Source organism: Strongylocentrotus purpuratus, unplaced genomic scaffold (genome assembly GCF_000002235.5).
Source record: "Strongylocentrotus purpuratus isolate Spur 01 unplaced genomic scaffold, Spur_5.0 spur5_scaffold_7, whole genome shotgun sequence".
Lineage (NCBI taxonomy): Eukaryota > Metazoa > Echinodermata > Echinoidea > Camarodonta > Strongylocentrotidae > Strongylocentrotus > Strongylocentrotus purpuratus.
In genome coordinates, this window is record NW_022145613.1 from 13,521,217 (window position 1) to 13,593,305 (window position 72,089).

The following is a 72,089-nucleotide window of genomic DNA, read 5'->3' on the forward strand; positions in this document are numbered from 1 at the left end:
GTTTGTTTGATTGTTTGTCTGTAAATGCAGGTTTAGTGTGTTTGATGCAGACGTGTCATGGTCTGTAAGGGTAGGCATTGTTTTGTTTTTTAGTTTGTTATCATAGGCTTAAAAGGCAGGGTTTACCTCTAATTAAGAACACATGGCTGTGACTTCATTATATGAAATTATATGTAGCCCATGCAGTAAATTTGGGAAATGTCTGAAGCCACTGCGAGTAGCAAATTGGCTAATCATTTAACTAGGATGTAAACAGCTACATGTATTTTAGAAACAAATTGTATTATTCCATAAGGTGTTATTATTTTTGTTGCTGGTGGTGGTGGTGGTGGGTTTTTCTTTTTTAGCATAAGCTAACAAAATAGAATTAACATACATATTCCATGAATATATTCTGAAGACCTTAGCCCTCCTTTAAAGGTACTATGTCCTATTTGCAGGCCCCCAAAAAATGCTGTCAGTCGGTCACTGAATATTTTCTGACAGTGAAGTCAATGGGTTTCCTTGCATAATTTGAATACTAGGACACTGCTAATGTTTAAATTTCACAGATGGGACATACATGACACATTCATAAAGTTCTACAGAATTTGACATTGGCTGCAAAACGGACATAGTATCTTTAATAGAAGATAATGATATCATTTTCTTCGCAGGTTGTTCTGGAGTGAGCGTAAGCTGACCAAGGCAAGGGAGTGGTTCACCAGGACGGTGAAGATTGAACCAGACCTGGGTGATGCCTGGGCTTACTTCTATCGCTTTGAACTGCTCTATGGAAACGAGGTAAGTTTCTGCTTGGTTAGTCTTCTTCTTTCGTGTGACATTTTGCAGATAAATGAAGGTAGGAGAACCACACAAGGGCGTCATCTGACACAAACTGGGGTTCCTTGATGTCTCCTGGGAACCTTGTCACCTAATAGTCAGTGATAATATGCAACAAGGTCAGGGGGTGTTTCACAAAGATCCTAAATTGAACTTGTCTCTAAGTTGGACTTAAAAATTATGGAGAGCCATTTGAAGCCTTATAATGAATATATTCAATAGCAAAAATTCAAGTATTCTAGACTTTTCATAAATTCCATATCAAGAACATGAAATCTCCCATGATAATAGAAAATATGAATGATTTGAATCAATATTTTATGCCTTTTAAAATAACTTTTACAAAATATTTTCGATGATGCTAATGGTTTCCATAATCGTTAAGTCCAACTAAGAGATAAGTTCAACTTAGGATCTTTGTGAAACACCTCCCTGACCTTGTTGCACATAATCAATGACTGTTCGGTGACAAGTTTCCCAAGAGACATTAAGGAACTTTGTGTGGCTCTCTAACCTTAATTTATCTGCAAAATGTCACACGAAAGAAGAAGATTCTTTGGGGTTATAGTGTGTCTCTGCTAGTTGTTGGGCAGAAGTCTGAAAGGTTAGATACCTGATGGCTCCCTATAAATTGTGCTCTTTGTGCTTCATCATGTTGCTTTTTTGCGCCTCCACCCAACAAAGGTGGTGCCAGAGCCATTATGTTTTAGCATTGTCGGTCTGACCCGCTTTCTCGTTATCTTGATATCCCAAGAAACACCCGAGATATCACCTTCAAACCTGATGATAGTATGTATTATTTTTGGAGTTTTGGGTTTTGGAGTAACTTGGTGAATGGTCAAAGATCACAGAGGTCAACTGATGACTTTCCAGGTATTTCCCTTGATTTCACTAAAGATATGAGGCTCAAAGTTGTTGATGATATCTATCACCATTCTCAATAAAAACAACAAACATAAGATATATAAACAAGAGACCTTCATCAACAAAATACAGAGTAATTTTACTGAACAAATTATTGTAACAACATTCCTAAATGATGATGAAAAGGAACACAGTGTCTCCTGTGATATATTTCTGACAATCATTGTCTTAACATGTACTTCCTTCTCCTCCCAGGAGCAACAAAAGACCGTACGAGACAGGTGCATCCTGGCCGAGCCTCACCACGGGGAGACGTGGTGTGCCGTCTCCAAGGGCATTGAGAACTGGAGGAAGAAGACCGATGAAATCTTACCCATCGCCGCAGACAACGTTGTTGTTCCTTGAAACCTTGTCTCTTGTGATCTTATCTGGACAGTATCTTCTTAGCAGAGGCGCCCTCAATGATAATAATAATAAAAGCGTTACTTATAAAGCGCTTACCACCAAAGTCTCAAGACTTTTTTTCTCTACAGGGCGCTTTTAACTTTCCCAGAAGACAAAGAGATGCCCTAAAATGGAAAAGATTAGGGACTACTTTGAATAATGGAGAATGTTTCAGATCTTTCAGGGATCACAATTGCCCTTTGCATTTTGTTTAGGAAGTGCTAATGCGAAATGTGATCAAGCGATTTACGATTGTCACCCAAGTAACATTATACTGCATCAATTTCAATGATCATGTTTAGTTCTTATCGCAGTGAAAATCATATTTTTAGAGAATCCGTAATGAATCTAAATCTGAGTTTTTATTTACTACATGTAGTGAAAGGGAATCATAGTGTAAGGAGGGGTTGTCAGAACCCCCTTAATATCACCTGGCCGATGTGCACTTACGTGACTCAGAATAAGTATACAGGGATATGTGTAGAGTGCTACTAATGTTTAATTCCAGAAATAAAAGGTAATCAATGATATTTTTGCCTGGATAGATCAGTATCTCTCACATGGAATTTAAGCTGCGCTGTTCCTGAATTTTTCATATTTCCACAAAACAAGCCAGTGACAATAGACATATTTGTACATGTATTTGTATGATATTTGAGACTGAATGGCAAATATTTCTGTTTGATATCAAGCTATACATTTTTTTTCTTCAAAATTTCTTTTAAATTCAGTCAATTTACTAAAAAAAATTATACATGTAATTGTAATAATTGTAACCATATGCATAGCACACAATGTTATATTTGCAAAAGTGAGTTTTGCTTTTCAGAAGATGCAAATTTCCTGGAAGTTTACTTAACTAGGTACAAATAATCTTCTTTTGGATGATGAACTATTGAGAATCACCTTTCTTTGTGTGTGTTACTAAGTCGCTTTTTATTTTTTGTATTTGTTCTGAATTCTACTTGGTTATGATAGTGGTTTTGTATCATGTTAATGTTTTCTTCTTCAATTTTGTACATGTCAGATTCGAATCTGATGAAGTTGAAATTCATGTGTACTTGGAATTCAGTGAGATGAACATGTTTGCTGTAAATATTATAAATACTGTATCATCCATATATATCTTCTTGTAAAGAATGTTTATTTGAGGAAATTCAGCATTATTTTTTTTATTAGAAAATAACCAGATCAGGAGGTGCAGGAGTGTAAGAGTTCATGCTGGGGAAAGAAAAAGAGAAATTGAAAGAAGGAATGCAAAAAAGAGAGAAAAAGAGATATTGAAAGAAGGAATGCAAAAAAGAGAGAAAAAGAGATATTGTGCGAGAGAGGGAGAGTTGAGAAAGAGATGACAACAGTACCAGACAACTCTTATAGATATATGTTGCCCCTTTCTCTTTCCTGTGAGGAAGCATTTATGAGTTTATGTTGGGGAAGGAAAGAAAGAGGTATGCAAACGAAGAGAAAAAGAGAGATAGTGAGCAAGAGAGGGAGAGTTGAGAAAGAGAATAATAGATGGCAACAGTGTCAGACAACTCTTTTAAATTCATGTTTCCTTTTTCACTTTCTTGTGAGGAATCATGAGTTTATGCTGGGCAAGGAGAGAAAGAGACATTTTGACAGAAGGAATGCAAACAAAGAGAGATGGCAAGTGCAAGAGAGGGAGAGTTGAAAAAGAGCATGATATATGGCAACAGTGCCAGACGACTCTTTTAAATTTATGGTGCCTCTTTCTCTTTCTTGTGAGGAATCATTTATGAGTTTATGCTGGGATAGATAGAATGAATGCAAACAAAGAGAGAGAGAGATAGTGCGAGAGAGGAAGAGTTGAGAAAGAGAAAGATACATGGCAACAGTGCCAGACAACTCTAGTACATTTATGTTGCCTTTTTTCCTCTCTTGTGAGGAAGCATCCATTTTAAGAAATTAGTCCAATCGCAAACGGTATTCAGAGAGAGTTAGTGAGATGAGAGTGGGGGAGAGTTGCATAGACTGTCAGTTTTAAGAAGTCACAGAGACAGTAAGACAGTGGAATTATGTATGAAATAATACCCAAATACAGACAAACGCAGAGCTACTGCAAAAGGACAAAATCACAAAAAAATAAAACTCAACAAGGATGTTAAAACTCGGAATATTCTTTAAAGAACATAATGTATCAAATTACAATGTAAAATTGTTTTGGAATGGAAATTAAGATGTAGGTAAAACGTGGAATTAACACGTTTTCCTGTTCAATCATACATACAGAAATGGCTTCCTTGAGTGTACTAAGGAGTAATACAAGTTCTACTCGTTTATTTCACACTTTGAATTCCTATTGGAGATGTTCAGTATTTAATGCCGACCCCCCCCCCCCCTCTCTCTGTCTCTATTTCTCTCTCTCTCCCCACCAATCACTCCATTCCTCTCTCTCTCTCGCTTCGCCCTCTCCCTTCCATTTCTCTTTTGCAGTAAACACCTTATGTACAATTTGAAAAATGACTAAGAAGTACATCGACAAAATACTTGCAAATCATTTATCTCTTTATTTGGGTCTGCACACAAATAAAAAAGGAAAGAAAGACAAATTGTGTAGGAAAATATAAAAACACATGATTATAGAGCACTATTATATGTAAGGTTACAAGATGGGAATGTATCAATGAAGAAAACACCTATACTGCCTAAAAAGACTAATTTCAAAAGTACATACGGAGATCAAATACAATCAGATTCAAATATTTCCCATTCCAGCGGCTCGAAAGTTGATACCGAGGGAAACACCGGGCGTATTGACATTAAATAAGTTCTGTTAAGGAATATAAATGTACCTGAACGAATGATTACATAATCAGGAGATTCAAAATTCACAATTATTACTAGTAATATACAATGGGACTTATTATCACAAACTCTTCGGACATCGTTATTTAGAAATCTGGTTATTTCAATATAACATAGAGAGGGAGGGGGAGAGAGAAGGGGGTAGAGAGAGAGAGAGGGAGGGAGGGGTACAAATACAAAGGAAAGAAGTGAGACCAGCAAACACCCTATGATGATGCGAGTTTGTTAAAACTACATTTATATTCTTTATATAAAAGGAGGTTCCATTGTTACACTATATCCGGCACTATATATACAGATAGAAGGAATCAAAACATACAACAGCTGAAAGAACGATGTAATGAAGCAGAAACGGAAAAGAAGGAATACGTAAAACTTCATTGGAGAAAAGAAGAGAAGCATATATCATAAAACCAGAGACTTTTCACAGCGAAAAACTTAATTCGCGAATCGTAAATATTCAGTCTTATATCAATTGTGATTCACAGTTTCGCGATTTGTAACTTATCGCGAATCGTAAAACCACTCAAAATCTTCGCGAACATTTCATACGCCAATTTTTTTTTTTTTTGAGTGAGGTAATCTGCAGATATTTAAAAAAAGGAATTGAAATGAGACGCACCATGAAAAAGAAAACAATTACATTTTCCAATTAAAAGAAAAGAGAACTAACGTTCAAGAACTTCGGTAATATAAAACAATTTTCATAAATCATTGGAAAGACACATTATTCATGAAAGACAATTTTCTATACACACATCTAAATGAAAGACACAATTGTTAACGATTTCAGAAAGACGTAAGCATTAGCATTGATAAATTTACATATGTATAAGTCATGAAATTACAACCATTTTACTTTTTTTTTTACACTTACGAAATTGGTAATCTTTACGTTGAATACAAAACTCAGCTATACATTTTTATTTAAAAAGTCATACCTGCACTATTATTTTCCTGTTAGAGATTTCATCATGATAAACATTTAGAATACAAAACTGTGAAATCGTGATTTTAATCAATGAATCAAATACCTGCCTCTTACTACGAAATACATGAGAAAACAACAATAAAAGGGAATCACATCACCAGTATTACATTACTTGGCATAATAAAGTGGCACCATGTAGTGAATATATAGACAAAGATATATATGCAAACAAGATCTAGATGCATTTTCTGATATAAAACATATCTCAATAGTAATATTTTCAAACAAGATCATTGAGGAAACATTTTAAAACTAAATTTTCCATTAGAAAAATACATATACTATACAGTGTGGGATAAGAAGTAACGTTTTGATGCTTTTATGTTTCTATTTTTAGTTCCTTACTAATGAATATTAAGGAGCGATTTCAGGAAATAGAATCGACTCGCAGGAGTTACAAATATACATATAGTTGCGTCGCGATTTAGAGTTGACGGGCAAACAAAACAGAGATTCCCTAAGAATTTTCAACTACCCCTTGAAAGATTCATTTTCTATTGCACTAATTGTTTTAATCAACGATTCGTTAGAATAAAAAAATATCAGGATTATAAAACTTATAAATCAATTCAATAACATTTTATTTAACAATTACTCCGCTTTGCCTGTTGATAAGTTAATCATTCTGAATGTATGCATTACCAAACTGAGATACAGCGAATGCTATTTGAGAAATGTTCGGCAACATTTTAAAACATTTCTAAGGGCAATATATACACAGTTAATTAATAACAAGCACAGTTTGATTGTGCATCTATAGTCGAATTAGTCACATTTTTTTTTTTACACACTTTTTGTGTTTTTGTTCAATTAAAGATTTAATTTAATCATATTATGAATAAGGTAACTGAGTGATAAGAAAAATTAAGTAAATTATAGAATTAGAAGAATTATATTTCTTCTGTATACCTTTCTTTCTGTACTGTTCGTAAAGATTGTCAAAACCTTTACTATAATGGAAGCATTGTATTTCATTATTTTTTATTTTGGTAATAAAATACGAGTACACTGTTCTACCATAAATCAAGTAGGTATGGCACATCTGTACAAAAAGAAATGAATTATTTAAGCAGTGTATAAAAGCATTTTGTGTTGCTGCTGGAACCTTTCTGTTATATTCATTATTGGTATAACCATGCAGTAAGACTTGAATAATCAATATATTCTTACAGGTATATAGGTACCTGTCTTTATTTTCAGTATAACTATAACAATTACAGATAGGTCTACACAAAATATATGGATTTGAGTACCAGATAGTTTTATATCTCATATATATCAGGCACTTATAAATTTATATCATTTAATATTGTTAATGAAGACCATATACATTTCAATCGCCAATACAAAAAATTGAGTTCAGGAATTAATCCAATAATAAAGCGAACTACGTACTCTTAAAGGCCTTCATCCATTACGGCATATATATACGAAATATATATATATATATACGAAAGTTGTTAAATTATCACAAAATAATGGTAATAATGGCACATCCATTGTGCTCAGTGTGGTGAATGGAGGGTAATGGATAAAAACCATTCAGATAAAGTTTAAATATCTTTATAGATGATGCTTTGAATGTAGGTAATTTTCTACGGTCCATTAATCATGTATAAAGAAAGAGTTATGACATGAATGTCCCATTTTCGATTTCTTTTATATAGAACGCACTGGTATACCCATCACACTTGAGAAAGAAATGTTGCGTATAATAGTGGTTACTGATGAGTTTGAGTGTCCTAGTAATGGTATATAACAAAGGATAACTGGTTTGTTATGGTAGACATGTTATTTATTCAACTACGACGAATTACGGATATCGCGTATCATAACAGTAACAAGCAACGATCATATATCACATGTTGTCATAATGCTTTAGAATAACTCCTTTAGAATGGGAATTTATTCCTTTCCAATGGCTTTCGTATTTTCTATAGTCTACAATTATTATTTAAAGCCACCAATTCAATGTCTTTACTGCTACCCAGCCTACCCTAATACATGAACTCATGACGTGGGCGTGATGTTATCTTCAATGAAATCGAGGAAGGATGATACACGTGTGTAGACTCCAGGGAACCCAGGATCACCACAACCCGTCCCATAGCTCGTAATGCCAACAAGATGCCATCGGCCATCATCGCCTTCACACGACAGAGGTCCCCCGCTATCACCCTGTCAAGATCGAAAAGTAGGATAAAAGATTAGGTAAAATATAATTTCATCAACTTTGAAGAATTTTTTATTTTACTTATCATATAGATAATACTGATTGTTCTTCATTTCGTTGAAAAATTTGTCTTTAAAACGCATTGACTGATACATGCTACCTTCAAAACTAGAAGTAGAAAAAATATCATGTTACATGTTGCAAAATTTGAAATACCCCAATATCTCTTGAGACAGACCTAAATGGCAAGAAAAGATTATTTCATTTCCTGATAAAAAGAGGCACGTCCAGTAGGATATTGATATATATAAATATTCAATAATTTTGATGGCTTTTTCGTGTTGGTTATTAATTAATAAATTAACGGTCACCGAATTTTTGAAAGTGGAGCTGATTTGGGATGCACGGATTTAATCTAAATTTAACACATTTTGGAGTCTTAAATTATCTTAATAGCAATTTTAGGTCTTAAAAGGGCACTAGAAATGTCATACATATTAAGAGCAATAACCATGCACTTTGAAGGCATTTGCGGTCCTAAACAAGAACTCAACTATCCCTTTAAATAAAGTGGGTTTTTTTTTAATGAATATTGTGTTACTTATTTAGATAAAACATAATAAGTGAAGCATTTTAAGGAGGAGGAAGAAAACTTTGAAAAATAATGTGATGGACGCCGAAGATAAACAAATGTAATGTTAAAAAATGCGCGTATTAAAGGGTAAAAAGGTGAATAAAAAGGTTTTAAAGGTGGAAAAAAAGAGAGTAAAACAAATAAATAATGCAAATTTCCCAAATGGAGACAAATTACCTGACAACTGTCATAGCCGCCTGCTGAATAACCAGCGCATATCTTAGAGGGTATAATGTCATCATAAATTTTCCCGCATGCATCATTCTCAATTGATCCAAGCAAGACCTTGAGAAGATCATTGGAAGCATCTTCTCCTATGGAAAGAAAAGAGGGAAACAATCAAATGATTATATTAAGATGTGAGAGCATAATTGATTTTTAATCGGTTATGAATGTCATTTGTTCTCCAAATGACAATAACTATACCTTTGTCTTTTTAAACCATTATTGATGTCACTGAATTACGCATGTTTTCAGGACAAAATGATCATTCATAAATAAGCCAGTTTAATTATAGCAAAGTGATGAATTAACATCTCTTCTGTTAAGTCCGACAGGGGGTGGACTTGAAATAATTAACATAATTTCCTAATTTTATTATTATATAATTATATTGGAATACCCAGGGATGAGTTTAGAATTTCCGTGACATGGGGTTTTCTTTTTTAACACGAGGCGTTGTTATATTGAAGTGAGCGTCAACGAGTTGACTGGCGTAGTCCCTGACGCACCATCTGGAGTGAGATCATACAAAATGTAAACGCAAACAGTTCACGAGTGTTTTTGTTTTAAGAATTGCCTTTACAACACAGTCATACCAACGAGACCGATAACAGACCGACCCAAAATTGACATTACCTCGAATGGCAATAAGTCGATCTGTTTGGAGTCGGTGTACAGCCGGTTTGGCGGCTCTATTTACGTATTTATGCAGCGGAATTTAAGTATTAACGCAATGGAAATGATGTCCCGTGTGCAAGGGCGTTAGAAATTAGATCATGGCCCGCTACCAGAAGAGCACTGAACTTCTCATCTGGAAATTACTTGTCGGGCCATGATCATCATGAACAGCTTCGTCAACGACTGAACTAATGAGCTATTGTCGCCCGAGTTCGTGACGTACGGCCGCTTAAACTTTGATATTTACCATCGGACACGATGACTCCCCAGCCAGCAGCGTAACATCGTCTATAGATCTGAGTCTCACTGACGTTACTTGGTAGACAGATCGGCCGCACGTAGTCATTGAACACGACTGCTTCTGAAAATCGAATAAGAGTGATGTCGTCGCCGCCCGTCGTCGAAAAGTAGTTGGGGTGGTCGATGATTTCGGCAATGTTCGGTGAAACACTGTAACTACTTTCTGTGTCGATTTTTATGTCTCCGAAAACGATTTCCTCGTAGACACCACTGTTAAAGGAAGAGATTTGAAAATGGTGTCTTTTACCTAAACAAGAATGATTTTGATAACTTCTTTCACTTTAAAATTACGTGAGATCGATATTATGCAGGCGCTAGTTCAGGATTTTTTTTTTAAAGGGGGGGGGGCACAATATTCTTGAAATTTATTGACAAGAAAAAGAGATGATCAGGATTTCTTGGTAACTGTTTACTTAAACAACAAAATATATCGGACAAAAGGTATGCCAATAAGGTTTTAAAAGGGAGGGAGGGGCACGAGCCCGTCCCCTGTCTGCCACCCCCCCCCCCCCCCGTGAGCTTATTAAGATGGTCGTGGAGGCTTAATGTCGGTTAAACGGTACATACAAATGATCAGTGGTGTTTCTCCGTCTTCATCTTCTATATATATATATGTATATGCTAGGAACATTATATCAAATCTTACGTGCAGTGAGCAGCTGTGACGGCCCAGTACTCATTGAGGAGTGTGGCCCCACATTGTAGATCGCCCCGTAGTGTCCTTAACGACCCTATCCAAGGGAACTCTCCCATCTCGGCATAAGTGCCGCCAATGATGCGGGGTTGTACCTCCGAATCTCCCTGGTAGCCCGGTCGGGTGCCACACACCATCGTGTCAAGTGGATCTGTGAGTGAGGAGAATAAGAATTATATTATATTATGTGCACATTTGTAGATATATGTTGTCCTCACCGTAGGGAAAATATTTTGTATGTATCACTTTATCTTTTTCAATCATAAAACCTTTCAAGAAATCAACCTTATGTGATGTATAACTTTGTCTATCATCATTTGAAACATGCGAACATTACAATAATTATTCAAATATGGTTTTGTTCATAAGACAAGAGTATATTAACACTGCCCTTGAATTCATTTCATGAAAAAAACTTTGCTTTCATATTTTTTTTAAAGAATTTAAACAACCCTGTCTTATAATCATTAATGTATTCACTATTTATGAATGCATACCATTTCATTTGCCTGTATATATGTCTTCCGGAGATTTGAATTCGAAAGTTGATAAATTCTAGGAATGTGATCACGCATAACCAAATAGATATTTCCACTTTTGAAAAAAATATACAGCATCACGTTTATACGTTATGCAATCCCCAAATGAATGAAGAATATGTACAAGAAAACACGTTTGCACCCGAGGTTAGATCCTGCACTCCTCCCCCTACCGAAAAACTTTAGGAAAAGGTGCACACATAGTCTATAATTATGATTATGTTTGTAATAAAAGCAGTGATAGTGTCATATTTATAAATGCATTTTTTGGTGTCCTCCTAATCACATATAGAAAAGGGGGTGACCCCGCCCCTGATCACACGCACACAAATACAAATATCCTAGCAATTACCTCCATTTCGGGCCTCGCAGAGTGGATTGCCGTTGTTAGCATCGACCATCGTGCTTCCCGAGCACGCATTGGACAGCTCCGACAACATGGGGCAGTTGTCGATCACCGCTTCGCAGACCGACGGGCACAGATTCCTCGTCGTACCGTAGTGTGGGCATTCTGGAAAGAGCGCGGCGCAGAGGAGCAGCTGACCGGAGGGGTCGCAGGAGAGCGCAGTGGACTCCAGTTCGGCATACCGCTGAAGGGCATCAGACTCCGACTGGTAGCGGGCGTTGGGGAACACGGTCGTGGTCCACGGGAGAACGCTGGAGCACTCGGATGGGACTGGCTGACATGTAGCTAAGGGTATTAAAGCAGAATATGTTTTTATGATAAAGAGGTATTTTACTTGTATACTGTTTACTCACCTCACCGTAAAGACAATAATCGGGTCAATGATATATACGAAAATTATATGTTCTGATCATTGGTTAACGTTGTTATTGTTTTATATACACTAAAAGAATATATATATATATATATATATATATATATATATATATATATACTATTTTCATGTGCTCAAGGATAGTTTAAATGGCACACGTCAATCAGTTTGTTTGCATTTCCAGCTAGAATAGTTTCCAGTGACTAAGCTATGGAGAGTGTTTCTTGTATTAACTTAATTCTCACTGAACAACTCCTCATGAGCATGACATTTAAAGGAGCAACGTCGATCTGGCGCTGCTCAGTGGCTGCCGGGCTCACGATCAATTGGGCAAAAGGAATTTCCGTTTCGGTTTAATAAAATTTGGAGTGGACTATTAGGCTATTATTATTATTTTTTTTATTTTTTTTTTTTTATTTTTTTTTTATTCAATTATTTTTTGAACAAAAGCAAAACAATAAATGACATGGAAAATGGGCTTACGACATTTGTCTTCATCCGAAAAGTCAATGCAGTCTATCTCTCCGTTGCAAACAAGATTATTGGGCCGACACTGGCCATTCATACAGCTGAACTCGTCACTGTTACATGAACCTGTAATAGAGAAAGTTAGACAGAGAGCGGGAGAGAGAGAGAGCGGGAGAGAGAGAGAGAGAGAGTACGTAATCAGTTTGAGAAACAGACAAATATATACAAGGGAGATTGCAAAAATAAAGCACTTTTACCCCATCACATTTAAGACGAATAAGCTCACTAGTTAAATGTTCATTTTGTTGTTTTCAACTATTAGTTGAATCCCAGGATTTTTTCCTCAGCTGAAATCTATTTGAAGGCTTGAAGAAACATTTGCTGATCCAATTAAAAGTTCTAAAGGCCATTTACACACACAACATTTCGATTACGTTATTACCACTAATACCAGCGCTGATCAAGCTTAAGATGGCAATAAGTGCATGCGCTAGTAATTCAACGCAATGTTTGTACTATGTTGATTTGCATTCTCTTTTTGTACAGCCTACCTGCACAAAACACGTCAAAGGGCTGCACCAATCGCTGTTTCAGTCCTACGACAGCAAGATGACGCTTTGGATGCAACATGCAATTGTCGATTGCTTGACGTATGAATGTGTCAGCGACTGGTGTGGCCTTTCACGGGTCATGTGAGAGTGTAAACTAGCAGACAATGCTTCCACTAAGTGACGAAAGACCTTCACAGGCTCAATTCACGCAAATAATAGCGCAATAAAAATAACGCAATTAGAATAACGCATCATGTGCAACAGGCTTGACTTCTTTCCACATACCGTCAGACGCCTGTCCTTCAATTTCGATCCTAAACCCATATAAGCTAAAAGAATAGTCGCTCTGGAACACGATCGTCATCTGGTTCCCGGTCGACATGATGACCTGATTCGGCAACAGCCCGCTGATCCTAGCGATCTGGTCATTGGAATCGGTGCCGTGTCCCTCGTAGAACGTAAGGAAGTCGTAATCCGCCTCGATGTCGAATTGACGCGTTGCGGCGAGGATACGTTGCCCGGCCGGCGCCGTCAGGTAGACGGTGGCGTCGATGTCGTTGTCGTACAGGGCGGGGAAGTTGGCGCTGTAGAGCGTCAGGAAAGGTGACGTCACAGATTGATATTGTTGGCTGGTGCCGCTAAGATCTGTTGGTGAAACGGAAAAAAATAATTCCACTCATATCGCTTTTATAAACTAAATGTCGGTTCACAGCACTTTGCATTAATACAAATAAAAATGCATAATATTATTGTTGGTCACTTAATAAACCATGAGAGTAAGGACATTTCCTTAAGAAAGACATCTGAAAAATGATATACAACTGAATCTTAGAGGCTCTTTTCAGTGTTTTATATTAAATTCACTTCCAAGAATTCTGTTCTAATCTAAACGACCTTGAATACTGCTATGTGACAATTATGTGGCTGATTTAAGAAGGTCGAGGGGAAAATAATGATGGAGTAATAAAAAGATAACTTCCTAAATGTATTCCTTACCTATCCGGGCAGGGCAGCCGGGTTCAAAAGTGGATAAAACACAATGCGGAGTGACGTCACAAAGCCTTTCTGCTTTGATGCACAAGTGATTCCCACATAGCATATCGGAAGGTGCGCATGCTCCGAGAACCTCTGAAAGAACGACAAAAGACATAGAACGCAAGTGAGAGGATGTGGGTTGGTCTGGTGGTACGGCTTGCTCGCTGTCCCCTTGACTTGACTCTGACGGACTCCGGTTCGAAACTGAGTCCCGTCTTTTGTTAGGTGATGTTTAACGTCATTCCCGACGTAAATAATCATATCTAGATCTCATTAATAACTGATTGCACAAATTGCACACACGATGACGATCATGATCATTTGTATTTTAGTCTTCAAGACATAATAAGACTAGTCATTGTGATTGTCAAATCAATAGAAAACCTGTAAATTTTAAGATACAGGAAGGTAGTTCAAGATATATAGGACTCGGATAAATCATTATCATCGGTTGCTCGACCGTTGCACAATTCTAGCCTATTTTGAGGGATTTGGAGGCATTAATAATGTAACTAAAAGTTATACTGAATATTAATTGTTTTCATATATCTTCCACTTTCAATATAGATTTGCTACTTTCCTGTCTTCCAAAATGATCGAAGTGCCTGGATATGTAATGTTGCACTTATACTTACTTAAACGTATACTATAACATTTTTTGTTGGCAGAAAGCAAACTAACCATTTTGGAGCACAGATGTGATATGGGCCAAGAATCCGGTGGACCTAAAATTTCTGTCCGTTACCATGGTGATCCAAATGTCACCGCCTTGTGATAGAATCTCTTCCGGGACAAACCCGCCGCCGTAGAGCCGCAGAAATGGATCACTACCAATGACGTCACCATCTCCAATTAAGACGTAATCATTGGCATCGTGCGTGGAGAAGGATGTAAATTGAAGGCGAATCTAAGGGACAGATTAAGAAACAAAATCCAATTAAATTTATTTTCATGCATTTCTGTTTGACCAGAAATATGATTTGTGATGGTACACGTTTCGACTTGCTTTCGGTCAGCATGGTCAAGGGTTAAAACCAATTGAATTGAGGAGAACCGTTTACCATGAGCCTTAAGATCGAGCGTCTTACCATAGAACGTTGTGTAAGGAAGGATTATGGAAGGATTATGGAAGGATTAAGGAAGGATTATGGAAGGATTAAGGAAGGATTATGGAAGGATTATGGAAGGATTAAGGTATTAGGCTAATGCTAGAGTAATACTTATGCAACTAGCAGGACCCGCGGAAATCCGCGGGATTCTAGAGGGGGGCGGGGGGTGTAAATAGATATATAGAGACTGTCTAAATTAAAACCACCAAGAACTTTATTTGCCATTCAGGCCATTAAAAAAATATATACATGTTTAGCGTCCCCGCCCGCTTTCTTTTTGGGGGCCGCCCCCTATTTTTTTTTTTTTTGAAATTTTTTTAATAATTTTTTTTTTTTTTTTTTGAAAGAAAAAAAACATGAAAAGCACTGCTAAAATGTATTTCTGATTTTAAAAAAGAAAAAAAAAAATTGTCGGCCGCCATCTTGAAAAATAGCCCGAATGTCAGGGAAAATGTACGGAGCGGCCATTTTGAAAGAAAAAAAAAAAAAAAAAAGGGCCTCCTCCTTCCCATTTTTAAAAAAAAAAACAGGACGCTAAACATGTTTTTTTTTAAATTTGGCCTTATATAAAAATTTAAAAAATGATCCAACTGTACCGGTAGTTATTCTTTAAGCCACTGGAACTGCGTAGAGTTCTGTAGTGTGGCGTACCGACTACGCAGAAATTAGGCTGCGTATTAATGGGAAAATAGTCATGTTTGCTTATGGTTGCTTACTGTGTGGAAAGCTTTTACTGCTTTGTCGATCTGGCGTAGGGTAGCATACTGTTGCGTAGGCATGTAGCGTAGTGTTGTGTAAAAAGGCGTACTTTCTGCGTCAAGTTTCTACGCCGAAAGTACGCGAAAAAAATTAAACATGTTGAATTGTTTTCGTTTACTTGCGTACCCCTTTCCGTCCCTCAGCATATAGTAACGTAGGCCAGCGTAGTTGGTACGCAACACTACGCAACTCTACGTATTGACCCCACGCCAATTAGTGACCCGCAAGTGTCACAAATAAAGTATTAAAAATATGCTCATCTGACCCTAATTAAACGCCTAAAACCCCCGAGCTTTCGGGGGTTTATGGCCCCTTGAAACCCGTGGACCCCAACGCCTGTATTTCATATACACTCAACTCGCTGCGATCTGATCTGTCCCCCCCCCCCCCCAACTTTGAAGAACGTAACCCCCGAGCTTTTGGGGGTTTATGGCCCCTTGAAACCCGTGGACCCCACGCCTATACACTCAACTCAGGACCCGCGGAAATTGCGGGATTCTAGAGGGGGCGCAGGCAAAAAAATTAAGTTTTTCATTTCGAGGGCTCTATTTCAAATTTTTGGGAAATTTTCGTGGGCTACTTTTTCAACTTTCGGGGGCTCTTTTTTCTGGGGCTACTTTTTCATTAATTCATAAAAGGATAGGCCTACACTTTGTTGAGATTTGTTTAGTAGGCTAAGGTTTCAGGCTTCCTACTTCATAATTGCCTATTTAAAAAAAAAAAAAAAATTCTAGTTCAATAACTAAGTTTTCATGCATTGATTTGATGCAAGAACTGTAACATAATAGACCCTAGATTGTGATTATTTCTGACCATGAATTTGATAATCATTTTTCAAAGTAAAATTTTCACAAGAAAATCAGACAGTCGTATAAAAACGTAGACATTAGTAATACTTGTAAATACTCGTAAATCTATTCACGAAACTATATTGAAATCGCGGCAATAATCCTGCAAACCAACAGATAACAATTTCAAAGTGTCAAGTCTCTTCGACTCGAGCTCAGCTCAGCTGAACTCACACACACTACAGCGTAACTCCAGGAAGCTCGAACACCGGCGCCGCAGGCGTCGGACGCCTGCGGTGCGGGGAGCCGGTGTTGGAGCTTCCCGGAGTTACGCTGCACTGTGTGTTGACTGAAGCAGCTTGCGACTAAACTGTCAGTCCAATGGTTTTCTTGTGAAAACTTTCCTTTAGAAAATGATAATCTAAATTCAGTATGCATGGCCGTAATAATCACAAAATAAGCTTTGATTTCATACCACCATTCACGAAAACTATATCAAAATCGCGGCAATCATGATGGAAATAGGTCTCTAAGTTTGGACGTCGACAGGAATTAGCCCCGTGTATCTCTCGGGCTTTTGCAGCTAGTACAAAGCACACCCTATAGCACGATCGCTTACTCGTGGGTAATCCCGCCCTCTGCATAGAGCATTTAATACGCAACATAATGTGAGTTGCTCGTCGTCTGTCGAGTGTCTCTTTAATACAATGTTGAATATCCATGAGGTATCTCTGTCGTCACGCATATCGTGCATTATGCATATCGCGTCTGTTTTCGCCCTGGACGTCGACACGGAGGAGGACCTCGGGCGGAGTATAGCCAATTCCACAGAGTAGACTCTCCCGCGGACGATGGCACCGGGCACGGGTACCCCGAGGGGAGGGTTCAGGAGGAGATAGCCGCACCAACTTCGGTCGGCGAGCTCATTAAAAAACAATAGAATACAAAGGCTCGCCGAGACGTCGCGCCCCCCGCGGAGCCTTAGCGTATTACTTATATAGAAGATGAATCTCCTATGTCCGTAACTATCTTGCATTACAAATAAAAATAAATTTGAAGCAATTATGATAAAAACATAATTATTTGCTCAAACACCAAATTTATTACCAAATCATAAATATTTCTTCTCGAATAAATCAGACTTACAGATACATTAGGTTTTCTATACTGTCTTGATTAATGTTATTGTGTTTGACAAAAAGGGCGGGAAATACATTAAAAAATATATAAAACGTACCTTGTAACCAGTTCCAGCAATGAATTTCCAGCTGTATAGTACATTATTCGGGTATTCGGCAGGATATCCGTATGACGTCAACGGATAGGGAACATCCCCGTAAATTATGTCTATAGTTTCTTCACCAACGGCTATAAAGAGAAAAAGGCACAAAATAATGAATTTTGTATAAGGTCAAAAGACAATGAGAGGTAGTCAGTTGTTCCCTTTCATATCAGGTCTTGTGTCGACTCTTGATGGTATTAATAAAAACAAAAAGTAATCACCATGCTTTAATGATTTTCGAACACATTTGCCGAAGATTGGCATTTCATTTAACATCACTGGTGACCTTTAATTAACTTACTTATTATCATATATACTTATCATACTTTCATTCCTGGTTTGTTTATCAGCATTTACGTAATAGCTTCTTGTTATGATGGAAGAAAATTGCTCTACATTCCTTAGCAGTATAAAACAAAGCAATATTTGATAAAATAGAGAGAGAGAGAGAGAGAGAGAGAGAGAGGGGGGTAGAGGGGGGAGAAAGGAATAGAGAGAGAAAGGGAGTTTCAGAGAGAAAAGGAGGTAGAGAACGAAAAGGAGGTAGAGAGCAAAAAGGAGATAGAGAGACACATAGAGGGAGAGAGAAAAAGGGATAGAGAGTGAGAGAAAGAGGGGGGAAGGGAATTTGATAGACAAAATGAGTAAAAGATAGAAAGGGAGATGGAGAGAGAGAGAGAGAGAGAGAAAGGAATGTAGATAGAGAGAGTGAGAGAGAGAAAGAGAGAGAGAGACAGAGAGAGAGAGGGATAGAGAGAGAGAAAAAAAAGAATGTAGATATAGAGTGAGAGAGAGAGAGAGAGGAGGGGAATTTGAAAGAGAAAATGAGTTAAAGAGAGAGAGAGAGAGAGAGAGAAAGGGAGCTTGAGAGAGAAAGCGAGAAAGAGAGAGGAGACAAAAGAGAGAGAGAAAGGGAGCTTTAGAGAGAGAGAGGGAGCTTTAGAGAAAGGGAGAAAGAGAGAGAGAGAGAGAGGAGAGAGAGAGAGAGAGAGAGAGAAAGGGAGCTTTAGAAAGAGAGAGAGAGAGAGAGAGAGAGAGAGAGAGTGAGTGAGAGAGGGATAAGGATAAGGATGGTGAGAACGTAATTTGATCCAAAGAAGATGTGAACGTATTGTACTTATGAAACTGAAATTTCCACAGATTGGTAACAGTAGTCGTGAAACTGTCCCGATGTGGACGTGATTTGACATTCTCACCGAATATATAGAACCTACAGTGCCACACAACCCCCTCCCATCCGTGATTTACGATAGATGTATTATCACTTATAAAATATTAGGGCAAAAGATTGAAACTTCTGTGAAATAATTTAGTCAATATTTTGGTTTAAATCTCGAGGGAAGAAAACTAATTTTTCCAAAAGGCCATTACAGTTGGCCTAGCATAGATAGGGGGGGGGGGGGGGGGTGCAAATGCATTTCATGAAATTTGCCTTCCCGGTGTTGTAGCTACAGGGGGTATAGGGGGAACAGCCTCCTCATCGAATGGCAAAACAAATGGAAAATCTAAAATAAAATTTAAAAAGTGCATGTAACGGAGAAGAAAAGCCAAAAATGAAGGAAGGGGAACTTGAAAATGAAAAAAAAAACCTGCCATATCGTCCCCACGTATTGAAAACCTTGTTTATCCCATTTCAATACACGTCATCAATTAATCTTGTGAAAATGGTGTCCCCCTCCCCCCCCCCCCCCCCCCTTGATACCATTTAAACCTGACTGGAAACACGCTACGAAACTGGTTTTTCTCTCAACATAATGCTACTTACGATAAGAGCAGCCCGATTCATCTTCCCCTCCTGTGCAGTCATCAACGTAATCACACACGGTCGAGTTGGCCACACAGATCCCATCATTGCACAAGAAGCTTTCGCATCCTAAAAAAGAGGATACGAAAATGAGATAATCAAATCAAATCATATATTCTCCACTACGAAAACATGCGTACAAATATCATTGGCAGCATATAATTATTGTGGATTATAGTTGGTGGGATCATAAAAAGCACAAAATGCTTGTTGAAAATAATTCCTTAAAAGGGCTGATCAAATAATATGATCAGGTAGCCTCGTGAGTGACATTCCCTAGACCCCAAGCATCAATGGCCCTCATCGATTTTTGTTTGTGTAAAGACAGGTTAAGATTAAGGTTAGCTTTAGGATTATGATTTTTTTCCGGGAAATCTGGATTACCCTCACCCCCCTTAATCACTAACGGTAGAAGAGCCAATGAAGTAGAGTTTCACTGAGTTTTTAAAATCAGACAACAAAAACTAAATATACTACAGATTTTAAGATGAAAACTATGTTATTATCTGTTGCTTCAAGAGGTATATGGGTTACATTATGTTTTATAATTGTGAAGTCTGAATGATCAAATTTTATCAATATTGTACATTAATCCTTCTTTAATACCCTCTATATACAATGTCAGGTTGAAAAGTAAAGCCATTTTAATGACCTTTTCTTACCATGAATCTTTCATTGAATCTTTCTTGAAACAAAATCAAATCAAACGATCCATACTGTGAAATGTCAGTCAAAGCAAAAGGGGTTTTAAAATTATTAGCTGGATATGTATCCATTTATCTACCGCTCCACTTAATTCAGAACGTTTCAGTATGCTCTCAAAATTATTTAAAGAGAGCCGTTCTTTTACATAGTCAGCAAAGAATATGACAGTTTGCATATAATACGACAGAATCAAAGCTATGTCGTTATGATTCCAGATATTGGTGTTAATCTACACCAGTAGGAGTTGTCAGATGTTTTTTTCATCTGGAAAACCAAAGAGATGTTCTTAGCTTACTCTGCATACAGTTTCTCTCATCCTCTCCGAATGCACATTGATTCTCGCCGTCACATTCTTCTTCGAATGGAATACATTTACCACTGTCACACGAAAAACAGTCTGTAATAAACAGATTATAATAAAACATAATTAATCTGGGAATATATTACCTGACAAATACAAAAAATGTTGATTATTTCAAAGCATTAACTTATTGATAGAACAGAAAACATGGTTTTAAGACAAGGACCTATTTTCCATTCATTATTATCTATCAATATTACTTGATCAAGTCAAGAGGACTGTCTTGACAAGACTACCTCGGTCGATTATGGTATATACCCTTGACTCCATGTTTGATTAATCATTTGCATCTGCTCTGTGTTTCTATTTATATGATTGCAAAGGAATGATTATGTGTATATGTTCGTATTGGAATTAAAAGAAGTGAATTTGAACTTCAACTTGAATAGTCATTATTATCAAGAAAGGAAGTTGCACAAATATATACAGCTGTACAGGAATTCTATATTCACCTCATTTATCTGATATCCCTTAACCCTAATAAGGTCGGGGGGCCATTATGCCCCCCCCCCCCTCCACAAATTTTCCGATTGCTCGGTAACGCATATGGATGGCGCCCCGCCGCTCGCTGACTTTTTTCTTTCAAGTCTTGCTCAAATTTTAAAAGAATTTTTTTGAAAATCGGACCTACGGTTACAAGGTCACATGACCTTTTGTCTTTTTGCATGTCAGCCCGAAAATCGGTAATTTTCGTGATTTGTGTACAAAACATACGGAAAAGTCATTTTTCCTAAATACAGATCAAACATGGGTTATTGGGTCTTGTTTCAAGTTTAGGTGGTTGTTTAGGGAGTCAAAATAGTTGAATTGTAGTAAGAAATGAAATAAAACAACAAAAACAATGAAATACATAAGTTAAAAAAACAATGAAATACATAAGAATTTATCAAAACAAGGGATAACATAAGGAATAAGCTGGCTCTTCCAAATTTTTTGTCGTATTATTATTCAGAATGGTCTAATGAATATATGTTGTGAAAAAGAATGCTTAAATATGAATAATATATGATTTATGGGTAAAAATGTGATTTTTATGACTTTATTTGCATAAATTACCATAAATGTGCAAATGGGTGAATTTTTCAAAAAATTGAAATTATCATATTATTCTATACACTTCACTTGACATGCGTGCAAATTTTCGCGGCGATCGGCCGCTTCGCGGCCGAGATCTTAAGGGGGGCCATAATGCCCCCCCCCGGCCGTACTAAGACCTCAAATAGCCCGGCCTTTTTAGGGTTAATGTTACAGTTCATAACAATGAATATATACATCAAAGTACATGTCATGATACTATAACAGACAAATATTATTATTATTATTTTAATATTCTTGGATGTATATTCAAAACATTATGGAATAATGGGAATGCATTCATAATATGCATTGCGTATAAGTTATGTGAATAAATAATCATATGCATGCAGGCAAATATATAAAAATTGTAAAACGTTAGTGTGATTCGTTATAAGTATGTGCATTGTTAATTGCAAAATTATTGTTATTAATTTCTATTATTACCACGGATCAATAAAGATGAAATGAAATGAAATGAAATATCATTTAATCAAAATACAAGCATATATAGTGTGGATCAAGAAAAGCACATAAATGGCTTGTTAAAAATGATCCTCACAAAATGGATAAAAAATAACAAAAAGTTTGGTACATAAATTACATTTCAAAAAAGAAAAAGGGAAGATAAAGAAATTAGAGAAAAAAAGGAGGAAACATTGCAAAAACATTGACATTATAAGTTATTATACATTTTCCAAAAAAGAAATTGCTTAAGTGACGGTCAAACCTGCTTTAGTGACCACCTGTCTATACAAAACCATCTGTCTACAAACACCATATTTTTGTTTCCTCGAAAATGGCTTCTCATTGAAACATGTACTAAATGAACCTGTCTAAAAAGACCACTTGTGAGTACTTTCGCTTGGGCGGTCGCTATATACAGGTCAGACTGTATATCGTTTAAATTGGCTGATTGTCTACGACAAATGGCAAATACTTTCTCTGTTGACGGTCCATTTTGATTCAATGTGGTGGTGTGACTTGGGTGGAAAGAAATCAAAGGTTGTGGTATAACTTACCTGTTGGTGGATTGCAATCGGAAGGAGGCAGAGGACATGAGCAGGTCTTGTCTGTCGGCATACAAACCATTTCGTCATTACAGTCGTACTGAGTCGAAGCACATTGCACAGCTAACGTTGGAGACAAAATGGAGCATGCGATGAAGAGGGCATTTAGAAAAAAACGAATCTTACGGAATATCACATATGGCGAGTGTTATAGGCAGGTTTGGTTTAAGTATACATCATCAAGTATGTATAATAGATTGTATCAACCTATATAGGTTTATTTTGTTTAAAGTCTAACAAAAGTTAGGGAGGTTTGAAGATTCGGGTGGAAACTTGACTCAAGCTCAAGATATTGTTGACTAAGTGACTAATGTCAACGGATTTTAATCCATAACTCAACATAACATTCAGGAGGAAACTGCACCTGTGGCTATCATTCTTATTCTCCTCAGGTTTCAACACTCATTATGCAAATTAAAATTATTGATAAATACATTTTTGTTTTGAATTATTGAGAAAAACATGAAAATAGCATATTAGTTTCAATCCGTATGAAAACTTATAATATTATCACTTCCACTCCAATTCTTATACATCTCATTTTTTCCTTCTAAATACTTATGTATTCTTCTGCCTTTTTTAATCACGATGTACTTCTTTATTTTTATTAATTTTGCCACACAAGCCGTTCATCTGGATCAATAACCAGATAAAGTTAATAATAATAATAATAGCTCGTTCTTATATAGCGCTTTTCAGGACCGGAGGCCCTCACAAAGCGCTTTACAGATAAGTATATTATTACCCCGGTCATTGGATTCAGGCTTACCCGCACACAATGTATGCACATTCTCCACTCCCTGGGGAGCATTCCAGCCAGGCGTCATTTTTACATGCGCACACTTGCTAATCTAACCACATTAGCGTTCGCATCCTACCGGGTACCCATTTAACACCTGGGTGGAGAGTGGCAAATGTAGATCAATGTCTTGCCAAAGGACATTAGTGCTGCGGCGGGACTTGAACCACGGACCTTGTGATCCACAGTCCGGCGACTTATCCACTCGTCCGCAACACCTCTGTTAGTTAGCAATTAATCTTGAATTAGGCAAACTGAAAACATAGCATCAACCCACAATCACTCATAACCATGTAGTCGTAGCAATAGCAACAGAAACAGCACCATCAATACAAAATCTTCTGAAAGTCTCGATCTTCTATACTTTGACCTACCAGTCGCCGACTCCTGGGTGACACCGGCATAGAAGCCGCGGACGGACACGGCGTTGTCAGACGTGAAGGTTGCGTAGAGATACTCGCTGCTTGATTGGTAGCTGATGATGCCTGAGCGGGTCATCGCACCCGAGAGCACCAGTGGTTGCCCCGTCGGACCATCGGCCGAGTAGAAGCTTAGGAGGTCTCGGTTGGGTTCCGTGTACATATCGCTTACATCGATCCTCGGTCTGCGGAGAAAGTAGTATAAGATATCAAGATAGCAAGAAAATAAGCACTTTAGAAGAAGAAAAAAAGGCTTTTGATCAATTCTTAATTGATTTCCAAAATAAATTAAGTGAATTGCAAGGTGACGCCTAGAAAAGAAGCTGCCAGATTCATGTATTTGACACATCAAATGACCCTAGGCCTAGATTGCATAGGATTGTTGACACACCCTCCCCCCAAATAGCATTTCGTTTTGAAGCATTTAGATGAGATTTCCAGCTTCTTGAGAAGAGATTCCAATTCTATAAAGGCAAAGATCTTGAGATATTTCAACATTTCAATTAAATATGACTATAATAAAAGTAACAGAAAGATACAAAGCTTTTGCAAAAAATAACATCACTTGAATTGAATAGCAGACTAAGTATATACATGTTTATTCCTTTTTCAAGATATGATATTTGCAGTGCTTCCCTAATCCGAGGTTGCATGAAAAGGTTTTTCATCCTGTCTAAAAATGATTTCATGATAAGTCCTGGGTCCGGCATTACCCCATATTCTGAGTAATAGTAAGACACCGTTCTCGGACTCTATATCAATATGAAAATAGAGACATTTTCAAGATCTGGTATAGTGTGCCAAAAGAGAACTGGGCCCCGTTTTCTAAAGATTTGATATTAATTGCAAGCTTATTTGCGATTGATATCAATCGCCACTATGTAAATAATAGATAGGAGACTGCAAACTTGCGATTGATCCGAGGACTTGCGATTGATTCAGATGAATCGCAACTCTTTACAAGACGGGGCCCTGGACTCTGTAACCACGGTAACATACCTGTTTCCAGATGAAGCAATAAAGAGCCAAGACTGATTGGTATTTAGTGGATACTTCTCGGGGTAGTTGGGACTATTTAGGTAATATGGATCCGACAAGTCAGCTAGGTTTATCACGATCAGTTCTGAAAGAAAAACAGATGGATTAAACAAGAAATTTGAGTTGTAAGTATGTTAAGAAATGTAAGAAGTACATGTATGGCTTGTGCAGAAGAAAATTGATGATGAGGATTTAGGTGAAGGAGAAGTGGAGAGAGGAAGAGAGAGAAAAGGGAAAGGTGAGGGTGGCAGATAAATATAAATGCAAAGACAGTTTAATCTGACATTTACAGACAGTTCAAAAACCAAATGTTCGTGCAACAACATCCTGGACCCTAATCCCAACCCTTACCATAAATCTAGCATGAAACTCAATCGAAACCCGCAACCTTTAGCTATATCTCTGACAAAATAAACCCGGAGAAAATGTCGATGTAGAAAAATTCGGATAATACATAGTACTATAGACATGACAAGAAAGAGAGGGAGAGGGGGGGGGGTAAACTAACGAATCACGTATAGCTTTTATAAAAAGGAAGTTTTATACAAGCATTCATTGAGGCATTAACAATAATGGCTTACTGTTATAATGCTTCATGTTAACATTTTTATTTTTCTGCAGATTTTAGGTTGGTATATTTCAGAAAACGGGAAAGCGAGAGTGTATAGGTCTAATGGTAGATAATACGTATAATGCCACACAAGTATACTTTTTTCTCAAATAAAGTCTTTATCAATTTTTCTAAAAGCATAAAACAATATATAAGCAAATGTACAAAATGATGGATACACAAACATTTGAAAAAGAAAGGTACATTGAAAAACAATATTCTAGTACATGTACTTAGATAAGTTGGACGTGCCTCCATCTATCAAGAAATAATATTATTATAACATAATTATACTTACCCGATGCACAATTTTGTTCGTCTGACTGGTCATCACAATCTTGGATTCCATCGCATTGATACGTTGCATTGTAACACTTATCGCCCGTCGCGCACGCTAACTCATCCGGGGTACATACACCTAGAGAGAAACGTTGAAAGGAAATTATTGTTAAGATTGAAATAGACATTAATAGAAAGAAAAACATGGACCACGTACATTTTTACCTCACTAGTAGGTTAGGACGAAAAATTGTGAAAAGCGAAAGAAAAATATGACTGGTAAGTAGGTTTAGTATTGATGGTTACTGTGACGGTGGTGTTGGTGGTGATGGTGATGGTGGCGGCCGGTGTTTTCTTTACAGCAGAAAATTATACTCTCTTTTTTAACAGACCATTGCCTATCATGAAGGCAACTATTATGTTCGGCCAACATTGGAAAAGCATTTGCTCAACTTGGTCATATTTTTCCTAATGACAAACATCTTTTACTATATACAAATGGAGCAATTTATAATTAATTCGGACATAATTATAACTAACTTGGTCATAATTTTAGCAAGTTTATTTTTAGTATACGTACCTGGGCAATAAAGTTCATCCTCGCCATCTATACACTGAGATATTCCATCGCATTGCTGGTCCGGATATACATAGCAGCCACTTCCATCAAAGCATGCAAGCTCGTTGGTTTCACAGTTTGCTACAAAATGAAAACAGACAAATATTATGGACCTAACTGCAATAATGAATAGTGTAACTTCTGCAATAAATTCAACGTATTGTCATCGTAAAACCTAAATTACGAGATCTTGAATAACCTTCTTTCGTATATAATGAACAATATGTAATAAATTATGGTTTCCCCCATGAATACATGTCTCACGTGAATAACGAAATATAAGTGAAATCATTATTTGGGGGTATCAATCGTCTAAATGATAACAAGCTGTTTTGAACCGTAAATCGGTCAATAAATGGTGTGTGTAAAGTTAAATAAAGAAATCTTTCCCTCATTTCGTGAGCTTTTGATGTATTGAACAGTTAACATGTTTAAATATAATAGTTTTAAAAAGTTAGTTTTAATAAGCTTGCGCATACAGAAATAACGTAGCAAATTGTTCTTAGCATATGGAATACAGGGGAAGCGTAACTCTTAAAATTTTAGGACAAATCTTCACACAGCTTTGATTCACAGAGAATATAACAATTTGATAATTGTCATGTATCGTTTTAGGAGCGGGAGTAGGTTAACAGCTATGAATAATTACTTTCATTAGAAAATACAAGAAACGGAAAGAAAAAAAAGCAAGAACATACGTCATTCCCTTGCTTTAAACAAGGTACGTGACAATTCCCCCCCCCCCTAAAAAAAGGATCTAGAACAGAAGCTTGTGACTACTCAACGAGCTATGGAGAGAAAGATGTCGCATTTATCTCTGCGAGACAAAATCAATCACAAAGTCACATGCCAGAAAACAAAGGGTAAAGATATCTTGGAGAAAGTCAGAGAATCAAAGTGGAGATGAGCTGGGCATGTAGCAAGACTTCAGGACAATAGATGGACAAATCGTTTAACAGAATGGCAACCAAGGATGGGAAAGGGAAGAGGAAGGCAGAAGAGAAGATGGAGAGATGACCTAACATCATACATGGGAACGGCCGCTTGGACTGGGACAGCTAGAGACAGAAGAGAATGGAAATGTTACGAGGAGGGCTTTGTCCAACGTCTGGATGAACTATAGCCTGATAGATAGATAGATAGATAGATATTATCACTAACATACCTTATGAACATGACTTGACCTTAATTTCAAAATGAATGAATATAAAATAAACTAGACAACTAAAGAAAACTTACAGGTACAGAATAATTCGTCGGATCCATCGGTACAATCCTGATTACCGTCACAGTACCCAGAGTCATCATAGCACTGGAAACCGTCATTACAAAACATTTGACCAACAGGGCAAGCTAAATATTAAAGGGAAGACAAATATTGTTATTAATGTCAAAGCTCAAAGAACTTTAAGTTAAAAAGTAGTAATAAAAATAATAATAATAATATTAATGATAATAATAATATAATAAGAATAATAGTAAAATTATAGAGATTCTACTACTTCTACGTCTAACACTGATAATAATAATGACAATCACAGTAATTTAATTAATATAATATAAACTAGAAAACCAAATGACAAGAAAAAGCCATACTTACAGGTACAGAACGATTCATCAGATCCATCGGTACAATCCTGATTACCGTCACATAACCCGGAGTCATCATAGCACTGGAAACCGTCATTACAAAACATTTGACCAACAGGGCAAGCTAAATATTAAAGGGAAGACAAATATTCTTATCAATGTCAAAGCTTAAAGAACGACTCCTCCCTAGTTTGCAATAATAACAATAATGATGATAATAATATTAAGAAGAAGAAGAATAGCAATAACACTTAAAACACTACTACTACTGCTTCTACTACTACTACAAATAATATGATAATACTAATACTACTAATAATATAAATTACAAGTATAATTATAATCATATGGGAATTTCACAACTGTCGCAGACGTATAGTTAGAGAGTAATTTTGATTGTGAATAAACATTTATTTTGACTTTCGGAGTACCTTGGGGTTATAAACAGAAACAGGAAATTACACCCAAAAAAAAAAATATATAGACATTTTTCGATGTACTTACAGCTGCAGAATTGCTCATCGGAGCCATCTGTGCAATCATCATTTCCATCACATAGCCCAGTGTATGGATAACACTCTACACCATCAAAGCATGTAGATTCATTACACGATGCTATAGAGAGAGAAGAGATTAAAATCGTTGATTTGAGGAGTTTACGGTGGATCTAGAAAAATGGAGGGGTACCATCAAGAGACACACACTACTCTCTTTGAGATGAATGGAAGAGGAAAGCGTATCTTTAAATTAATTTTTAATTTGTTAATCATTCGTCGCTTGTTAAGTGAATCCGTATAATGTCAGTTTACGTAAGAATGAAAATCAGGAACGGCTATCTGAAGCTGCTTTGGAGAACAAGCTGAAACGCTCGTCTTTAATGAAATGGAGAAGGTAGTTTACATAAACATAATATTGCCAGATCTACATACATTATAATGGAAACAACTAAAATAACCACATGTTTCTCTATCATTATATCATAATACATGTTTTTTAATTGCTTTTTTTTAAAAGAAGGTTTCGTTGATTCCTTTGAGCGAGAGAATTTTTTTATAAAATTTACATTGACAGGAACTAAATCACATAAAATCTTGAAAGAAACAGCAGATAGATGGATGTTTTACTTACAGCAGAAGTTTTCATCTGATCCGTCAGTGCAATCGAATTCGTCATCACAAATCTTATCAGCAGGATAACATTCGGTTTGGTCGAGACAAGCTAATTCGGTTTCATTACAATTTGCTCCTGACAGAGGGGGATATAAGAAGAAAAGAATAAGTATGACATATTTGTATAATTACAACATGTTGTTTTGAAAAAGTGAAGAACAAAAACAAAAAAATCAAAAGTTGAAAACAGTAAAAATTGGTGGAAGCTCTCAACTGCCCCATCCCCGATGTGACATTCTTGAATGGAGTAGATAAATTAGACTAATATCAAAATCATCAAATAGAGAAAACAGATTTTGGGGAATTGCTCATTTAGAGGAATAAAAGCAAACAAAAAATATTTTGCACTCAAAACCATTGAAATTGTCATTGAGATGATTTCTTGAAAGTGTTTGCAATCGTGATAGAAATGTTGTAGAAACAGCGGCCATCGTGTTTTTGTATGATCGCTTGTTTGTCTTGTTTTGTTTTTACTCACCTGTGCAAAACTGTTCGTCTGAGCCATCCTGACACTGTTCTGTGCCATCACAGAATTGGGTGTATGCTACACACCCTACCCCATCCGTACATACAGTCTCATCCGGTTGGCAAGCTTCAAAGTCAAACATATTATATAAGTGATGATGATGATGATGATATCGGTGATGATGATGATGATGATGATATTGATGATAATAATGACGATAATCATAAACATAAGAAGAGGAAGAGGAAGAGGAAGAAGAAGAGGAAGTAGAAGAAGAAGAAGAAGAAGAAGAAGAAGAAGGAGAAGAAGGAGAAGAAGAAGAAGAAGAAGAAGAACGAGAAGAAGAAGCAGAAGAAGAATAATGATATTAATAATAATGATGATGATAATAATAGCAATTATAATAATAAGAAGAAGAATTGTATGGCACAAAAATCCATTTGAAATTAAATGCGTATATAGGGCGCACATGATGTAGATTGGTAAAATGGTATTAATTCAAAGGTGGTCAATTTGATGATATTGGCGAATATTTTTCAATTTTGCAGCGTGGCAAACACAAATTGTGAGAAGTAAAGATGAATTTACAAATCGTTACATTTTCCGGAGATCAGGAGATATAGGTAATGGATATCCTTCGTGGCATAATATTTAACCATATATTTCTAATTTTCATTTTCAATGGAAGCGGGTGCCGCTACATCCCCCATTTCGGCAGCTTTCTGTTAACCTGAATAGGGTGTTTAACGTCTTCCACACAAATGACATGTAGTTAATGAATTCAATGAATATGAAAAATTGTCCGAATACGAAATACCATGTGCTAAATAACACTTAATTTATCAATTTCTGAAAACTACAATACAAATCTTCTCACATTATCACGAGTCAAATATAAAACTGGTCCAAACTTCCACTTTTCAACTTATCCAAGTAGATACAAAAAGTGAAGGAAGATAATATTGTCACTATTGTTATTAATATTGTTATTATTATTATTATTATTATTATCATTATTTTTACTATTATTATTAAAAGCAGAATGATGAATTAGATTAATAGTTTGAATAAAAACCTACCTTGGTCAATGAATTAGAGTTCTTGGTGACATCGATAATTTAATATTCATCCTTTTGCAAAATTTAGGGTTGGATTATAGTAGAATGATCAAATAGCTGGAGATTATTGCAAATATATATCATTTTATTTTCAGAGTATTTAGAAAGCTTGCAAAGTTAATTCATGGAGCATTTTAAGAAATTTAGTAAATTATGATGATTTTATGCATGATCATTTTTAATAGTAATGTATACATTGGACGATTATGTTCTTGTTTTCATTAACAAGGATTTTGACAACTAAATAAGAATGTTACACAAATTATGATATCAGACCTGAGGAAAGAGTAGTTGAAATGGGGACTGTGGTCGCAGATGAAGGCGTGACAGTGGTGGAGGGAGCATTCGATGTGGCCACTGTTGAAGGAGTCTCAGGGATTGAAGGAGTGGTAGTGCTGATGAGCGTGGTCTGAGAAGAAAGCGTGGCAGTGGACGTGGGTGTGTCTGTTTTGACTGTGGGCGTGACAAATGGACTGCAATAATGTAGTGTGGTAGTGGTAGGAGGCGTGGTCACAATGGATGTGCTCATAGCCTCGGTAGTTATCTCTTCTGTAATGGTTGGGAGTTTTTCACTAGTTACACTAGTTGCAACAGAATAACAGACAAGGACCCCCCCCCCCTCCTCCCACCTTTACCTCAAGGAACTAACTTCTAATATAGTTATTCACAATTAGTACAATAATGATGTTATGTATATTAGTTTGATTGTTTTAAATACTGCTTCCGTTAAACTATAACGTGTAAAATATTCATAAAAGGTATTATAAGTTCAGCAAGTCTATACTACATGTTAATCATGACATTAAACATACCACAATACTGTATATGAAGCACGAGCCATCCTTGTAAGCATTAAGGAGTTAATGTGCTTTCCCGACGGTGTAGTGTATAACAGTAAAACACAAAGTACCACAGTCACACAACTAAACCAATGCCAAGACAGACGCCGAACGAACCGATTCTGAGCCATTCGGTGTAATGTAATTTCTTTTTCGGTTCACTGTCGGTTTAGCGTCGGTCTCGTGGATGTGACTGGGGTATCAGGTGTGACGAATAGGGCAATGAAATTTAGTATTAATTTTCATTCAGATGTGATCATTATGACTTGGTTTTCATTATGTGCATGAATTAAGCAAGAAGAGAGTGTTTAGAAAGATTATGAAGCATTAATATGAACAAAGGGGAATTTAGTCATATCATTTTACCTGTTGGCTGCTGAGAAGTTGTTGGTTCCGGTGTCGAAGTAACAACAATTTCTGTTGACAAAAAAGTTAAAAAAGAAGACCTATCAATTTATTAATCATGATTTGTTTGAGTGTATTTTAAGATGCATTAACATGTCAGGGTTGCCATATTATTGTTGGTGATTATTCAAATCAAATTGAATTACACCACACTAATTAAAGTTGACTCAAAGTCAATCGATTCAAGTCAAGTCAAATAAAATCAGGTAAAACCACTCAAACGAAATAAAAGTAAATGAAATTAAATGATATGATATAAACTGAAATGATATTATATGAAATAAAGTCAAGGCATTTTGCATTAAATCAAATCAAATCAAATTCAATGAAATGAAAAGAAGTTAAATCTAACCAAATAAAATAAAATGAATTTCATTGAATTAAAATGAAGTTAAGTCAAATCAATTGTGAAACCAAAGGCAAATGAAATGAAGTTGAATAAATTATAATCAAAGTCAATTAAAATGAAATGAAGTTGAATCACATCGAATCAAACCAAATCAAATCAAATCCAGTACCTGACCCGGTTACATTGAAGCTCATGAATGGTAGATCAGACAAGTTGTCCTCAGTGAGTGCTGTTAGAACCACAGTGACTTCGCGCTCAACCGCATTTATTGCGACTTGCTCCGCGGCCTGACCCGGCGGCGTGTTCTGTGTATGGCTAGCCAGGACGTCAAAATTTACCACGACGCTACCCGAACTGTACAGTATAAGATTGAAAGTATTATGCAATTTTTCTCCAAAATTAGGCATACAGTACGTATATTACAATATTCATTTTTTTTGTTGTTTATATTGTATCATTTTAAACCATATCTTGATAGGAATAAAAACAATCGGCTCAAGGCTGTTTTACGTTGCAGTCCTGTTACATAAACCAATAAATGAAAAATATTGAATAACGATCGGGTATTATAATTATGTATCTTCGGGATCTTCAGGATCTTCGGGATCTTCGGGGAAAGTGTCTTGATTTTTATTCAACTGATATTATAAGAATGATCTATTATATTTTGTGATTCTGAATATAAAAATAAAGAGGAGTAAATCAATTAGATCATACTCCTCAATCCTCACGCGTTAAGAAAGACAAGAACATGAATGATATTAAACACAATATAATAACTAGAGTTTTTTGTCATTGTTGATTTACATCTGCTCAAAACTTACCAGATTATATTTCAAAACTTTTCTGTTACTTTGCCCTTAGAACTTTAGAAAATTGAACGAGGACAATTTTGTGAGATGTGCTTTGAAATAAATAAACAATTTCACAAATTTCATGCTGTCGAAATCCTCGTAATTAGTTTTTAAAGATGACAAAAAAAGATAATTGCACACAGCTCTGACTCAGAATGGTATGCTATTCGTACCTGAAACTATTGACAATTACTCCCTCATACGTCACATCGGGCATCTCTGCATTTTGGAAAGCTGTTTCCACCTGTTGTGAAAATGGAATCATTAGATAACTAATTTCCAGGAAAAATATCTGTATAAAAATAACTAATCCAAAGTTCAAACAGTGTTAAGACAAGCACTTTGATGCAGGCGCATCAATGATATAAAGTGGTGCTAGTATGGAGACATTTAATTTTATAATAATAATACATGTAATACTAATAGACATACATGTACTATGTACTGCGCCATCTATCTAGAACTTCTATTCCGAGGCGCTCAAGAAAAAAAAGATAGATTAAAGTCCAAATAAGTGCCATATTCTCGTGTCAAGCATTGCAGTATAACATTGGAATATACATGTCAAGATTGGTAACCTTATCATAACAGTCAAACCTGGCTTAGTGACCGCCGCTTTCTACAAAAATCACTTTTTGTGTTTCCCTTTGAAGGTCGGTATAGACGGGTTCGACTGTATATCAAATCGAAAGATCCATTAAAAAAAAAACTTGAATGAAGGGGGGTGGGCGGCGGCGAAATCACAATCTCCCAAATTACATTAGTGGCGGGATAACAGATTATCATGTACGATTCGTATTAATTGGTATTTAGATTGTATCTATAAAATTGAGTTTTACTGTCCGAATTTTATAGAAAACTGGCCTGTGCCTCATCAGCCCATCTTAGTACATCACTGCCCTGAAGTATATGGGTTTCTACCTTTTCGCTGTGCGGGGGTTTCGAACCAAATTACCTTATGGGCTAGTACACAGATATTTCGCGCAGAGTACACTGGGGTAATTATAACGTCATAGATTTTATACAAGCAACAATTGGATCAAAGCGTTTCCTTTCACAGTTGTGATCATCGATTGTTTATTTATCGCGTGATTGAATATAAAGTCGGGTAAACATTTGTATTGAGCGGTCTGCAAACATCAGGACGCTTATCGTAACCAAACAGTATTTACTTTGCGAAGCTGTTTTTTGGTATGCCAGACATGTATGTCGATAACGTTGGGAGCAAGTATTCCATTTTTAATTTTGTTCACACCCGTTGGCATAACTATTATGACCGATTTTATCAAATATAAATGGAATTTTAAAAGACGGCGGCTTCGAATTTAATCTTCCATGTTTCAATTTCACAGTCCCCCATTCCGGCTTTATCAAAAGAGCATATACTTATTAGACTTCTTGATTAACATAAGAATTATAACACGACTTTCTGGTAATTTATGGATATAAGCGATGGAATATAAGATGAATGATTAGTGTAAAAGAGTTCAAGATTTGATAAACGAAAATGACTGGCTATCTCGCATCTAACCTTCAACCAAATGTTTTTTTTTTTAGGGTACATCACTTAACGCTTAATCTTAACGAATGCATGTTTAACAACTCAGTGGCGTATGGGGGGGGGGGGGGGGCTAAGGGTGCCTTTCGCAAATTGTGCTCATTTAAATTATAAACACCCCTCCCTTCCCTAAAAACCAAAGCAGATCCATGTACCTTGTGCTTCAAGTGTTAGAACACTAAGATGCAAATTAAAGATCTTGTATTTGCTCTTCAGAGACTAATCTTGTTTTAATACCCCCCCCCCCCCCCCCCCGCCGCTTACTGGATCCGGCCCGGCCCGGCCAGTGCAGGTGAATTGTGAACTTACCGAATATGTAAAATTTGCTTCAAGTTCTCGATATTCGGTTGTATTCGGGTTGGCCAGAGCCGTCGAGTAAACCAAATCTAATGTGGCCATTGCTGAAGTGGTGACCATATCTGAAGGGTGACAGAGGAACAATACGTGATTACTACCGTCATATTTCTTTTCCTGATCCTTTTACGTACATTAATGTAGTTAGTCTTAAGCTTATTCAATTAACATCCAAAAGAGACAAACTATCTGGAAGAATACGAAAAAGGAGAAACTTTGTAGCAATAGATGTTGTAGATGCCGGCGCAATTTTAAAATAATTTTGATAATAATAATAATAAGAGAAGATGAAGAAGAATTAGAAGAAGAAGAAAAAGAAAAAGAAGAAAAAGAAGAAAAAGAAGAAGGGGAGGAGGAGAAGGAAGAGGAGGAGCAGGAGAAGGAGGGCGAAGAAGAGAAGGAGGAGGTCGAAGAAACTAGTGTATACTCACATATTTGGGCTGGCGGTAATGCCGTGGTCGCTGTTTAAGGTGGTTTATGAAAAGGAAAAACAGGTTATTATCATGCAACGGGTGAAACTAAACTAAAATCACATTTCTTGACAATCTATTCTATATCATTTAGTTAGATAAATACCATTAAAGATATAATTAACAACTTGAAGTTAAAGCAGCTGATATGATGGAAACAGGATTGAAGTTTGTGAACATCAGTATCAGATGTTTGAATTAGTACTACTACTGGGGTACTCATGGGGGGGGGGGGGGGGCTTGTGGTAGTTATTTCTAATTCGATACCGGGGATTTACAAACGTTGCTGAAATTATATGATTTTCCGGGTTTTTTCTTACTATTTGTAAATTATACCTTTTATATTTCACCACCACCACCACCATCACCACCATCACCACCACCACTACTACTACTACTACTCATAATACTAATAACAATAATAGATTTGTAAAGCTAACACAAATATGCTTGTAATGGCACCCAAAGGCGCACAAAGTAATCAAGAAATTACAAGATAATACAAAAGTAAATAAATCTACTAAAACCATTACTTAGACAGTCAAATAAAAAAAAAACTCGCTAGAGGACAATCATGATTTTAATTAATGTTATTAAATGTTCACGCTACTCTTTGGAAAATAACTATTTACTATGATGAAAAGGGAGGGCCCTTTTGAATGTAGAATGAAATGATGATGCGTACTGGTAAACTTACGTGATAGCTGAGTTGTTGTTGTGACATCATCTGGTTTATTTACTGCAAATTGAAAGGAATCACATGGCTATAATAATATTTTGTTAAAATTCGATTCAATTTAGGGATGTATGAGCTAGAAATCTATACATAACCTTAATTGATTTTTAAGGCCATTAAGCCTACCGTTAAAAAGAAATTAACTTTATTTGTCTTGCTTGGAGAGAGGGAGAGACAGGGGAGAGAGGGAGAGACAGGGGAGAGAGAAATAGAGAGAATAAAGAGAGATAGATAGAGAGAGAGAGGGGGAAGAGAAGAGAGGAAGAGATGGTAGAGAAGGTGAGTGGATAGAGGGAGGGGAGATAAAGGGGAGGGAGAGATGGACAGATATACAAAATAGAGATAATGAGATATAATTAGAGATAGAGAGATAATGAGAGAGAGAGAGAGAGAGAGGGAGGGAGAGATGGAGAATCTATCACTGTTGTATTTATTTACATTTACTACTTATAGGTATGTATATATTTCTATCTCAGTTTTGAACAAAAATCAAAATTCAGTAATGTCTTTTTAATAACTGCCAAACAATATACCATGTCAATTCAAATCATTTCATTTTCGTTGTGCCTCTGCGAATCGAGACGAATGCTATGCGGACCTGATGTTGGATTACATTCTGCCGCACGGAGAAAAGGAGATAAGAAATACCAAATCGCTTACCTATGAACTCGAAGACAACAAAGATAATTGCTCCGATGATAATCAAAATCAAAATTGCGACAAGTACGGCACAGATCCTCGAACAGTGTGATTTATGCTTGCCGATTTCTCTCTCTTCGCGAGTTCTGTCCCGTTCCGTTTGGCCCTTGAACATGTACGACTCTTGGCGACCGAATCCGTACGGTCTGCCATCTTTGCCGACATTTCCGCTGATGCTGTTGACAGGAGCGTCTGGATACTCATATTCGTGGACTTCTTGGCCGGTTTCTCCCTCGAATTCGTATGCATTGCCTTGTGGCACGTGTCCGTTCTTTTGAGAAGGTTTAGAGTTCGAATGTCCGTTAGGAGTGAGGTCCTGGTATAAATGCGTATTGTCCAGTCCCGTGTAGCCATTTGTATCGCTGTTTACATTAAGAACTGCGGGTTCGCCCGACTGGAAACCAGCATTGTCTCTTCCTCCATTTTGTGTTGCGCCGGCCTGGAAGAGGAAGGAAAAGAGACGAATATCAGCTATTTGTTGCTATTTCATATTGATCTTATTCAGTGGCGTAATATATTATATGATTAACCGGAGCACAAGAAAGAGAGAAGTGGAAAAAGGGAGAGGGGAAATCAATGATATAGACCCCTCCCAATACATCCCCTCACTGTGTGGCCCTTTTCTCCTGCATGTGATTCTCCTGCCCCCACCCGTCGCCAGTGCCCCCTCAATAGCCAGAGAGCATGGCTACGCCATTATATGCCAGTGTTCTCAATGATATTAGTGTTGGCTAAATATTATTCTTGGCACTTATTGGTCCAGCATGATATTAACATGTTGTAATAAAGGCAACTTTTAAATTGCATGATAAAATGATCTTGAAGCAAACGATAAACTCAATCTATTTTTCTCCCTCCGCCAACTGGCAACCTATCAAAAATTATTATTTTGATATTAGATATCACTGGAGGCTTAAACCACTCTATTTCATTGATGAATAATGTGGTATTTGTTGTTTTAATCACTGTCTTGCGAACATCTGTATAGGTTGAAAATAAATATACATACCTTTCAGACAAGATATATTAACCAACCTATTAATGCGACATTTAGTACTATACCAAAACCACTAGGTCGAATGCGGGTAAAGAGATTTTAATGTGCAAACCTATGCTGTATATATCGTACTCTATTAACTCGACACATGTTTTTTTTGCAAATCCCATCCGTATATAATTATATTTGTCAATGTTTGTTTTATTATAAAATATACCTTGGGATGTGTTGGTTGATCGTCAATCATAACAGGTTCAATGTACGTATCGGGTTCGAAGGCCGCGTTCTGGTGCCCTCCGCTTCCAGAAAGACGAGCCTAAATATCGGAAGAAACAGCGGTGAAAATATCGTTATATATATATAAATACCTTAGAGAATTTCCTTCAAGTTCATAGAGATAAAGAACCAAGGGCTTTATAAAGAGGTGGATCAATGTCATAATATGAACACAAAGTATTGGCATCATGACATGTTATATGGACAAAGGAGGGCTGACGACGTAATACGACCTCCGCATCCAAGATTTATTTTTTAAAGACTGAAAAATAGCGGCACTTAGGCCGGGCTGATCCATGCGTGGACTTAACATTTCATTCAATTCAATTTTCTTTCACCAAAGCAATTAAAACATAGTATAGATACATGGAATTAAACATTGTTATACAAAAATGAGTACAGTCATGCATAATTTATACATTGGCAAAACAATATAAAAATTGATTGGCAAGGCAGCAGCCGTAAAGGAAGTGGTCTTACAAGTGGCCGACCTAAAATTAGATTTAATTAAAAGTTTAAAGACCATATCCGAACTGAAAAGTGAAATGGATGAATTGTATATCAAAGTAAAGTTTATAAGTCATATATTACAATAATATCAATTGTATGCCATTTTAGTGTTTGTCAGAGGAGTATCAGCTCTATAAAAACTCTAAATCTAAAGCTTTGAAAATCGGAAGTTGTCGACATAAAAACTTGCTATTGACTAGATGACATCATCTTATGTGGAGTACGCATATTCACAGTGACTTTGCACTGCTCATCGCCTCAGCTATATAGGTATACCGATGGGGTCCACATGTTCTGTCGTCACAGTAACTTTGGCAAATGTGACTCCTGTTGACCCGTAATTTGGAGGGGTGCGGAAAATAAGGCTTTCATTTGCTTTTGTGGAATAATGAATGGGTAAATACTTGTTGTTCCTTTATATTTGTATTCTACAATCATTCCGTTTTCCATATATGTATATATCAAGTTGTATTTTCATTGGATAAGGTTTTTTAATATATGACCAGGGAGGTGAGTTAAAATTATGCATAATAAGAGTCGAAGGACTCGGGAATGCAGAACAAAAATGCTTTAAAAAAGGAACATAATGGGTGGGACGACACCGAATGATATAGGTATGAATAGGTCTACTGGACTTTTTGCAGAAAGAAAATTAGAAGGAGAACACGCCCACGAAACTTGTTTTCATTCTCTTCTGACGTTTATGAATCACCCTTCTTAGTTGAGATCAATGCTTTGTGGCTCCGTAAGACTCCTGCGTGCTTCTACACAAAGTGGGTGTTCATTGGAACTGATTCCTTTTGTACCATGATATCCGTATCCGATCCTCCTTGTCTGCCCTTTAAAATCTTCATATGCCACACACAATTCTTCCTGTGCTACATTGTAACTATTAAATTGTAGATATACCAATGCAGCTTTAACATTATTCAGCTGTTTCCAGCTCATGATTAATCTATATCGGTGTTGAAAGGATAGTCATGGAGCTACTCCATACCGGAAATTATGGTGGCCCTGAAGGGACATCGCGAATAGACTAAATCGTGAAAAATATGCGATAAAATTCACGATATCGTCAATTTTATCGCATATTTTTCACGAAGAAATTCACGAAATTGACGATATCGTGAACTTTATCGTGAACTTTTCACGATGAAATTGACGATATCGTGAATTTTATCGTGAAAAGTTCAATATAAAGTTCACGATATCGTCAATTTTATCGTGTACTCTATCGTGTACTCTATCGTGTACTCTCCTGACGGGCGCTTCGTAAACAAAACCTGCCCTAGCTGGGGGAGACAGAGAGAAGAAAAAAAGGGAACGGGAAAGAAAATATAAAAGGAAAGAAAGAAGAGGAAGAAGGAAAGAGGGAAACGGGGGAAGGGCGAAAGGCTCTTACCTCCCCCCCCCCCCCCCGCCAAAAAAATAAATAAGAGAGAGAGAGAGAGAGAAGGGAAAGAGAAAGAAAGAAGAGGAATAAGAGGGAAACAGGGCAGGGAAAGGGCGAAGGGCTCTTGCCTCCTCCCCCCCCCCCGCCAAAAATAAATAAGAGAGAGAAGGGAAAGGGAAAGAAAATATAAAAGGAAAGAAAGAAGAGGAATAAGAAGGAAAGAGGGAAACGGGGAAGGGCGAAGGGCTCTTGCCTCCTCCCTCCCCACCCCCCGCCAAAAAAATAAATAAGAGATAGAGAGAGAAGGGAAAGGGAAAGGGAAAGAGAAGATAAAAGGAAAGAAAGAAGAGGAAGAAGAAGAAGAAAAGAGGGAAACGGGGGCGAAGGGCTCTTGCATCCCCCCGCCCAAAAAATAAATAAGAGAGAGAGAGAGAGAGAGAAGGGAAAGGGAAAGAGAATAAAAAAGGAAAGGAAGAAGAATAAGAAGAAAAGAGGGGCTCTTGCCTCCTCCCCCCCCCTCCCGCGCCAACAAATAAATAGGAGAGAGAGATAGAGAGAAGGGAAAGGGAAAGGGAAAGAAAATATAAAAGGAAAGAAAGAAGAAGACGGAAAGAGGGAAACGGGGGAAGGGCGAAAGGCTCTTACCTCCCCCTCCCCCCATAAAGGGAAAGAGAAGGGAGAGGGAAAGAAAATATAAAAGGAAAGAAAGAAGAGGAAAAAGAATAAGAAAAGAGGGAAACAGGGGCGAAGGGCTCTTGCCTCCTTTCTTTTCTTTCTTTTCCTTTCTTTCCTATTCTCCCTCTTTTTCGTTTTTCTCTTTCTTTCTTCTCTTTCCCTTTCCTTCTCTCTCTCTCTCTTATTTATTTTTTGGCGGGGGGCGGGGGGACGAGGCAAAAGCCCTTTGCCCCCGTTTCCCTCTTTTCTTCTTCTTCCTCTTTCTTTCTTTCCTTTTATCTTCTCTTTCCCTTTCCCTTTCCCTTCTCTCTCTCTCTCTGATTTATTTTTTGGCGGGGGGGGGGGGAGGGGGGCAAGAGTCCTTTGCCCTTCCCCCGTTTTCCTCTTTTCTTCTTCTTCCTCTTCTTTCTTTCCTTTTATCTTCTCTTTCCCTTTCCCTTTCCCTTCTCTCTTTCTCTGATTTATTTTTTGGCGGGGAGGGGGGGGGGGAATGAGGAGGAGGCAAGAGCCCTTCGCCCCCCCCCCCCCCGTTTCCCTCTTTTCTTCTTATTATTCTTTCTTTCCTTTTATCTTCTCTTTCCCTTTCCCTTTTGTCCTTCTCTCTGTCTCCCCCAGCTAGGGCTGGTTTTGTTTACGAAGCGCCCGTCAGGAGAGTACACGATAGAGTACACGATAGAGTACACGATAAAATTGACGATATCGTGAACTTTATATCGTGAACTTTTCACGATAAAATTCACGATATCGTCAATTTCATCGTGAAAAGTTCACGATAAAGTTCACGATATCGTCAATTTCGTGAATTTCTTCGTGAAAAATATGCGATAAAATTGACGATATCGTGAATTTTATCGCATATTTTTCACGATTTAGTCTATTCGCGATGTCCCTTCAGGGCCACCATAGGAAATGGGTAATTTTGCAAAGCCATTGTGTTGCACAAAGCAATCCTTCCGTCACTAAAGTGTCTATTGCTTTTTGCAAAATTGCATATGTGGCAAACGAGGTGAAGAACTGAACTAACCAAAGTGTCATACGCTAACAGACATCTTGACGGATTAACTTGTCATATTCGCTAATCTTTCAGCTATTCTTAATTTTTAGTTGAGAAAGCCGATTGGAATTTCTTACCACCTGAATTGGTTCGTTTCTCAATCGGTACTGAGATTACATACCTGTGGTTTGACACGACATTAAAAATAGAACTTAATGCTTCCGTTCTGCAAGCTGAATGGTTTCAAAGATTTTCGGCTTATAACAAAGTCAAAGTTTATGACAAAATATCAATCGGTGTTCATGTGTTACCGAGGATCCGAGGACACTACTATTTGTATAAATTAGAATAGAATGAACTGTTTCTTTTGATTTTTATGACGATGAAAGATCAATACATTGTTTTAAAAATGAAAGATCACAAAAGCGGGCCAAGTGAATTTCGTCGTCTCTAGAAAATGTGTTTATTACCGAGCAGTCGGGAAAGCTGATACTACATGTATTTTAAGTATAGATTAGCATAGAATGAACTCTTTCATTTAGATTTTTATGATGATGAGAGACCAATATAATGCTTTAAACTAGACACGGATTTAATCATTACCTTCACAATTGAAACTCGGTTTTACTTTTAAACAAGCAAATATATAGAACATAGATATACAGCCATTTCCAGAAGGGTTTGTGTTAATTATGAATGAGAACATCATGTGTTTTGGGATATAGGTCTCTTTCATTGATTGTTTACTCCACTACTCATGGTTTAGAAAATATTTGAATTTGAATTGAATTGAATTTGAATTTATTAACAACAACACATCACAATAATGACAGTACATATGAACAATCATATAATGCAAAGAATAATACTGATACATGTATACATTACACAAGAGTAATGTCGATTGAACAGTAATTGTTTTAAAACGATATTTTTTAGACATACATCTGCATACTATTAAATGTACAAAAGATATATACGTAAATATGTATATTACTATGTTTAGGTGAAGTTGTTAATGGGAACTAGAAGTTAGCACAAGTGCTAGTCGAGCCTAGTTCCATTCTTTGGCAAGAATGGAACTATTGTGTAATCGTGTGAAATTCTTCATATCCTTGTACACTATACACACGAATTTAAAAACATTCCAATGAAGACATTGTCATGTATGACGACTAAAAACGCTTATTGTTAAATGCCCCGAATCGATTTACTTAATGATATGTTTGCCGATTAAGCGATTGCAAAATAAATACCTCATGTCATAATTTCATGACGTAAATTGGTTTCGCGGCAAGGGCATCACTAAATTCCTTCGTGACAAATCACTCGATTATCAAGAACCGGACGATATATTTGAACAGTATTGTTTGGTTAATCATGTTTATTGTGTGTTTTTAAATAACGCTGTAACCATGTAGTAATCCAGTTTTATCCAGATTAAATGCATTTATGGGCCAGTGTTTAGTGACGATGGAATGTAGGCCTATGGGAATCACCTGACCACAGGCATTGGAAATATTTATGGTAGATATAGAGATGGCATTGACCCGGAATTCTTAAGTAGACAGTTCTAATAAGAGACATGTTAATCAGAATTATGATTGTTTTGATCCCGTAAATTTTCTTTGTTCTGTACAATTCATTCCCCACACGTATCAAAAAGTGTTTCAATGAACCAGAACGAATAAATTACTTATTTGGTAGTACATTTAAGATGTTTCCTTGTTTATCTCCTGGTTAATTAGAAAGTACAAATATTTTGAAAATGACGTGATAGTACGAATGTAGTTGAACATTGTTGTGCGTGTATTCAATTCAATTCAATTCAAATTATTTCCACTTTTAAAACAGTTTACAAATCGAAAATATATACATAATAGTGGCGGGATCATAAAAATCACCATTTGGCTTATCAAAAATGACCTCTATTGAAAATGACCCTATAGCTTCGAATACAAGTTGAAACGTCCCTGACAGTTTGAAGTGCAATGAAAAAAAAAACGTTCGGGGTAATATATACAAATTTTCTATTTAAAATATTAGTATACTCTGAAATCGTAGATGTCGCCATTAACGAGAGTATTAGTTGCAAAGATTTTATGACATCATCGAGATGATATTAGACACAAACACAATCCGTAAAAAACAAGGTATTGAAATTGCCCTTAAATTGAAGTCTTGAAAGTCTGTTTTACGATCACCGTGCACAGGTACACATGTATCTAATATTTCTTTTCAAAAGTTCAATAAGGTACAGTGTTAGTCGTATAAAACTGAATTTGGAGGCTCAAGCCGATATCTCTTGCTATCATACACCTCTATAATAATACAAAAATCGTAGTATTGATTCTCAAATCATATAGATATTATCATCATTAAAGGAATGGATTTGACACCATTGTCGCCATCCATAAGTTCGCTTCTCATAAACCCCATGCAAGAAAGATCTTTCAATATGTATATTTAAAAGCTGACATGTCACTTTAAAATGAAGGTATAATGCATTCAACAAGTGTCAGTCAAAATGTTGGCACAAAAACCCAAACAAACAGACAAACAGACAAACAAAACTACATTTCTGTAGACCAAAGCTGATATTTCATGCTATCATGCACCTCAATGACACACCAGTATGACGAGAGCGCCATACAAAGTACTCCATGCCACCATTCCATGGCATACATGAGTCCATTAATAGAGGGGGCGGGCACTGCTTTCAGTAGGGGCTTTTAGATTTGCACGTCGACAAAGTGGACTGCTAAGTGTGACGTCCTTTTAAGACAATGTGAAGTCCTTTTAAGGCACTGCCGGGCAGCGTTATTTTTTTTCGGCGGCACAGATTGGGGTTAGGTGCGTGTTGAGCCTATGGGAAAGTTTAGGGTTAGGGTTAAATCAAGACCCCTTTTACAAAAAGAAGCCCCAATCTGTGCCGCAGAAGAAGATAACGCTGCCAAACACTGCCAGTGCCTTAAAAGGAGGTCACATTGCCTTAAAAGGATGTCACACGTATCAGTCCAATATGCAGGCGTGCAAATCTAAAAGTCCCTATTGACAAGGGCACTGGTCCTACTCAATGAATGAAATGCCAAGTTTAATATTTTAAAATATATAGATTTCAGCGGAGGGGGAAAATCATCATATTTTTTTATCCTCCTTCTTTTTCCCACTTCCTACCATTTTCTCCCTTTTTCACTAATTTATTTTCTTCTTATATTTTGACCTCGTTGGAGGAACTGTTCCCTCCTACCTTCCGCCGTGTCCAAGCCACTGTCGGTGGCGTATATTAAGTAACAGCCATACACATTGGCATACATTCGTACCAGGTACATTACAATAGCAGAGGAGAAAATCGAAACTATTACAACATCTATCGACATGGAATTCCCTCGTTCAATAGTTGCCAATGATCGCTGACGTAACATTAGGCAATACTGAGATGGGAATCCCCATGCTTTTTAATAAAGGGGACTTAATCCTTCATAGATAAGAAATGCTTCTGTAAAACCAGAAGAAGAAAAAAAATATCAGTGAGAGTTTTAGAAGAAAAAGAAATATATACATTTCTGGATGCTGAGACCGACCATTATACGGGGAATCATCAATTAGCAACGCGATCCTTATTTGGAATATCATACATACATTATAGAGTACTCTCCCATTCGCTGTTTTCAAGTAGAACGTATGAAATTCTTACGAAAAACGGATAATTTCCTTGGGATATGCCAAAATGTCCAAGTTAGATGGACATCATATTTCTATCATTTTTTTCTGCGACAAATCTTGTTCCATTATTAGCACCTATAGAAAACGATTGAACTAATCAAAGTGGGTAAAAATAAATTGTATAGTTATGTATTACATCACACATCATGTGCACATCATAACAAATATTCAGATAAAAAAAAACTTATCACTTTAAATACTAATCAGAGCTCATGTCGCTTCATTAACATGCTTAATATCGACTTATGCATATAGTTTTCACAAATCTGAAATGGATATTTTTAAGGGCAATGGCTTGAAATGATATCATGCGATAATACGCCGCCAAAACGGTGAATTTGGTGGAGCATTAACAAACATATTCAGACGCCAGTGCGCCTCTATCCCTATACCAGAAAGCTATACAAAAAAGGCCTTTAGTGAATAATAATGGATGTTTCGTCAATCCTTTTTTCTATGTTTTATCTAAACATTCAGGGATACTTATGATTTACACCGAATGACGTCTTTTGGATAATTTCATACTCCATGAACAGGCTTGCACTGACTGGTACTTGTTATTCTTTTGCGTCTCGATATTGAGCACAGCAAATATTTCCCAGTATTTGAAATTTTCCAAACAAAAAATTATCTTAACCATTTCAAGAGTGTTGTTGTATTTGCATGTACTTGTACTTTGCTCAAATTTTCAATGACGCTATGTAAATAATACAGTGTTGCCTGGGACCGCCCCCCTCCCTCTTTCTCTCTCTCTCTCTCTCTTTCTTTCTTTCTTTTCCCTTACAAATACACACACACACACACACACACACACACACACATCTGGTTCACTCTATCTCTCTCTCTCTCTCTCTCTCTCTCTCTCTCTCTCTTTCATTGCTCCCTCCTCAAACATACTGCGTAGTGTCCAATGTTCATACCTTTCTTCTTTCTCGCCATGAATCAACTATTTATACCTGGAGGAATTCGGACCGACTCTCCTGTTCATTACAAACTAAATAATGTGAAAGGTTTTTTTAAGTGAAAAGAACACACCGTGAAAAACAACAGTCAGTATACAACTAAGAATTAGTCTATCGACGTTAGGGGCACTGGAGTTAGGGGGAAGGAGAAGGGGGGGGGGGTATCGGAAATAATGTAGAAGCCATGATTGGAGGGTGTGGCAGTGGGGTCATTTTAATTTTGTTTCATGTTGTATTTTCCCTTATTCCTTACTCCCTCTCTCATTCGATCTATCTATCTATCTCTATCTATCTCCCCTCTCATTGCCCTTTCTTTATCTTTTTTTTTCTTCCTTTGCCATATCCTACTGGGGGAACATGGACCTCGCCCCCATATAGTTACGCTAATGTCAATGTCTATACCGAGCAATGATAATGCATTCATCTGTCTGTAAGCTCTTGTGTTTGTCTTGTAGGAGACGTCATATTTTTATAGAGCAAGTCAACAGTGAGATCGTTTAAGAATGTGATACACTTTTTATTTTTGTTCTGTTTCGTTTCGGTTACTTAATCTTTTCGTGGACACTACTTCCCCTTAGCAAAGAACACGGTTTGAGTGTTTCGAAAGACTTTGCTGTCAAAAGGACATGCTTCTTCTTTATGTATAGGAGTTGTAGAAATGAATATGAACATATAAAAACTATATAAAATGCAGGTGTGATTACAAAACGTAATCGAAATACAAATTTATTTGCTCATTTATTCATTCATTTATTTTCGTTTTATCCAAGTACGATTGCATCTTCAGTGAACAAACTGCAGTCCCTGAGGGCTAGCAATTTACTAGCTCAGAAGTCAGTAATTTTCGTTACATTTCAAATGTTGCCATTTACATTATTCGTTCACGAACTTCTTTGTACTACGTTAGCTCAAATAGTGCATATTTTGACGAATTTAAGAATTCCTGATATACCTTTGTATGTATGCGCATAAAACGTAATGAAGCAATGTCAGAAAATCCTTCGCAGTCAAAAAGGTTTCTGGTTTAATGCAGTGCATAGGTCATGTAGGTTATTTACATCGTGTAACACCCTCTCCCTAATTATGGCAGTTATCTTGGACACGTAATCGTGTATGAAATAAATGATTATTTGCTAAGTCCAAACAACGATGCTATAAATTGGTGACAGCTGATGCAAAATGGCTGCCATGCAGATGATGCTGAATACAGGACAACTCCTTACCCTTTCTAGATTTTGCCTGTAGAACTGTCAAGTACACTTACATGTAAACTGAATATCTTAAAAGTTTAACATTCTATTCATGCATAGGCGGTTCTAGGGGGGGGGGTGGGGGTGAGGGGCCGCCCGTTTTGGAACATAAAATACATGAAAAAACGGCATTCTGGAGTATTTAAAAAGAATGCGACGCACCCCTATCGAAACAACCACCAAGGATTTTAACGGTAGACGTGGTAGAGCTGAAAAGGGTCTTTAATTGAGGACCCATCACCTTTAAAAAAGTAAAAGCAAGAATGTCTTCATTCATTTTGTTGTGCAATGTAGGGCAAAAGACAGAACATGCTTGAACATACCCTTTAAATCAAATCCGAAGGCAGGTGATCTAAATCAATAGCCGTCACTATACAGCATAACACGTACGTGTATAATGTTATTAATTTTTGCAGGAGTCTGCGATTAAGTAGTGTAGCTGGAAGAGTTCACTTGTTCACTTTTAGATCCAGGCTAGCAGAGATTTATTTTTAATTAATTGTCAGTATTAGCTACAACTGTTTCACCCAAAGACCTTTATTAATGAGAGGTGCCAACTAAAATTGAGTATAATTTGCATTATATCACTTTGTGTTATACATTAATGTAGCAAACTCTCGATAAGACTATACTAAGCGAAGACATACACGTACCTGTATGCCTTAAGGTCCATTTGATGTATATTACCCACTAGGCAGTAATAGACGGATAAAAGTTTTTAGTACTTATTCCGTACATATTCTGAAATCCTGGAACACACTGTTCATTTTATAATGGGATATGCTCATACACAATCATTACATTGAAAGGAACATAGAATACGTTTGGTAGCCGAACGTTATTCTTAAGTATCACAAGCTTAATTAATAAATTCAGTCTATGATGAAGGCCAAATGTAACTGACTATGATTGTTATTCGTAAAGTCAAAAGTTCACTAGCTTTTGAGCTATAATCTTGTTCAGGTTTTACATTTAATGAAACGACGCCATGCAATGAATCTCGGTATTGCAAAAAACAAGAAAATTAACTGCATGTATGTGCATGACCTCTATTTGCATGTACTTTCTAAATAGTTACGAATGGAAATCCACTCTTATATGAGTCATATTACAGACTCCTTTATTATGAACATGATTTAAAAAGGAATCTACTCCTAAAAGCGTGGACCAATTGCGAAAATAAACAAATTTCATTTCACTTCTCAAGTATGTCACTGAAAAAGTAATTACTTGGATATTGTTGTGCTTTTAGACGTCGTATTTGTAATTCATTCTAATTATTGGGGGAAGACGGGGTATATTATATTGATTATACTAATATTATACTGGGCCCTCAGGTACAGGCAATCTCGTTAGACTGGAACTGTTTACAGATGATATTAGATAAATAAGTGAAATGGGTACTTGAGATTCGATATATAGATTTAGCACAAATGAAAATACTCATTCTTTATAATGTGCTCTATAAACGTATAACACTGGCTGTATTACAAAACTTGAATAGCCGTTACTTTAATTAATACTTTCAGAAATGGTTAATGATATCTCTATTATTAATATCATGCATACAGAACCATACTAAAAGCATTTGTGTACATTATAAACGATGTTAATCAGTCCCTTTAAGGAAGGTGTTAATTTATATGGGTTCATACAGAATAAAAAAATGCATTCATGTTAATACACATGTAACGCTATATTACATGCAAGCGTATTGTCATGATCGGTGTATACCATGGGAAAATAAATTACCGCGGCCTTGGTCCAATGTATTGAATGGACACCCATGCAATATACGGCGATACGCACCATGCTCGAGTACAATAATTAGAAATGCAACTATATGCCAATTGTGTGGAAAAAACCACAATGAATATGAAAAGACACAATGAATATGAAAAGAGGTATATGAATATGATATATATTTGTGAAAAGGGCGGAATATATATATCGTTGTTGGGGCATTTGTATTCTTTTGACAGGGTTTTCTCTGCTTTGCTGATTTCTAAACTGAGCGGTGTTGAAATCGTGTCCACTGGATGGTAAGATGCTTATATTTGACCTACATGTAATGGACATGAAATTGCATGACACCAACAAATTGTGATTTGATTGCCTTTCCTTATTTGATTAAGGCGTTCTTACCTCTCAATCGTTACATTTTATAGTGGTCAATACTGATAATGATAATGATGGTGATGATAGTAGAAGTCGTAGTTGTAGTAGTAGTAGTAGTAGTAGTAGTAGTAGTAGTAGTAGTAGAAGTAGTCGTAGTAGTAGTAGTAGTAGTAGTAGTAGTAGTAGTATTAGTAGTAGTAGTAGTAGTAGTAGTAGAAGTAGTAGTAGTAGTAAAAATATCATTAATGGTGATGATAATGTTGATAACAATTTTTTAAAAGTAATAATAATAATAATCATAACAATTTTATTAATGATAATAATGATAACAAAAGAAATATTAATAATAGTTATCATTATGTTAATAATTGCAATAATACTACTATTAAGACTGATCAGTACAGATCAGTACAGTTGATCAGTCCAGAAAATTTAGGCCTACTGATCAGCATTATAGCGATCAGTAGCAGACATTCTACAAAACTGTGTTATCTATAAACTAGAACTTGGTCAATATGATCCGCTTGTTTGTTTCACGACAGAGATGTTTTAACATGTACATGTATTAAACGTTCACATGTGCATCATATTGATTTTGAAGTAAAACAGAGAGGAAATGCAAATGTACCTAACAATTCATCATGCAAGTGCCGTGAGTTTTGTATCTTCGTTTAATACTACAGAGAATATAATGAAACGGCTGTAGAAACAGGTTTTGAAGTAGTCTGAGGCCTATATCAGCAAAGTATACAATGCATGTATCATCATAAGCCTTCCCTGCGTAATCAAAACTATATTGAAATTGTATACTTGAGTTCTTGATTTCGATGTAAAAAGTGTGTGTAAAATTACTTGTGAATCAGCCAATTATAAACATATATATATATATATATATATATACATATAATATATATATATATATATATATATATATATATATATATACATATAATATATATATATATATATATATATGTATATATATATATATAATATATATGCATGTATACCCACTTTCCTTCTTAGGCACTAGACCTACGCAGTCTAATAAAGGATTACTATATTATTTCACGAAATATTAGTACAGAGCGATGTTTACCATAAACAAACATTTCAAAAATATACATATTTAACATATTCAAGTAGTTCATTACAAAAATATATTTTTGCCCTTGCTTCGGGCCTTGGTTATTCGATAAGCTTGAAACGCACCCAATTTTACACATTTCGAAGTCAAACCGTGGCCTGACAGTCTTTAAATTATCAACTTACCGGTTGCCGGGCCGGAGACCCATTCATCTTGTCTTTATTCCTTTTTCCAAGTTTCAGAAAGCAAAGTGGACAAGTATATCACAAGTTAAGGTCCTTCTCTTTCATGTAGTCCCACACGGGTACGATCGCATAGCACAAAGTAAAACACTGAAAAGATCTGTCACTCAGTCAATGCGGCCTAGTTTAGGTCCATGGTTTATGTCCTTCGAAAAAAAAAGAGTAATTATTTTGGCGACGCCGTCAGCTAGACGAATACAGACCTTCCGTATGCGCTAGCAGACTCTGGAGTTCGGAACCACACAGAACCACAGTCATTTTGTTCCGGTGGAGTTATACATCTTTTATGATTTCGTCAGGCTATAGAAATTGCGTTCCGCAAGAATGGGCCTAGATAAATAAAGCCCAGCGCCATATAATAAAAGGTAAATAGTTACGACATGATTGTTGTACGTAATATGTGTATACGGCGAGTTTTCACAGCACACATACGTGTGTGTGTGAGCGCGATTGAAGCTATTAAAGTGAACTGGATTAAAGGGATGACGCATCGTAGAAGCCAACACTAGACATTGCTGGTGTATTCATATCATCTGGCATTCCCAAGATTTTTAAGATGTATATTCACAGGTGGTTATTGTCCATTGCATACCAGGCATTCCATCACATACAGGAAGAGGTGGAAATCAATCGATAGTTCGATCTTTTTCATCAAGGCATGGATTTGTTTTGCTCATTGGACACGTCGTTTGGCCTTATAATGCACCCTCACCATTAATGTGTTTTATGTTTTCTTGAGTGAATAAAGAGAATGAAATGACTATTTTTAATGGAGTATATGACGAACCTAAGAAGGGCAAACTTCCAATTTCTTAACCAACGCCATGATACAATTTGCATAAAAGGACGACTTCCAGGATCTTGAAAAAACATACAAAAGAGCAATACCCAGTATCGTTATAAACGTATTCATTCCAAAGTTATAAAACCTTACTTTCTATATAGTTGCATTTCTTAAGAACTACACTTATTTGAAATGCTCAAACAATATACTTCGAGGCTGTAATAATTTGATTATTTGCAGATATACCAGGGCCAAGTAATCCTTTGCTTACAATATAAGGTGACTTAGAATCCATTCAGTGATGAAAATCTAAGTCAATAATGGTTCTAACGAGATAATACTTAAAGTCGAAGTGAAAATCCTATTTCTCCGAGCGGACCGTACTAAACCTGATTCCCTTTGTTAGTAAATTGATTAACATAATTGCAAGGTCCATGTTTTAGAGAAAACAAATACTGCTGTGATGTTTTGAGATCCCCATTATGGATTCAATCACATCGTACGATTAAAAAAAAAAAAACTATATCACACACTGTTCCCCCCTTTAATAAAAACTGCTGTTTGCAAAATTGTTCAAAAAACAGGCAATATAGGCACGATTTCACCCTATGAAGAGAAAATTCAAATGAATAACAAATGTACAAAAAAGTATATACAGTTATGTTTCGATATCTATATCATGTGGGGTGGGGAGGGGGTCATTCTCATACACAAATGCTATACCACCCGTGTCCATCAACCTCTGCAATGGATCCTAATGGCGTATCGCACCTTTTCTGAAATGGACCCTTAACGGCGTATCGCACATTTTCCGAAATGGACCCTAATGGCGTAAGTAAGAAAACGTCGAAACATGTGAACCTGAAAAGGTACCCTTTTTTAAGGTTTGTGTGCAATCGGTGCTTGAAAAACACCCTTTTTAAAGGGAAACGTCGACGACGTCGTATAGCTTAAAAAAATAACACTTTCGACGCCTATTCTGGACGCGGGTGTATAACCGGTCATGTTGGGAGTGACCTCTTCCTCCGGATCTATATACGCGATAGAACGTATGTACATTTAATTCAAATTAATAATTCTAATCCAATGCCTAACACTCTTTCATCGTTTTTTTTTAAACAGTAATTTGTCCTTACAAACTAATTAGCCTTCCCAACACCAGCATATCCTTTTCCAGAAATCGTCTTTTTACTGTTCTGTTCTGTTCTATTTGTTTATTATTTACCATGTTGTGTTGAGAGTTTCAATCACTCAATTAATATCATATACACGTTCCCTTATGTCTGACAATGCCTTTAATCACAGGCGTACATATTCCTTAAGATAAGTCACCTGTTATGCTCGCGAACTTATGGCCTAAGTCATTTTATGGCGTTAAAGTTCTGGGATATTTAATCTCGAAATTATTTATTATACAAATATGCGGGACTTTTATTTGGCCAAAAGTCGCCTGTTACGCGATTACGATTAAGTTTATTTAGGCATGCAGCCAATAATACACCCTTCTCAAATAATAAAACAGAAATAGTATAGACTAAGTGTGGGACATAACGAAAACCAAGTTAAAAATAAAAGGCATAATTTGTCTAAAAGATAGAAAATGGAAAGTTTTGATTCGGTAAAGAGTAATATAAGTTAATATTTCTAACTGTAAAGCTGCTAGAAGAACGACTAGCCAGACCAAACTTACTTTTTTAAGAACAATGACGATGATTGATGATTTCATGTATTAACGGAATGGCAAATCAGTCCTGTCTTTTAATTTGTTTTAAAACTTTGGCTGATCTATTTCCGTCAAACTCAAATTTTCATTAAAAATAATCTTAAGATTCAGTTTCCCTTTAGGCATACTCTACGGTTTGTGCATGGCTCTGTTTCGTCTGTAACATATGTAACATATATACAACAAATGTAAAAAAAAGGGGGGGGAATAAATCAAAAAATATACACTCAAAATACAAAATATACAAAAGCATTACATTGCAACATATCCACTAGAAAGCAAAATGAAAGGCAAGTGTAAAAAGTTGAGATTAAACAAAACTATAAGTATTTCAAACAGCGAACACAAATTTCCTCTCGAGTTACTAATGTAGCCCCCCCCCCCCCTCCACATTTAAAAAAAAAATGGAAACTCAAGTATGATCAATGATATTTCTCTTGTTATGTGATAATTATCAATTTGTTTAGTATCATTAGAAAGTATGTTTAATCCTCTTTAACATTATACCATATTTGTTTTGATTTCCCAGCCATAGATTGATCAGTACATTACAATAAGGGGCAGGCTCAAAATTAAAAAGTTGCAATATGCACTTGTATTGTTATGCGGTGTACTAAATAACAGTCATAATCTCTTCACAGGAAGAAAAACGCACAGCCGATATAGCAGTGCAATTTGCAGCTTTTCACTTTTGACATTGCCCCTTACTTTGATTTAATGCATACTTTATGACTAAATAAACAAAATAAATGGAGTATAATCTTAAAGTAGAAAAGCACACTTTCAAATGATACCAAACATAGCGATTGTTATGCCATAACAAGAGAGATGTAATTAATCAAACTTAAGTATCTCAAACAAATATAATGCATAATAACATAATAATGCTCATAATCACATTTGAATAGCTCTTAATACAACGGTTCTAAGCGCTTTACAAGGCCAGAGGACTCAAATTTAACGTTATGTGTGTCAACTCCATGTCACCGTTATAAGTGTTAATTCCGTGTTACCGTTAAAAGTGTTAACTCGTTATTACACTTTTTCAGGGGATGGTTTCATTCTGTCTACATTTTTGTCGAGTCCTGACAGGAATTTATGGAACTATATTTCAGACATTCCAGCTATGGTTATTTTTTGCTTTAAAAGCGTTGACCCGGATACTTTTCTCGATCTTTCGACCATCGTTATACAATTACCCATAAAAATGATAATATATAAAGCCTGCTTTTTCAGATTGAATAAATAAATATTCACATTATGCCACTAAACTTATACTCTTAATTCGAAAGTCAAGCCTCCAGGAGAGATTTTATGCAATATTTGCTCGTCAGTTTGGTTACATGATTACCATATGAAGATCTTTCACGCACTTATCTGAATTATCATTGAATATCATTAGCTAAATATTTACTCTTTGCAAATACGTTGTAATATATTCACGCAATGTTTCTTTTTTTCTCAGATATAGACTCTTTTGATATCGTGTGTTTCTTATTCTATACTGTCGTGGTAAAGTGTCCAATAATTCACCTGACTCTCAATCCGAGGGTTGAGGGTTCGAATACCAGCCCGGCACTAACGCTTTAGTTCACTCTTAACATCACTATAAATGAATTCCGGCTATGGAAGAGAATGAGGGGTAGACATGTTATATTATGTAAAATTAAAATTCTGTGGTGACATTCCTAGATGCAAAGCACTCCGGCTGAGGAACAAATAAGTTGGAAAATGTCCATTGAAATAGTCCTCGTTTAACATTGAGTTTAACATTGATTCAACGTATCGACTGCGATATGTGGCAATATGTAGGTAATAAACCTTTTACACTGTAGAAATAGCCGTAGAGCAATACTAGCAGTACAATCGAAATAGCTATTTACAATTATTGACGTAATCGTAAAAGAGTATGAACGAATCTTAACAAGGATCTGTATGTTAACAAATGTTGTGTATTAACCAACCAGTGTGTTAGACAAAGGAAATCGTTGAATCAGAACTCTAACCTTGACTGATCGGTTGATGGATTCAACTGATATCCCCCCCCCCTAAAAAAGAAGAAGAAGAAAAAAGTAAATTTGGTTTTAACACGCTCTGCAGAGGGCGGCACCACGTTTATATTGAATCCGGATTGAAGATATTAATCATTCATTATATTAAGGGCTATGCAGAAAAGCATTTAGATTCTCCTCCTCCCCCCCCCCTCTCTCTCTTCGTCTGTCTGTCTCTGTCTCTGTCTGTGTGCCCCCTCTCTCTCTCTCTCTCTCTCTCTCTCTCTCTCTCTCTCACACACACACACATCCACACATTCGCGCACACACACATTTACTCACTAGCGTCCCTGCATAATACACAAAATAGTTAAATTAGACTTCAAATACGCTTCTTCGAAACCAGGTGTAATATTTGAATCATAGCATAATGGTTATTAATTTACCAAAGGCCTATATTTCACATGTCAATATTCAACTTTGACCGTTAAAAAATGGGTTGTATTTTTTTCCAAACACACTGTCGCAAATGCTACCACGATAGCAGATTGAGTAATGAATACAATATTTGTTATACCAAAGACCTATACTCTGATCTAGATAATGCTTAAAAAATAGAACTAATTGGCTAGAGTTTATGTTGTAAACACGCTTTGACGAAAGGTGGCGCCAAACCCATTTTAAATCGAGATAGATCGTAAATCCACATCCTACTGGGGCCCACTCACATGCATTATGAGGTTCAACTTTGATCGAATACAGAGAAAAGGAAAACAAATGAATATATTTCTTGTACACCCTCTGGCGATTAATTTAGACTGAATTACAATGGCATCTCCTCTCGCCAAATCGGGAATTAAACTGTACACCAACAGGAGAGAGAGTATATTAAACAATTTTCTGAAGTCATAAACTTAGCAAAATAACGAGTCTTAACGTCATAACAAAAATGAAATGTATATAATAAAATGTAGAGATACATAGAAAGAAAACAATAGGAGAGTAAATGAAAATCGTGGGAACAGATAAAACATGGAAAGTGTGTACGGGACGATGTGTGGTGGGCGATGTATGATAGTCCAGGCTAGAGAGCAAGGAACCTTGTTTTGTTATATATACAATTTTTTTTGATGGTTTCTTGTCAAATCGAGGGTGCTGATTCCAAATCTGATGAGTGCCAGACGCGAAACCTTGAGCATTTCTCGTAAACGGCGAAAATTCAAAATGGCAGCCAAAATGGCCGCCAAATCATGAAAACGCTTATTCTTTGGCCATTTAACAGGTTATTTTATGTTTTCTTGTCAATTTGAGGGTGCTGAATCCAAATCCGATGAGTGTCAGATGCGAAACATTATGCATTTCTCGTAAATGGCGAAAATTCAAAATGGCCGCCAAAATGGCCGCCAAATCATGAAAAGGCTTATTCTTTCCTTGGGCGTGTGTGCGCGCGTTTGTGTGGGTGTGTGTGTGGGGTAAATTGGATTTTGCAGAATCAAATGCAAATCGGATCTACGGAAGCTTAAAAGTGCCACCGAGATGACGAGATAATTCCTCGTCTTCTCAACTTTTTTGGTCCGAGAAGGCGAAAAGGCGTGATCCGGCATTTCGTCTTCTCGGCATTATTTGGTCCAAAAGGCAAAATTCCAAATCTCGTCTTCTCGACTTCTCGGATACGAGAAGGTGAGAAAGCGAGATTTCAAATCTCACCATCTCGACTTCTCGGGTACAAGAAGGCGAAAAGGCGTGATCCGGCATCTCGTCTTCTCGGCATTTTTGATCCAAGAAGGTAAGATTCTTAATCTCTTCTTCTCGACTTCTTGGGTACGAGAAGGTGACAAGGCGAGATACCAAGTCCCGTCTTCTCGACTTCTTGGGTTCGAGAAGGTGAGAAGGCGAGATACCAAGTCCCGTCTTCTCGACTTCTTGGGTACGAGAAGGTGAGAAGGCGAGATACCAAATCTCGTCTTCTCGACTTCTTGGGTACGAGAAGGTGAGAAAGTAAGATACCAAATCTCGTCTTCTCGACTTCTTGGGTACGAGAAGGTGAGAAAGTAAGATACCAAGTCCCGTCTTCTCGACTTCTTGGGTACGAGAAGATGAGAAGGCGAGATACCAAGTCCCGTCTTCTCGACTTCTCGGGTACGAGAAGGTGAGAAAGTAAGATACTAAATCTCGTCTTCTCGACTTCTCGGGTACGAGAAGGTGAGGAGGCGAGATACCAAATCTCGTCTTCTCGACGTCTTGGGTACGAGAAGGTGAGAAGGCGAGATACCAAATCTCGTATTCTCGACTTCTCGGGTACGAGAAGGTGAGAAAGCGAGATTCCAAATCTCGTCTTCCCGACTTCTCGGGTACGAGCAGGTGAGAAAGCGAGATTCCAAATCTCGCCATCTCGACTTCTCGGGTAAGGTGAGAAAGCGAAATTCTAAATCTCGTCTTCTCGACTTCTCGGGTACGAGAAGGTGAGAAAGTGAGATTCCAAATCTGGTCTTCACGACTTCTCGGGTACGAGAAGGTGAGATTCCAAATCTCGTCATCTCGACTTGTTGGGTACGAGAAGGTGAAAAGGCGAGATTTCAAATCTCGTCTTCTCGACTCCTCGGGTACGAGAAGGTGAGAAAGTGAGATTCCAAATCTCGTCTTCTCAACTTCTCGGGTACGAGAAGGTGAGAAACCGAGATTCCAAATCTCGCCATCTCGACTTCTCGGGTACGAGAAGGTGAGAAAGCGAGTTTCCAAATCTCGTCTTCTCGACTTCTCGGGTACGAGAAGGTGAGAAAGCGAGTTTCCAAATCTCGTATTCTCGACTTCTCGGGTACGAGAAGGTGAGAAAGCGAGATCCAAATCTCGACATCTCGACTTCTCAGGTACAAGAATGTGAGAAAGTGAGATTCCAAATCTCGTCTTCTCGACTTCTCAGGTACAAGGAGTTGAGAAGGCGAGATTCCAAATCTCGTCATCTCGACTTGTCAGGTACAAGAAGGTGAGAAAGCGTATTGACCATCACGATGCTTAAAATACTAAAACCGTTTTATAATAGCTTTTAGTACACTGTTAAAACAAGTATTACAATTTTTAATCAAGTTGGTTAAACTTTTAATCAACCACGGATTACCAGGTGAATCACACAATCGTTGGTTAAACTTTAACCAACAGCCTGTTGATTAAAATTTAACCTGTGGTTGATTAAAATTTTTAATCAATTATTGGTTAAAAAAAATTGCTCAATGTTGGTTAAAAATGGTGTTGAATAAACTTTAACCATTTGTTGACTAAAACTTTAATCTTTTGTTGGTTATTTATGCTTTGTTCGGGGCTGATTCACATGATGTTGGTTAAACTTACATGGGTCGTTGGTTAAAATTGTAACCATTGTAGGTTAATTCTTTTTTGATTCACACGATGTTGGTTAAACTTTAGTGGGTTGTTGGTTACAGTTTTTAACCACTGTTGGTTAAACTTACGGGGGTTTAGAGGTCTTATCCTCGTGTTTGCAGGTAAGAAATTGTTTAATATGATTATCATCAATGCTAAGATTGTAAGGCAGAAGTGAAATAAGGTTCTTGCTCAAATTAAAAACACTTTGTGTCCCGACCCGTAGGTTGTAGCTCAGCCAGTAAGTGTAACGGATGACCTACCCAAATTGCATGCATAATTAGACGTTTCACTTTATGATGACATCTTATTTTATATTTAATTGTTTTAAACAATTAGATACAATTAGATTTAAAAAATAAGATTATTATTCATGCATGCAATTTGGGTAGGTGATCCGTAATAGGCCTACACTTCTCCTTCTTTAATTGGGTCTGCCTCCTTCACGGTTGAAGATTGTTGCAGACTGACGAGTGTGTGTGTGCTTACGAGAGCCAGGTGCACGGTGCAAGTAAAATGTTACTTATTATTGGTTGAGCTACGTACAGCCTAGGGGACACAAATCGTTTTTGATTTGAGCAAGAACCTTATTTCACTTCTTCCTTACAATCTTAGAATTGATGATGATAATATTAAAATAATTTCTTTCCTGAAAACGCGGAGATAAGACCGTCCAAACCCCCATTTCTCAGGTCCTCGCGACAACCTCCATTGTTAATTTTGTCGCACGCGTAAACTGCATGTACTGTGCATTATTTGTATGTCGAGCGATCGCTAGCTACGCGATTCGATATCGTTCCGTTGGGTCACGTGACCAGTACTTTAATCAACATTGATTGAACTTTAACCGGAAGGGGGCTATCATTATTGTCGGAATTTTGTTTTTAATCCATGCTGGGCTACAATTTTTGCCAACGACTTAGACTTAACCAACATAGGTTAAAAGAAATAATTTTGATCAACACTGTTTTAACCAACGCAAGATTAAAAGTAAATTTTAATCAACACTACACTTTTAACCATGGTTGAACGTTTTTTAATCAACAATTTTTTAACCCGCAGTTTTTTAATACTTGTTTTAACAGTGTAGGAATTATGCTGAAGCTACAAATTATATAGCCTTAGCCATATCCAGGGACACAGGCCTGAAGCTCTTCGATCAATTTTAGCCAATGTCGAGTTTCGTTTTCGTTTTCGTTTTTCAATGAATGATCATACTTTGGGATATTAGTTAATGTTAATATTAATAAACCTACCTTTATTCATCCACAATCTTGATTTCCTGAAACTTTCCTAACACCAGAAACACACTGAGTTTGACCGGACCATTAACCTAGCTATTACCCGGAGAGGGAGGGACGTTAAAATTGTGTTTTGTTTGGGGGGGGGGGGGGTAGGGGATGGGGGATCGAGAAGACGTGATTTGGAATCTCACTTGCTCACCTTCTCGTACCCGAGAAGTCGAGAAGACAAGATTTGGTATCTCGCCTTCTCACTTTCTCGTACCCAAGACGTCGAGAAGACGAGATTTGGTATCTCGCCTTCTCACCTTCTCGTACCCGAGAAGTCGAGAAGACGAGATTTGGAACCTCGCCTTCTCGCCTTCTTGGACCAAAAAATGCCGACAAGACGAGATGCCGGATCACGCCTTTTCGCCTTCTTGGACCGAAAAAGTCGAGAAGACGAGGAATAATATCTCGTCATCTCGGTGACACTTTTAAGCTTCCGTAGGTACCCGAGAAGTCGAGAAGACGAGATTTGGTATCTCGCCTTCCCACTTTCTCGTACCCGAGAAGTCGAGAAGACGAGATTTGGTATCTCGCCTTCTCACCTTCTTGTACCTGAGAAGTCGAGAAGACGAGATTTGGTATCTTACTTTCTCACCTTCTCGTACCCGAGAAGTCGAGAAGACGAGATTTGGAATCTAGCCTTCTCGCCTTCTTGGACCAAAAAATAAAGTCAGAAGTCTCGATCATCCCATCTGATGTGTTTCATTCTCAGTTCACAGCTGCACTTGGGTGTACTGAGAAGCACACCCAGGGACTGAAGTGCCGCTTGAAGGGTATGTACATGCCCGAGTGTGCATTGGTTGTCATGAAACCATGGTAGGATTTCTGGTTGGGCAGAAGATGTCCACTGACGGTAAACGACAAGACTTTCCAATACTGATTGGCAGCAATGGTCTAAGACCGCTTCTAGGGGAGGAGATCAGTGACCTTGAGCTAGCTAAGGCTTGTCTAAATCTTGCAAGTGAGACGAAACAGAAGAGGGCACAGAACGTTGTGACCGGGTCACAGAAGTAGTCGCTCCACGGACAGTGCGACATATGCAGTGTCATCTGGATCGCTCCCACGTCGAGAACACAGAAGACAAGTCACGATTGGGGCTTGTGGAAAAAGTTGACTGTTCAACATCGATTCCTTTCCTTAAAGTGATAGAAGGTTGTATCTCTGGGGAGTGTGCAGTTGAAACCTTTGTTGCCAATACTGGAGAAGTTGAAGTGGCCATCCCCCTTATTCAAACTTGGCATCTGCAACTCTGATGGAACCACACAATGAAGTTAGTGTGAAGTATAGTGGAGAGTTCTATTGAAGTGGATGCGCACGAGATGTTATTTTCAACTGGTGGAGAGGCTAGCGACTGAGTCGAGCATGAGGATGGGAAGCAGGCACAGACATCGTACCACCACGAAGAAGACTGGAACGAGGATGTATATGAAATCCGTCCATCGTTGGGTGGTCGCCTCTCGAAAGTACATCCGTAAGCTTCTCGTCCAGGACCCTTGTTTATTTATTTTTTCTTCTCTAATCTTTTGACAGGGTAGCCCATTCACCAACAAGTAGTGGTCTTCCATGGGGCCCTGAATGAACATATTTACATCGTTTATAACATTTATACAGAACAGTTACAAAAATAATACTCGTTTGCAAAATAAACATATATCATTAACCTAGTAAACAGTAATGTCAATAGGAAAATATTAATTAAGTCGCAATTATGTGAAACATGCACATAGTGTATGTTCGGCTGAGCCATTCACAAATTACAACTTTGTTTAAACAATCTCTTAAATGAATTGACAGAGGAAGCCGTTCTCAACGAATTATCTAGCTTATTCCATTCAAATATGGAAGAAACAATTGGGCTACACTTATAACAATCAGTGTGAAATCTAGGCATACGTATACATCCACTGTCTTTTTGCCTTGTATGATGCTCATGTACATCATTAGGATTGATTAAGCCTACCTGAAGGTAAGAAGGTGCTAAGTTATGAACGCATTATATATTATCATAACGCGACTTAACTCAAACCGCTTGTCTAGTGTCATCCATTTAAGACTTGTGAACAAATCAGCAGACGGTGTGCACTCAGGCCTCTTTTGCAATGGCTTGAGTGCACGCTGGACAATAGCCTGGGCTTATGTTCGGTTGCAAAGAGGTGACATCTTTCATTCGATTATTCTTATAAATGTTACATTTATTTATTGTTATATATGTACTGGAGAGGACATTACTGGAGAGAAGTCACAAGTGGTGCACGTGCATAGTGGGCAATTGAGTTACATGTGAGTTAATCATTCGATTATTAATGTTACATTTATTTATTGTTATATATGTACATGTATCCTATTTATATGCTTGTTGAACAATTATTGATGTCCCTATGGATATTGGCAGAATTTGAGTGTTTAATGGGTTCTTGCAATGCAATCCTTTTTATAATATTTGAGTGGCGTTTGTGCATGGACACGAAGTGAAATCCTAAACTCGCACTTGTTAATTTTAGTTGATGGTAAGATGTTTAACGATTTTACCCAGATGAATGGGCTATATAACTAAGTTTTATTTATTCATACTCTGAGTTTTACTGCATGATGTGAATTGTAATATATTACGTTCTATCCCTCAACTCATAGAACTTCAAAGACTGTATTGTACTAGGGCGTACGTTGAACAAAAGCCTTTTTTTATATAGTGTGGGCGGTGAGTTTATTGGATTTTATTGTATTAACAAGATATTGTTTGCATTATGTATTGTATGAATCTGTTGTTGCTTTTTTACACTTCAACTGTAATTTAGGTTTTGCTTAAGTGATGTAAGGCATTATATATGTGAAATGAAAAGTTAACTCTCCTACATCAGTTATATTAGACATGATGTATTATTCAATTTAACCTATTCATTGAAATCATGCAAATAGTAGTGATGATTATTTTGTTGACACAATATTGTGAAGCTGGTCTTTAATGAACTTATTCACTGAATACCTTCTTTGTTGCTGATACAGATCATGGAGTATATAATTATGTAATTGGTTATTTCAATATGATGATTTTAATTTACATTTGTTTTTACTCTTGTGCTTCTACAGGGGCTGTTTTGTTGCCTTCAGAATAAAATAACCTTCCATCAATTGCAAAGCGTCTAAGAGTGAATTATTGGCCTTTCTTTCACTGGCTAATATGTTTATAGGCTGCTGGACTCTGACGATAGGGGGCGTTGTCAAATGAGACTAAACGGAGCTATATGTGAACCTTTGAATATCAATCATGGAATTGCCTTGCATTGGAAGTGAAATAGCAGAAGGTACCCTTGCCAGTGAAGGGCGAGCTGCTTGTGATGATGGAAGTCGTACAATTATCTGGTGTGTACCTCGCTCTGTTTCTACAGCTCTCACCAAGTGTCTTAGTTTCATTGAAGGCATCCAAGTGTGGTTCGAACCCTACACCTACTGCAGAAACGCCAGAGTGTTTACAAAGCAACAGCTAGACCTTGATGTACCGTCCGAATACGAAGGGAATGAAGAGATTTATAAACGAATGACTGATCACTTGAGAGAGATTGGGGTGATGAACACAACGAGACAGGAGAACCTTTCGTAAGTTTTCTTTAGATAATGCTCTCGTACACTCCTTCCAGTGGCGTAGTAAGCAATCACGTTATTTTATTTTTTTTATTTTATTTTTTTTTTTTTTTTTTTTTTTGTGGGGGGGGGGCGGGCACTACAATAAAAATCATGCATCACTACCACTGTGTGACAGCGTTGCCCGTTTGGTCCCTCAAGATCCTCTTTTTTCTTATGTTAATTGAGAGCTGAGTTGATGAGATAACCACCTGTCAGTGACCACGCGGGGTAGTCTAATTCCTCCTGGCCCAAAAAACAAACTTCGGACCTCACTAAACAAGAAACAAATGAGTGATGTCTATTTGGGATTTATCGTATGACAACTATGACAACTATTGTTGCACAGTATGGGCTAGACGATCAGAGTCTAACCACACTATACAGTTGTCACATTATCTGTAAATCAATTATATTAGAATATTTTGTATTTAATTTTTCAATAAATGCAGAAAACATTTGCCAATTTCTTTTTTGTGTGTGCAGTTGACTGATTGTACACAATAATATTGCTGCCTTTGTAGAACGCACACTTTTGCCACCGTGACAAAAACTGACACTTCTAGTTGTGAATTTACAAGCACATAACAATAAAGGCTATTGACAGCTGCTACTCGTTTCCCTTTAGTGAAGTTCGAAAGCACATTAATAGGTTTATTCTAATAAAATATTTTTAACAGCCATTATTCGTTTGTGATACGTGAAGTTAGAAATATAATATTGATGTAGTTTTGGACCTTTAAAACGGAATGATAGGAGAAAAGGCGTGTGTGTGTGTGTGTGTGTGTGTGCGTGTGTGTAGAGAGAGAGAGAAAGAGAGAAAGAGAGAGAGAGAGAGAAAGAGAGATGAGAAAGAGAGGGATGAGAAAGAAAGAGAAATAGACGGAAGAGAGAGAGAGAGAGAGAGAGAGAGAGAGAAGAGCTAGAGTGAGAGATGAAAGAAATATATGGAAGAGCTTTCACTGTTAGAACAAGTATTACAATTTTTAATCAAGTTGGTTAAAATTTTAATCAACCACGGATTACCAGGTGAATCACACAATCGTTGGTTAAACTTTAACCAACAGCCTGTTGATTAAAATTTAACCTGTGGTTGATTAAAAAATTTAATCAATTATTGGTTTAAAAAATTTGCTCAATGTTGGTTAAAATGGTGTTGAATAAACTTTAACCATTTGTTGATTAAAAATTTAATCTTTTGTTGGTTATTTATGCTTTGTTTGGGGCTGATTCACATGATGTTGGTTAAACTTACATGGGTCGTTGGTTAAAATTGTAACCATTGTAGGTTAATTCTTTTTTTATTCACACGATGTTGGTTAAACTTTAGTGTCTTGTTGGTTACAGTTATAACCACTGTTGGTTAAACTTACGGGGGTTTGGAGGTCTTATCCTCTTAAACCCGCAGTTTTTTAATACTTGTTTTAACAGTGTAGAGTGAAAGAGAGAGAGAGAGAGAGATGTTCAGTAGAATATGTTTAATTTGGTGCAGGATTTAGGCCAGTTTCATAAAAACTTCTTATTAATAACAAATTTCTATGACAAATTTCGTCTTAGCCAATCAAATACCACGAGTTCAGGAGATCATAAGATTGATAACAGATAATATTGTAATTTGTTTATTGATAACCAGTTTTATGAAGCAGGACCCTGATTGGCCATATTCAGGCCCGACGAAAGACTGATTTTTGTTATAGACAAGTAGTTTGACATCATACTTTTATTTCATGCCCCGTTTTTCCCCCTTCTTTTTACAGTTATGTATCGATCGGTAGTTTTTGGAGCAGTCAGTAAGCCGTCATGTCTTGGTGAAGGATATTGCCCTCTTACCCGAACAGTACACATTCCTTCCAAAGGGCTTCAAGCATATCTTCTTAATTCGACACCCTCTCAGAGTGTATAATTCGTTACGAAAATCAGCATTTGACCAACTATCAGCCTGGGGGATGTTGAAAGGCGAATCCGCAGTTGAGGAAACGTTCGATATGGGACGCGACCACACGCTCCGAAAAACAGGAGGTGACTCGGCTCATAAAGATGTTTATTACATGTGGAAATATGTCAAGGAAATTCTAGGCTCCGAATCCATTGTTGTCGACGGCGATGATCTGCTGACGAATCCAGCCGAATTACTACCGAAGATCTGCCGAGCGGCCGGGCTGCCATACGACGAATCGCTCTTGAAGTGGGATGGGTCTTCCGAAGTGACGAAGAGCTGGATGGTTCCTTCGGACCACATCGTAGAGACGATGGTGTACTTCTTCGACAGAGCTATCCGGAGCAGCGAATTTCTGCCGGCAAGTAAGATGCCATCACGTGACGACGTTCGACCTGACGTCATTAGATGTACCGATCAGGCTATGAAGTATTATGACGAAATGTATGAAGTTAGGATCAAGGTCTAAGTAATTTATCCACCATATACCTTGTTCTGAGCCTCTGAGGTACTAGCCAAATGACACCAGTATGCGTGAATCTATATTAGCAGCCGTTGGACAGGGGCGCACAATATTGGAATTTAATTATAATTATTTTGTTATTATATTATTTACCACTGTATAATTATAAGCTACATTAAGAATAATAATAGTACATTTATAAAGCGCAGAAACTATCCAACATTAGGTATATATTCTACTGCGCTACAAGAGCTCCTGATATGCTTAGATTTACGGTACAGTTAATTAAAAAGAAGTGTTTTCAGTTTTGACTTAAAGTCGTTTACAGATGGTGATTTCCTGACTTCAAATGGCAAGTTATTCCAGAGTTTTGGAGCTGCACAAGCAAATGCTCGATCACCTAGCGTTATTTTTGTTTTAATAGATGGGATCTGTAGCAACAAAGTATCTCGGGAACTGCGCAAGTTGCGATTGTGTTGATTAGGTTTGAAATTCAACAGTTCTTTGATATAAGTGGGAGCTTGACCAAGAAGTGCTTTATATACAATCAGCAAGATTTTGAATGTTATTCTCTGGCGTACTGGTAACCAATGTAGATTTCTTAAAATTGGGGTGATCCGTGTGAATTTAGAACAACCACAGATCAGCCTTGCACAGGTGTTTTGAACCCGTTGCAATCTCACTATTTGACAGTCAGGGATCCCATACAGTAGACCATTACAATAGTCCAGCTTATTGGTGATACATGCATGTACAATGTCTTTCGTAATGTCCTTATCTAAATATTTACGAATACGTCTGAGATTATAGATCATGTAGTATGCTGATTTACAGACATTTGTGATGTGCTTTCTCATATTCAAATTCGAATCGAACTGTACTCCAAGATTTCTTGCACTAACAGATGGTTCTATTACAGAGTCTCCAATTGATACACTGTTTAAGTTGATTTTGGATGTCTGTTTAGGTGTGCCAATGATCATTAATTCAGTTTTACCATCATTAAGCATGAGCCTATTTTGCAACATCCATCCGCGTACATAGTCAACACATGTTTCTAGGAGTGAGACACATCGCTCTTTAGCATGTTCATCAGGTCTGAATGATACATACAGCTGTGTGTCATCTGCATAGCAGTGGCATGATATCTCGGGGAAATTTGTTCGAACATTTGAAATGAGATTAGCAGTGTACAGAGTAAATAACAAAGGACCCAGCCGAGAACCTTGTGGAACTCCGAAAGGCACTGGCAGATCATCAGAGATCACATCGTCTATTTTGACCTTCTGATATCTATTCGCCAAATACGACTCTATCCATTCAAGAACACTACCATCTATGCCAAAACAGGTCTTTAAAGTTTCTAATAAGCAAGAATGATCTATGGTGTCGAATGCACTACTTAGATCTAATAACAGTAAAAGAGTGACTTTCTGGGAATCCATAGCCATCAATAGATCACTCTTTATTCTTAGCAGTGCAGTTTCAGTACTATGGAATTGTCTATATGCAGACTGAGTACATGGCAAAAGTGAGTTGTTATTGAGGTGATCCATAATTTGCTGGGTAGCAGCACCCTCAACCAACTTCGATATATATTTCAGATTGCTGATAGGTCTTAAGTTCTTAAAATCTGCGTCAAGACCAGGTTTTTTCAATAAAGGTGTGATGTGGGCATTTTTCCATTGCATGGGAAAATGACCAGTCGAGAGAGAAAGATTAATCAATGATGTGAACACAGGAATTAATATGTCGATACATTGTAGAAGAAGTTTCGTGGGCATAGGATCTAAAGAGCATGACTTCTTACTGAGGTTAAGTATAAGTTTTTCAACTTGGTGCTCAGAAAGAGGTTTGAAATTGCTCAAAACATCGACATCATGGTAAGTTGCTAATGGAGAATAGGTCCTGGGTTCATTCATTGCATCTAATCTAGTTTCAATATTCTTGTGGATTTTCACGACTTTGTCACGAAAATAATCACCTAGGTCATTCACAAACTTATGTTTATCAGTACTACAAGGTATCAGGGGTTGTTTATTAGACATGTTAAATAGAGACTTGACAACATTGAATAACTTGTTTTGATTATCCTTATTTTCCATGATCAGATCTCTGTGATATTTTCCACGAGCTTTGTTCAAAAGTTTCAATGTTGCATTTCGAACAGACTTATAGTTGTCCCAATCACTATCGGCCCTAGTTTTCAACCAGCGCTTTTCAGCCTTTCTCTTTTTCCTTTTTTCTGTCCTGACACAGTCAGTATACCACGGTACTTGGGGACGTAACACTATCTGTTTAGTAACAACAGGGGCATGTTTCTCTAAGATATCACTAAGCGTAGTATCATACAATAAAGCTAGTTCAGTGAGGGTACTAGGTGTGTGCATACAGAGCTCGCTTTCAGCGATGTCTAACTTCAATCTATTCACATCAATAGCAGACAGCTTTCGAAATGATATCAGTTTAGAAGGCAATGGAGGTTTAGAAGAGTTTAGAAAACACATGACTGGAATGTGATCAGATAATATAGAACTATGTGGCCATGGTGACCCAAATACGATATCATCAGACTGACGACATATCATGATGTCAAGGGTGTGACCGTGTACATGTGTAGAGAAATTAACCAATTGTTTACAACAAAGCGATTCGAGAAGATCTACAAAGAGTCTAGCATCTGCATTGGCAGTATCCACATGAATATTGAAATCTCCTATGATCAATAAAGGAGTGTTTGACAACAAATGACATTGAATGTAGTCATTAAATTCTGATACAGAAGATGTAACCGTCACGGGATGTGATTCAGAATAGGGCGGTCTATAGATATTAATTAGTTGCAAGCGAAATGATTTACATGAGATAGAATATTCTGCAAACTCAAAGGAGTCCTTTTCACCCGCAGCAACTTGATGGACGTTGATTGTCTCTTTATAAGCGAGACCGGTTCCACCACCACGACGGCCCATCCGTGGTTGGTGAACAAAACGATATGCAGTAGGGATGAGTTCACGCAGAACTGTTGCATCATTGTCCGTCAGCCAGGTTTCTGTCATGGCAATCAGGTCCGCGTTGCTATCACATATGAAATCATATTGTTATTTATTGTTAATTTGTGATCACTCATGAAACTATACCACTTGATGATTGACTTGTTTATAAAATTGTTTTATTTATGTATTGTGAAAGAAATGTTCCTGTATTTGAATGAAGTTTACTAATAAAACTCAAAATTTTTTTTTTATAAATTAGAGATGTCGCCCCCCCACCTTTCGCCAAATCAATCTTTTAAACACACCGTCTCTCTTTGTTGAGACATTTCATTAGAATGAGAAAGTTCACGAATACTGCTTATGATAATGGCCTCGAAGAATATCATTTAAAGGGCAATCAAATTTCTCTAATAATTTGATTTGCATGAAAGCGTAAAATAAGGGAAACAGAATGGCGAACGTTTGAAACGAGTCGGACTAATAATAACACAGTTATGGCAGTGTATATGAGTGTTTGAAACATGAGATCACTAAAGCTATGCAAATCTCAAATAGGCAATTAGTTACTGGATTGTGACGTTGTTGCGGATAATTATTAACTCTCCCATTCGTGTTGCTGTTTGTCTCCTAAGCGCCTTTTCCCTTGGGGCGATATTCAAAATATATTGTGGATAACATATTATTAAATGTTCTCTAAAAATAAATGACACTCTCGAGTCATATATTTTATAAAAATAACATTTATGATTTATGTCATTTCGTATGTTAGAACAATGGGAAACTTGCCCGGCGCTTCGTCATAGTGACTCTACCGATTCAGAAAATTGAAGAGCCCATATACGTTTAGTGATTACAGCTTACAAAATGAAATATTCATAACTTTCTTTTTTTTGTCCGATTTTGTCAAACTTGTACCAGCCTGCTCCTCAGTTTTCTATTAGAATAGTTCGCTATTAGTACGAGACGATTATATCCTGGTGAAGGTGAATATAGTTTGTGAGTTTTCTAATTCCTTGTGCGTAAAACTCATAGAAATGCCCCTGAAAAAGATTGAATTTGCAAATGCCCTCGAAGTCGAAATATGATGAGATTGAGCTCTAAAGTTGGACCTAACATTCAAATGACTGTAGTTCCACATTATTAAAGTCCCACTGTATAAGGATGTTCAGCTAGCTCAATTTAGCCATCTCTGTTTCAATTTCCTGATTGTAAAACCTCAAACTACACAATTTATTATTATTCGCTTCATAATCTAAACACCTTTCTCAATATAGTTTCTCTCACCTTTATTGTATGACCAGAATACAACTTTATCTGTTACAATTTTGGAAGATGAGGAAAAGAGAAAGAAGGAAGAAGGTATTATCACAATATACATAAAAGGTTCAGGTGGGATAATATGTGAAATCACTGAGTACAAGTACATAAGAAAAGAAGGAAAATGATACAAAGTAAACAATAAACGGGAAGAAGGAAGATGGAAAAAAATGTTTCTTTCTGCCCACTTTTTATTAAAATACTTTCTTTACACCTTTAGTGTCCCTCCCCTGGCTATTATCGACTCCAACTTTCATGTTGAATATGTTATGGTACTAAATTGGCCTCTGCATTTATCTTGAGTTTTTTATTTACCTCCATTCTTTCAAGTTTTCAATTATATATATGCATTTTTTGTGTATTTCAAATGTCACATTTTATGTAAATCAATTGTGTTATATACTAATATTGTTATTAGAATATTTTGGATCTGATTTTTTCAATAAATGCAGAAACATCTGCTAATTGTACTGCCGTCTCTGTAGAACGCACATTATTGCCACAAAAACTGCTTCACTTCTGACAATATAATCTAGTGAATTTAAATGCACATAATAATAAAAGCTATTAACAGCTAATATTCGTTTCTTTTTGTGAAGTTCGTAAGTATATAGGTGTATTCTAATAAAATATTTTTAACAATCATTATTCGTTTGAGTTATTTGAAGTTTGAAATGTAATTGATGTAGTTTTGGACATTTGGACCTGAATAATAGGAGAAAAGGCGTGTGTGTGTGTGTGTGTGTATGGGCGTGTTTGGGTGTGCGTCATGGGTCGCATGGTAGGGTGGGGATGGGGAGTGGTAGAGTGTTTGATTGAATGGGGGTATTTCTTTTCTTCTCATCAATCGTACAATCTATGCTTTTAACATGTATTGAATTATGTCAAGATGAAAAGCAACTGTATTTCTACGAATGATTTGTATTGTTATGGAACCAATACAAAAACTATGAAAAAAGTGTATTGGGGAGGGATTCGAACACGATATCTTGTGTATTGGCAATTCTCTTAGGAGGGTAATTGT

General features: G+C 36.9%; 2 protein-coding genes across 7 annotated transcripts in view; one reads left to right on the forward strand and one right to left on the reverse strand.

Annotated features, from left to right (window-relative positions):
* Window positions 1-3,253, forward strand: part of LOC594068 (pre-mRNA-processing factor 6) — a 23,160-nt gene extending 19,907 nt beyond the window's left edge. The window contains exons 23-24 of the mRNA XM_030974135.1: window positions 657-783; window positions 1,942-3,253. Coding sequence (XP_030829995.1) covers window positions 657-783; window positions 1,942-2,091 — 277 coding nt within the window. The 3' untranslated portion in view covers window positions 2,092-3,253. The remainder of the gene's footprint in view (window positions 1-656; window positions 784-1,941) is intronic.
* Window positions 3,254-4,638: 1,385 nt separating this feature from the next.
* Window positions 4,639-51,855, reverse strand: LOC579807. Of its 6 annotated transcripts, none has more exons than XM_030973784.1 (32): window positions 51,517-51,855; window positions 38,558-38,656; window positions 37,305-37,782; window positions 36,606-36,647; window positions 35,870-35,899; window positions 35,394-35,503; window positions 33,700-33,770; window positions 32,842-33,026; window positions 32,285-32,335; window positions 31,356-31,628; window positions 29,974-30,087; window positions 29,455-29,571; window positions 28,831-28,941; window positions 28,337-28,450; window positions 27,976-28,089; window positions 26,698-26,817; window positions 26,137-26,256; window positions 25,190-25,313; window positions 24,146-24,375; window positions 22,925-23,035; window positions 20,763-20,864; window positions 19,724-19,831; window positions 17,914-18,044; window positions 14,702-14,927; window positions 13,982-14,113; window positions 13,271-13,630; window positions 12,450-12,560; window positions 11,540-11,878; window positions 10,601-10,799; window positions 9,902-10,164; window positions 8,932-9,068; window positions 4,639-8,125 (listed from the first exon to the last, which is right to left on the reverse strand). In XM_030973784.1, exons 1-32 carry the CDS (start codon window positions 51,541-51,543, stop codon window positions 7,958-7,960), a joined length of 4,917 nt encoding a protein of 1,638 aa, XP_030829644.1. In that variant the 5' UTR covers window positions 51,544-51,855; the 3' UTR covers window positions 4,639-7,957. The 6 variants fall into 6 exon arrangements, with proteins under 6 accessions (XP_030829644.1, XP_030829645.1, XP_030829643.1 ...); XM_030973785.1 differs by having other exon boundaries at window positions 31,356-31,532; window positions 36,594-36,647; XM_030973783.1 differs by having other exon boundaries at window positions 36,594-36,647.
* Window positions 51,856-72,089: the final 20,234 nt, after the last annotated feature.

What these genes read in the sequence shown, in the direction of transcription:
- LOC579807 (XM_030973783.1), bottom strand. Translation starts at nt 51,543, where the DNA reads ATGAATGGGTCTCCGGCCCGGCAACCG. An exon ending in ATCAACCAACACATCCCAAG is followed by an intron (nt 37,783 to 38,557) that starts GTATATTTTATA and finishes TTCCTCTTCCAG; the next exon opens with GCCGGCGCAACACAAAATGG. An exon ending in GCGGCTATGACAGTTGTCAG is followed by an intron (nt 8,126 to 8,931) that starts GTAATTTGTCTC and finishes CGATCTTGACAG; the next exon opens with GGTGATAGCGGGGGACCTCT.